At 39.0% G+C, this 72,089-nt stretch overlaps 3 protein-coding genes and 2 long non-coding RNA genes across 5 annotated transcripts; 3 read left to right on the top strand and 2 right to left on the bottom strand.

Moving 5' to 3' along the window:
* Positions 1 to 8,891: 8,891 nt before the first annotated feature.
* LOC131011241 (uncharacterized) lies at positions 8,892 to 10,018 on the top strand. Its single transcript, XR_009096805.1, has 2 exons — positions 8,892 to 9,133; positions 9,730 to 10,018. It is a non-coding gene; the product is annotated as an uncharacterized LOC131011241 (long non-coding RNA).
* Positions 10,019 to 13,473: 3,455 nt separating this feature from the next.
* Positions 13,474 to 14,445, top strand: LOC131008005 (uncharacterized). The gene has a single exon (XM_057934910.1). The coding sequence runs from the start codon at positions 13,474 to 13,476 to the stop codon at positions 14,443 to 14,445; it is 972 nt and encodes a 323-aa protein (XP_057790893.1).
* Positions 14,446 to 22,387: 7,942 nt separating this feature from the next.
* LOC131011240 (uncharacterized) lies at positions 22,388 to 23,514 on the top strand. Its single transcript, XR_009096804.1, has 2 exons — positions 22,388 to 22,629; positions 23,226 to 23,514. It is a non-coding gene; the product is annotated as an uncharacterized LOC131011240 (long non-coding RNA).
* Positions 23,515 to 33,951: 10,437 nt separating this feature from the next.
* Positions 33,952 to 37,053, bottom strand: LOC131011239 (protein CLMP1). Its single transcript, XM_057939029.1, has one exon. The coding sequence runs from the start codon at positions 36,676 to 36,678 to the stop codon at positions 34,363 to 34,365; it is 2,316 nt and encodes a 771-aa protein (XP_057795012.1). The 5' UTR covers positions 36,679 to 37,053; the 3' UTR covers positions 33,952 to 34,362.
* A 25,882-nt stretch (positions 37,054 to 62,935) lies between these two features.
* On the bottom strand, positions 62,936 to 70,548 carry LOC131011238 (E3 ubiquitin-protein ligase COP1-like). The gene is made up of 13 exons (XM_057939028.1): positions 70,041 to 70,548; positions 68,918 to 68,995; positions 68,101 to 68,256; positions 67,206 to 67,565; positions 66,653 to 66,810; positions 66,507 to 66,572; positions 65,741 to 65,819; positions 65,244 to 65,399; positions 65,032 to 65,130; positions 64,291 to 64,395; positions 63,997 to 64,176; positions 63,461 to 63,571; positions 62,936 to 63,371 (listed from the first exon to the last, which is right to left on the bottom strand). The coding sequence occupies exons 1-13, from the start codon at positions 70,347 to 70,349 to the stop codon at positions 63,201 to 63,203; spliced, it is 2,028 nt and encodes a 675-aa protein (XP_057795011.1). The 5' UTR covers positions 70,350 to 70,548; the 3' UTR covers positions 62,936 to 63,200.
* Positions 70,549 to 72,089: the final 1,541 nt, after the last annotated feature.

Raw genomic sequence — 72,089 nt, 5'->3', positions numbered from 1 at the left:
GGAATACGACCTTGCTTGCTATTGTACACAATTGCACCCGTACACTTGTGGCGTGTTAAATAAAATAGCGAACAAGTTTTTGGCGCCGTTGCCGGGGACTGATTTTTATCAGTACTATCTGTTGATTGTTCGAGACTAATCTGGATTTTTATTTCTGTTTATTTAAATTTTGTTCTTTATTTTTTTTTCCTGTGGTCCTGATTTTTGGTTCTGAAGTTTGCTAGGTAGTTCTATAGCTACCGCAGAAGAAGTCCGTGCTCTCAAGGAGCAACTGCAGCGTTTGATTGAGGTGCAGGAAAACCGCGATGCTCAGAAGCAGCCTCCTATTAATGAGGCGTTCACTCCGCAGTATCAGTATCATGAGCCTCCAAGAGTCAACGCGAATAATTTCTAGCTTAAGACTGGTTTGATCACCATGGTGCAGCAAAACCAGTATGGAGGCAAAGCTGTGGAGGACCCTAATGCGCATCTGGCGCAATTCCTAGAGCTGTGCAGCACCGTCAAGATGAACGGAGTCCCAGATGACATCATACGACTCCGCCTTTTCCCATTCTCACTCCGGGATAAGGCAAAGTCATGGTATCAAACTTTGCAGCTGGGAGCTAATCCGGTATGGGGGGATGTGGCGGATCTTTTCCTGCGAAAGTTTCATCCTCCCGGGCTCACATTGAAGTTAAAGATGAAGATCCTCCAATTCCAACAGTTCGATGGAGAGACACTAGCAGAGACATGGGAGAGATACCATGAGAAAGTGCCCGTCCCATGGCTTTGATGAGGGGACTTTGGTGGTCATGTTTTATAACGCTTGTGGGGAGCGCACCAGGATGTTCATGGATACAGCTGCAGGGGGCTCATTGCTCAAGAAGGGGAGTTCTGAAGCTATGGAGATCATAGAGAGTATGGCCACCACGAGCTATCAATGGCCATCCGCGAGAGTTCACTTGAAGAAAGTTGCTGCTACCTCCAGTTCGGACCCTATGGCATTGATTTTGACTCAGCTGGCAGAGATGAACTCGAAGATCAATGCGATGACTATTGGCAATCCTGAGCCGGCTGTGGAGATCCCAACAGGCGTAGAAGACACCAACTACATCAATGGCAGAAACTATGGGAACTTTCAGCATGGGCAACAGGGTGGATACAATAGTGGACAACAGTTTCATCATGGAGGGCGTCCACATCCCAATTTGGCTTATGGGAATCCGAATAACGCGCTTTAGGCTCCACCAGGCTTCTCGGTCACCAATGGAATCATCAATGAGGAGAAGAAGCCTAATTTGGAAGAGCTGCTGATGAAATTTATCTCCAAGTCCGACGAGAGGATGGAAAAGCTAGAGTCCAATGCCGTTGCTGTGGGGACTCAAATGAAGATATTCGAGACCCAATTGGGTCAAATAACCACCGCCGTCAACAAACTCCAACAGTCGGGCAATCTCATAAATAATGCCAAGGTGAATCCAAAGAAGCAGTGCATGGCCATTGGGTTAAAGAGTGAAGTCACCTCAGATTGCAGCCATGGATCTCATGAGATGGAGAAAGAAGAGCTATCGTGGAGAGTTCATGAGGAAGACCGACGACTCCCACCTCATCTGCGTCCTCCGGGGTGGATGCCGTTTCCCCAGCGTCATTTTAAGATGGTTGATTTGCCAAGCGGGACTACACAGGAAGGGGCCATGACGGCAAAAGATGAGAGTGCACGGCTGATTGAGAAAAAAATTGAGGAGGTCACTGTTGAGGTTTCTGGCAGAAAGAAGGGGGAAAAACAGAAAGCTACTTCGCCAACAACTGTGACTATACCATTCCCTCAGCGCCAGAAGAAAGAGAGGATGAAAGAGCGGCTCTCTAAGTTTTTAGAGATCTTTAAGAAGGTGAACATCAATATTCCGTTGGTGGAGATGTTACTAGAGATGCCGCAATATGCCAAATTTCTCAAGGACATAGTTTCACGAAAGAAGAAGTTGGGAGAGTTTGAGACGGTGAATCTCAATGAAGAATGCAGCGCAATCTTGCAGAGGAAGCTGCCGGTGAAGGTCAAAGATCCGGGTAGCTTCACACTTTCCTGCATTATTGGAGGCCAGCAATTCAGAAGGTCACTCTGCGACTTGGGGGCGAGCATCAATCTCATGCCGTTATCTGTTTTCAAGCAGCTGGCGATTGGAGAGTTGAAGCCGACATCTATGAGGCTGCAGATGGCAGACAGGTCGGTCACCTATCCTCGTGGAATTGTGGAGAATGTGCTCGTGAAGGTGGGGGATTTTATTTTCCCTGCAGATTTTGTGGTTTTAGACATTGAGGACGACAACAAAATTCCGCTGATTTTGGGGCGCCCATTCCTTGCAACGGGAAGAGCTTTAATTGATGTGGAGAAAGGAGAGCTCACGCTGCGAGTTCACGATGAAAGCCAAACCTTCCATGTCTATGAACCATGCCGCATCCACAAGGACGAAGTGCCCAAGAAACTTAAAGATCCGGGCAAGGTAAGTGTTGATATTGTTAATACTTTTGATGGGGATCAATTTTCTTGGCAGGACCCAGGTGATCAGAATTCGCAGAAAGGGAGAATGGCTGGCAAAAGTGGAGCAGGGAGCAGCTGGTCGCAGCACTGCTTGTACCAGCCACCTTGAAGAGTTTACTGTTCTGTCGAGCTAACGACGTTAAAAATAGCGCTTATTGGGAGGCAACCCAATTTTTGGTTAGTTTGTTCCTTTTTGTTTGTTTTTTTGTTTTCGTGTCCCACAAATCCTTTTCAAACTTATTCTCCTTGGTGGTGAATAAGTTTGGGGGGATGTGTCTTTGTGGGTGCACTTTTTGTTTTGATTGTTTTTGTTTTGTCGTTGAGTTTGTTTTAGTCTTGCTTTGGTAGTTTCTCTGTGATGTTACCTTGATGATGATGTGAGTAGTGTAGAGATTTGTTGGATAACTGGTTCATGATGATTTCTGTTTAAAACTTGTGAAATTACATGCGTTTGTGTCGATATTGTTGAGATTGAGCATGAATGATGAATGATAAGCATGGTCTCTGTGTACTTGCAATCAATGAAATAAGCTGTGAGATTTGAGCCTTGACTGTCATTATTTTTACAGTCTTATTTCTTATTCTTGAGTGATTGTTCGAGCATGCTTGTGTCTCACTAGAACTTGTCTTGGTTTCTCCCTCGAGGTCACATAGTGTGCTTAATAACTTTGAGATGATAGAAGGCCATCTTTGCTAGCCTATTTATCCCTTATTTGTCCTATATCTTTATATGATCCTAGTTCGTCCCCGTTGAGTCTTATTTTTCCATATTCTTTGATTTAGCTATGGGTGGGAACTTGGAGATTGTTGATGTAGGGTAGTTGGCGTTGTGGAGATGTGTGATTATGAATTATGAATTTTGTTCTTGATTGAAAAAAATCTTAGTACCCTACAAGTCGTTGAAAAAAAGAGAAAAAAAAAAGAAAAAAAGAAAAAAATAGAAAAGAAAAAAAATGCTAAGAAAGAAAAAAATAGAAAAGAAAGAAAAAAAGAAAAGAAAAGAAAAGTGAGAAAATTAAAAAAAAATGGGTACATAGGATGCTTTAGAGGGTCATAATATCATGAGAAATAATTGTTGTGTTGTGATGGTTTCTCGTATTGAAAAATCTGGTTTTATGAGGTGGAAGATGGTATGGATTAAGAATGTTATAAGGTTGGTGATTATGCTACATTAAGTTGTATCTTTTAGTCACTCAGCCAAATATATCCCACCTTACCAAAGAGCCTACATTACAACCCTTAATGAAGACCTTTTTGATCTTGGTTATAAGAGCACACATTAAGTGGTGGAGAGGTGAGACGATTGACAAGCTTATGGTTGAGTACTTGTTTTGCTTGAACTGAGTGTAAACACGTCCATATCTTTGATTGATACACTTGAGAGTTGAGAGTTTTTATTTTCTTTATCTTTTTGGTGAGGATTGTAAGTCATTGAGACCACAATTTGAAGTTTGTCATGAGTGTAATATCTTGATGATTGGAGATACAAATGCATGTTGGTAATTTTGTTGACAAATCTGAAGCCACAATGTTATCCACTTTTCTCTACGCTCTTGTTGATTCATTCGTGGTTCATCTTTGTTTTGTCCCAGGACGGACAATAGTTCAAGTTTGGGGGGTTGATAAACATGCATTTTTACCTCTTGGTGTGTCAATTTTGATGCTTAGTTGTGAGGATTTTGTGTGTTTGATGGTCTATTTGAGCTTATATTCGTTTATGGTCAAGAACTTGTTACTTGCTTGTGTTTGAACGAATTTTCAGAAATAATGAAGCAGAATTTGGAAGCATTGGCGGAAATACAAGTTGTAGTTCGTCTCGAGAGGAGTTCGTGAGCGCAAACGGATCATAAATCGGAGTTCGGACGAGGGAGAACGAGCCAAAACAAAATCACTGCGCAAAGCTGTCAGGAGTTCTGTTTCGTCACGCGGGCCAGCCATGCGGCCGCGCGACGTGGCCGCGCGAGTCGCCGTATTTCCGCCCAAAATTCGTTTTTTTAGCGATTTTGGGTATTTTTGAGAGCTACAAGACCTAGGGCATATAAATACTCCCCAAGAACTTATTCTCTGCAACCTTTTATCATCTTTTATCATATTTTACTTTTCCTGAGAGCTGAGAGAGACGGAGAACAGAGCAAGAGCAAGACTGAAGATTCTCGATTTTACTACGGTTTTTCTTGTTGGATGTTTATTTGTATTTTTGAGATTTTGATTTCTAGTCATATGTCTATGTGTGGCTAGAATCCATTTTTCCCAGGGTTTAGTAGAGATGATTTGAATTTCTGAGTGTTTGATTCAATTAATTGAGATTGTTGTTCCTTTTTATGTTCTTGTTATAATTGTTTGCTTTATTGATTGGCCACCAATTTAGCATAATCATAGGTTCTAATTTGATATCGGGAGATGATAATTATTACCTGAACTAAGAACATAGAACACATATATTTAATTCTAAAGGGAATTGATATTTGTGAGGGCGTTAATCCTATGAGCTTTTAGGAGTTGCATGTTAGAAGTGCGATTCGGGGACGGTAGCCTTGCATGTAATCAACGGTTTGTATGCCACGGGAGTGAGTATGAACTAGCTTAGAGATTGCCTTAGAATCATCTTATTAATTGAATTGAACGTGTTAGTTAAGAGAATCTGTTGAAACCTTTGCCTTGGGAAATCTTCTCTTATCTGTTTCTCTGTTTCACAGCTTGATTTATTTTGTTTTCCAGTATTTATTTATTTATTTAGTTTTAAAACCAAAACTCTTAATTTCGTTTGTCCAGATAGAATAGAATAATTTAGGATAGGAATTGGTTAAATCAGTCTCTGTGGAATACGACCTTGCTTGCTACTGTACACAATTGCACCCGTACACTTGCGGCGTGTTAAATAAAATAGCGAACACTTATCATATAGAACGGGTAGGCCTCGAATAAGGCGTGGCTGCAGTGGCCTTACCTGATGCCAAGCTTACTCGAGTAAGCTTGATCGGGTAAGGCACTGCGGGTGCTCTAAAGATATATATATCGGAACAAGGTATGATACCTTATTATATACCAGTATATACTGTCTAACCGCTGATGCAGTATGATACATTTGCCTAGTATATCGCAATTTACACCCATTCGAGCCGCCTCGTTCTTCGCTGCCGATTCTTAGAGAGGCTGGATATTCTCAGCAAGAGATGCATCAGTTCTGGAAGCAGTATGGTGGGGTAAAAGCTCAGTATTTGTTTTAAATTTAACCTCCATTTGACATTTTTAATTTGTGTTGTTTTAATTGAAATATAGGGAATTTCTGAGGCAACACCTGCCGTTCCCCTCAGTGTTTGTCCACCACAACCAGAGGATGCGCAACTGCGTAGAAGCCACCGTGAGCGGCAGCCTTCGGCTGCGCTGAGATCACCATACGTTCACAGCCACGAGCCGAAACCCGTCGAGAAGAAGTATACTGATGGATTTACTCGTATGGTGGAGCGTATCCGTAGTAGGAGCTACAAGAAGTTGGTGGTGGCAGAGAGTGAGCACCCGATCAAGAGAGAGTTTTGGACCGGTCTCGTAAACAGGTCGAAAGACCTCCAGCCCGAGGTTTCTAATATTTTTGATGCATTTGTCACATGTAGTATTGATTGTTTACTTAATATTAACATTAAAGTATGTGCAGCATGTAGATGCGTACATGATGACGCTGAGGCATAGGCTGGTGACCAGTACAGACTTGCTTCAGGACATCGATCACAGGACGCATATCATATTGGATACGGAATTCTTCGTAAGCATTATCATATTTTGCGTTTATAATCAAATATTGTTTGAAAATAATGTTTTTCTTCTTTGCAGAGTTATTTGGAACGAGAATACAATGTGCTCATGGAGAATGCGCGCCGTATGTTTGGCTCTCCTTCAGAGCAGCGTATTCTACGCTCTGAAGCTCCCTATATGTCGTGGCAGCCGCACGCCAGCAAGATGTATTCAGTGTATGGCAAGGGTACCTCATCGACTGAGGGAGATTGGTTGGATGCCATTACGGTACACAATTATACCTACATCATAAATAACTTTGATTTAAAATAAAAAGGATTGTTGATCAATTATTTCTTCATGTACAGGTCATTGTTCCTGTATTTGTCACGGGGCGTTTCGTTATCTGTAGCATTGATATGCTCACGGGTAAATGCCGCGTCTTCGATCCAAACTTGTATCGGATCCAGGGACAGCCACGCTACGACCTGATGCGCGCTCTGTATCCTTTGGGCTGCCTTTTCTACTGGGTGCTTGAGGTGTCCTGTTGGTTCGAAAGGACACGCATTATGGAGAACCCGAATCAGAATCTCCAATGGCGTCAGCTGCAGATCGAGTATGCCGATCCTGCCGAGCAGTTTTCGCAGACCAACCGATGTAGCTCTGGTGTTTTCGCGTGCATGAACGTGGAGCGTTTGATCGCAGACTCGCCGAGCCTGTCGTGGGGCAATGAGCATGTACAGCACTATAGGCACAAGATAGGCAGTGTCATCTATGAGTTTTGCACGACCCCGAATGCCTTTATGAAAATTGGGGCGTTACAATTTGAAAGGAATTCCTTTTATAAATGCACCAAGGATTTAATTACATTCCCATTACAATTTTACTACATCTATTATTCCTACATTATACAATAAAGAAAGTTACATTGGTACTCATTTATACATAGACATATACACACATTTATAAGATACAAGTACACCAAATACCAACACCTCCCCATCACCTACGACACCCTCCCTGCAGCTTTATTTCATTCACACAATTAAAGTCTATTCCTACACTCTATTTTCCTTCATTCACACAATTAAAGTCTATTCCTACACTCTATTTTCCTTCATTCACACATCTACTCTTGAAAGAGCAACAACATAGTCGTGCAGTCACCCCACCCTGCGCATCCCTTTATATCATCAGCCAAAGTCCTCTTTCATCCCACACAAATTTCTCAACCAGAGATAGAGCTCTGGTTCAGTCCAGAAACAAACAACATTTTCATCAAGGTTTCATTTCAAATTCACTATTGAAGCAGACTGCCAAATCAAAACCACCAAGATGTTCATCAACTCAAGGTTTTATTTCAACCAAATTATTTACGCAGTGTTTACTAAAGTAGACAACAACTCAATCTTTCAGTTTTAGAAAAATACATTCATACATATGTTCGCATACATGTCTATACATTTTGAATATGCAAATATGAGTAGCAATGTATATTTATAGGAAAAGACTTGACCTTGATTGCTTTATGAACTGTACAAGATGCAAACTTTTACTTTTAGAAGAACTAGAACTGATCTAAACTGGAACTTTGCATTCATTGATGTAAGAAAGAAAGAAATGATGGAGAGAGATAGACTGGTGCTGTTGTGAACTGTGTGCGTGTGCTTGAGTCGAGTCAGGGCGGGGAAGGCTGAGCTTGGGAAGCTCCGGCGGCGGCGCTAACCTTCGTGGTGGTGGTCTGCCACTGACCGAGGAGAGAGAGAGAGATTGTGAGGGAGGTCAGCGGTGGCCTATTAGCTGCTGCTGCTTGCCGGTTGGACGGAGAGAAGGGTTAGGCGAGAGGGAGACAGAGGAGGTGGCGATGGCGTCGGCCGCGGCTGCTGTTGTCGCCGACAGTCGCTGATGGCGACGACTTCGCCGGAGGAAGGAGGCGGTGGATGGGTAGGCAGGAGCTTAGGGCTTTTGACGATTTTGGGGATTTAGGATTTGTGGATTTGGGGGTTTGGGGGTTTGGCGAATTGAGGGAGAAGGGAGTAAAATCTGCAATTGCGTGTGTGTGTGCGTGTGATTTGGGGGAGGCGAGGGGTGACCAGCCGGCGGCCTTTCGCCGGAGACGGAGCCGCCGCGGCGGAACTTATGGCTGAGAGAGAGAGGGGCGAATCGAGAGAGAGAGAGAGTTGAGAATGAAAAGGGGGGGGGGGGGGCGTCTGTGAAGAAGAAGGGTTTTGGGGCCTTTGGGCTTGAGCATATGGGCCGAAAATTTTAAAGGTTGGGCTTTGTTTTTTCTTTGGGTTGGGCCGAGTTTTGCATTGTTTTAAATTTCAGTTGGGCTCTTTAATTGGGCCGAGTTTTGTTTATATTTCAGTTGGGCCAATGTTTTTATTTAATGCTTTGGGCCTTTAATTTATTCATTGGGCTGTGCAGCTTCTCCATTTAATTGGACTGCACTATTTTAATTAATTAGACTTATTAAGTTTGATTAATTATTTTAATTTGCATAATAATATCATATTATTATTATGTGCATATTTTAAGTTATTACTTATTATATGCTGAGCATGACATGAAATTGCATTATATTTTGCAATAAAAGTATTTATGATTTAATTGGTTTTATTTATAATTCCAATTATTAAAGAAAGATGAGTAAGAATATTGTTGGTGTTCTTAACTCAAGAGAAATGTTTTTAATTATTTATTCATTAAAGTTTAAAAACCCGGCTAAGTGAATCATAGAATATTAAGCACTACACCATGACTTAAGATTAGCTTCACGAGACCTATTAAGAATAGAATTTCTTGTAGGCTTTGTGACCAGGGGGATTAGCGCTGCTTTCCCAAGACAGGTTTATAAGTGATTATGATCTTCAGGCTTTGCCTAACCAGGTGGGCTTACTTTCCAAATGTATAAAGTATGATTGAGTTATTAAGCTCTAAATGTTTCAATGATATGCAAATTGTTTATTCAATAAAATGCAAACTGTTTATCCAATAAAATATTTTGTGCACTCTGCTCCGTTTAAGGCTCGCAACAATGAATCGATCGAGGTTCTCTCTTGACCTAACACGTTATTTGAGAATTGTGTACACCTATTAGCTGACCTGGTGGGTTGATCTCCATCGGGCACTAATTATGTATGAGGCGTTATAAGGGTGCTCGACGGGATGTGTTCCGGAGCATTGGGTCCCAAATGGGAACTTGACTGGGTTACGCCCTCAGTTCAAGTAAGAAGGAGAAATGGATCCGTCGGTGGCTAAAAGGTCCGGGATCACAGCGAGTAACGGAAAGGGAGTGTGACATGTGCGCACAAATGAAAGAAAATGTTTTAACATGCTTAGAAGTTATTTCTCTTTAAAACCTTCTAAGTCATGTCAAGTATGATTGGATAAACTGTCTTTATTAAAATATGAGATGTTTCAGAAAATGCATGCCTACTAAGTACATTAGTACTTAGCCCAAAAATACTTTCAAATGTTTTCAGGTTGGCTGGCCGGTGCTGACGGGACGGAGCTGAGGCTAGAGTTAAATTCCTATGTTAGACTTCCGCTGTAGCAATTACTCATATCAGTCTTTTGTTTTCCCAACTTAAGATCTTCATGTTAAATTTCAAATGATATACCTGACCGAGCTTAGACTCTTCACTACTAAATTTATGCCAATGAATGTTGGTTGTCAGAAGCATGAAACAAAACTTGTGATCCAAAGGGGCTTAGCCCGACTCGTTATCTTATTATTCGGGTTTTAACAAGGTTGTTCCTTGTTTATTTCTATGAATTATTCACACCTCGATTATATTTATTCCTTCAAGAATTGGGGTGTGACAGAATGGTATCAAAGCATGAGTTTTCTTTCATGTTTCTGATAACCATAAGCTTTTGATGTCGAGTCTAGAATAGTATCTCTAGATTTCTAAGAATGTCAGTAGCCCACAGCTCGCCGTCACACTGCCGCAACTAAGGTACGATAATAATTTCAAAATATATATGTATATTCAAAGTTATGAAAATTTTCAAGAAAATGCGCGCCTTATATTTATGATGTTATGTGAATGCTTTTTGTCATGTTTGGGACTACCCGAACACATAACAAACTCAATGAATGTATTTCGTGTTTGGGACAACCCGAGCCCTTAACGAATCAATGTATGTATGTATGTATGGTCGAGTTAGATTCCTTGAATCTTTCCGGCATAAGCAAAGTTTTTCATGAAAGGGGCATTTAATGTCCATATGACTCAAAATTTCAAAGAGAGCAAATATATGTATGTATGTATGAATGAATGATGAGAAAGCTTTATGTTATCATTTTAGGTTCACTGCCTATATGATTAGAATGATAAGTTCTTTTACAAACCGTTTGAGAACCACCCAAGAATGTCTTAAGAATGTTAGTCGTGATAGCACCGCTAGAACGACATAGAATGGACCTATATGATACCAAAGATTTATGATTAAAGTACTTAGAAGTAAGTGCTTTAAGTTAGAAGTTGACTTAGAGCTTTATAAGAGATAAGAAGTTGACATGATTGGGGGCGAAGCTCCCATTTAACTGAGAGATTCGTTGTGCTGGGTCTGGCCACCCCACATGACTATGATCTCGGTGATTGTCAATTTAGATTTTTAATGTTTGTAGAGCATCATCACAATATATAGAGACTCTCACTATGTAGTTGCCACAATAAGATTTTTCTTCCATCACAATAAGCACAATATTATTAGAATGAGTTCGTTTGTCAACAGTTCTCGAGACATGAGACGTAGCATTCTCACGATTAGAAAATGTGATAAGCATCAAGCTATGTAGGTGCACTGATAGTGAATGTCTAGTACTCCAAACTAGATTTCCCAAGTATGCAATTCCGAGGACGGAATTTTTATAAGGAGGGAGGAATGTAACACCCCGTTTCCTCGTAGCTATATTTAGAGTATTTTTGAACTTAGATTTAAGAAGATTCACGCCGGATTGAGAAAAAGAATTTATTTTAATTCCAACAAAAATAATTTACAAAAGCTTTGGTAAATTTAGTTATTTAAATTTATACGCATTGCATATTTATTTAATTTAGCATTTAAGCATTTTCACGAGCTTTTGATTAGCAAGATTTGTGTAACACCCCGATAATTTAGATTTATTTTATAAGTTTAATTAATAGTATTTTCTTGTATAGCTTATTTTTTTAATAATTACATGATACATATAGATATGCACCATTAATTTTAGCTAGAATATTATTATTATTATTATTATTATTATTATTATTATTATTATTATTATTATTATTATTATTATTATTATTATTATTATTATTATTAGAACTAGAACTCTTTAAAGACTAGTATAAATATGAGATCAATTTTTTAAAATCCTAAAAAACACGCACACACACATAAACTGGAAGCAACAGCAGAATCAGTACTTCTTCTTTTTCCTCCTTATTTTTTTACTTCACGCAAAGCTTTGCTAATTGCTTGAGTTTTGTTTTTCAAACAGTAAGTCTTTGATATGATTTTATATTGTTAGTAATTGATTTTCTTTCCACTCATCAGAATCGATGATCACCAGAATACCTTTCCAATTTTTTTTTTGCCTATTAAGTTTCAACTAGTAGATTATATATATATATGTATGTCAATCAAGCTATATATATATATATATATATATATATATATATATATAATTTTTCGTTCATGTTTTGGAATAGATAGTGACTCTGACTTCCATTAGTAACTTTATTTTAGTTACCAAATTTTGATATTTGATTAGTTTAGGTTTAAAGCCTTAATGTGATTTATTAATATTAGTTTAATTTTTTCATGTTTCGAACAGTTAGTTTAGTATCAAATTATTAGTATTGTTTTTATGATTATATATATATATATATATATATATATATATATATATATATATACGGTTATATTATACAGTTTTGCCTATAAAATTTTAGTTTAAGTTAGAATTCATATTAAAACGTTTTATCTATTTAATCGGTGCAGTGCAATTAGGATCCTCATTCCGGGCTTAATTGAATTTATAAGCTTCGACTTTAAGGTGAGGGATTATATGCTTGTGGTTATATTCATGTATGTTTTTATATGCTCTTAGTTCATGTTTGATTTACATGATCAGAAACGCAGTATATCATGTTCAAGTACATGATCAGAAACACAAAATATCATGTTCAAGTACATGATCAGAAACGCAGAATATCATGTTCAAGTACATGATCAGAAACACAAAATATCATGTTCAAGTACATGATCAGAAACGCAGAATATCATGTTCAAGTACATGATCAGAAACTCAGAAAATCATGTTCAAGTACATGATCAGAAACGCAGAATATCATGTTCAAGTACATGATCAGAAATTTATAATATCATGTTCAAGTACATGATCAGAAATTCATAATATCATGTTCAAGTACATGATTATAAATTCAGAAACACTCAGAATTAAGTATATGTGTATGACAATGTGAATTATTTGCATGTTTAAGCGTATGTGAATATGTGTATGGTTCCTTACTGAGTATATTTTCAATATGCTCACCCCTTATATTTTCAGTTTTGCAGTTCCAGAGTCGAGGTGGCCATGGAAGTGGAGGATGACTAGGGATAGAGTTTTTACATTGAACATTTTAGTTGAACTTGTTAAGTCTTAGTTTATTAGTTTATTTTTTTTATTTTTTTTATTTTATGATACTACTTCAGTTTTGGCAAGTTGATTTTGAAATTAGTTTAAATTTTCTTAATAAATCAAGAAATTTTATTTTCACTATTAGTTCTTCAAAGTTTTTAAATTGAAAAGTTTATGAAAATTGGGGCGTTACATAGTGGTATCAGAGCGGGTCTACGTTTCTGTAGACTCGTGTTTAAAAGAAAATTAGCTTTCAAAATTATAAGCAAGCCTAGTCATTCGAAACTCATGCGCTGCATCGACTCCACTTCAAGGTATGTGTTCAAATTGTTCAAGTATATGGCAGATATGATGTTATGCTTTTATGTTCTAGTACTATTATGTTTAGCTCTATTAGAAATAGTTGTAATTGTGAATTGTTTAGATGACATGTACACGGCAAACCAATACTAGACCCGTAGTTACTTTACACGCACGAATTAGGAAATTGCAAGAAGAACATGAAATATTAAGCGAGAATTTGCGATTTAAAGAATTTAGGTTTCACTTAGAAATTTAATGTGTTTGTCTTCTTGATTAAGTGAGAACCATGCCGCCCCGTAGAGCCCCTACCGATCAACAAAACGGGATGCAAGAATTTATCGCCGCAATGCAAGGATTCTTTCAACAACAAGTTCAAGGTGCGCAAAACCCACAACGCAATAACACAAGCGTAGTCGTAGAGCAGTTCCGACGTTATAATCCACCAAGATTTGACGGGAGGAGCGGACCTCTAGCAATGGAGGAATGGATAAGAGAGCTGGAGAGAATCTTTGAACATATCGAGTGCACCGATGCCCACAAAGTTTCATGTGCTGTCTTTCAATTTTGCGAGGATGCTAGCCATTGGTGGGAATCCTTCAAGCGATCCATGACTGAACAAGCGCGACAAGGGTTGACATGGAATAGGTTCAAGGAGATTGTGACCAACCAATACTTTCCACGCTCTTACCGCAATCAAAAGGAGGTCGAATTCTTGGATCTCAAACAAGGAGAGTTGTCTATCACCGACTACGAAAGGAAGTTCAACCAACTTTCACGCTATGCCACACGTCTAGTCAACACCAATGACCAAAAGGCGGATAGGTTCTTAAGGGGACTACGACCAGAAATTCGAGGAATATTGGCTGCTCAAGGAATCGAAGATTATGCTTTGGCTGTGAGACGAGCGCAAGAAGTTGAGGCGGGTTTGGAGATGGATAAGCTACCACGTAAGAATATGGTTAGGAATGAAAAGAGGAAATGGGAGGATTCAAACGATGGAGAGAAAGATATGCAAAATAAGAAAGAAAGAGTGGAAAATAAATCTAATGAGGCACCACAGAGAACCTACCCACAATGCCCCGAGTGCAACAAGTACCACCTCGGAAAATGCATGATTCGAAGCGGAGTTTGTTATTTTTGTCACAAGCCGGGACATATAGCCCCATATTGTCCGGACAAAAGAGGGAGGGAGCCAGAAAGGCGAGGAAATGCACGATTATACCATATGGGAGGGCCGGATGAGGCAGAAAAACCTTAAAAAGGTACGATAAGTTCTACTACTATAGAATAGAGATTAATATAGTAACAAGTTACCTCACAATAGAACAAGTTTTTATGGCTCAAGAATCATGATTCGAATTTCGAGGACGAAATTATTTTAAGTGGGGTAGGTTGTAACACCCCGATAATTTAGATTTATTTTATAAGTTTAATTAATAGTATTTTCTTGTATAGCTTATTTTTTTAATAATTACATGATACATATAGATATGCACCATTAATTTTAGCTAGAATATTATTATTATTATTATTATTATTATTATTATTATTATTATTATTATTATTATTATTATTATTATTATTATTATTAGAACTAGAACTCTTTAAAGACTAGTATAAATATGAGATCAATTTTTTAAAATCCTAAAAAACACGCACACACACATAAACTGGAAGCAACAGCAGAATCAGTACTTCTTCTTTTTCCTCCTTATTTTTTTACTTCACGCAAAGCTTTGCTAATTGCTTGAGTTTTGTTTTTCAAACAGTAAGTCTTTGATATGATTTTATATTGTTAGTAATTGATTTTCTTTCCACTCATCAGAATCGATGATCACCAGAATACCTTTCCAATTTTTTTTTTGCCTATTAAGTTTCAACTAGTAGATTATATATATATATGTATGTCAATCAAGCTATATATATATATATATATATATATATATATATAATTTTTCGTTCATGTTTTGGAATAGATAGTGACTCTGACTTCCATTAGTAACTTTATTTTAGTTACCAAATTTTGATATTTGATTAGTTTAGGTTTAAAGCCTTAATGTGATTTATTAATATTAGTTTAATTTTTTCATGTTTCGAACAGTTAGTTTAGTATCAAATTATTAGTATTGTTTTTATGATTATATATATATATATATATATATATATATATATACGGTTATATTATACAGTTTTGCCTATAAAATTTTAGTTTAAGTTAGAATTCATATTAAAACGTTTTATCTATTTAATCGGTGCAGTGCAATTAGGATCCTCATTCCGGGCTTAATTGAATTTATAAGCTTCGACTTTAAGGTGAGGGATTATATGCTTGTGGTTATATTCATGTATGTTTTTATATGCTCTTAGTTCATGTTTGATTTACATGATCAGAAACGCAGAATATCATGTTCAAGTACATGATCAGAAACACAAAATATCATGTTCAAGTACATGATCAGAAACGCAGAATATCATGTTCAAGTACATGATCAGAAACACAAAATATCATGTTCAAGTACATGATCAGAAACGCAGAATATCATGTTCAAGTACATGATCAGAAACTCAGAAAATCATGTTCAAGTACATGATCAGAAACGCAGAATATCATGTTCAAGTACATGATCAGAAATTTATAATATCATGTTCAAGTACATGATCAGAAATTCATAATATCATGTTCAAGTACATGATTATAAATTCAGAAACACTCAGAATTAAGTATATGTGTATGACAATGTGAATTATTTGCATGTTTAAGCGTATGTGAATATGTGTATGGTTCCTCACTGAGTATATTTTCAATATGCTCACCCCTTATATTTTCAGTTTTGCAGTTCCAGAGTCGAGGTGGCCATGGAAGTGGAGGATGACTAGGGATAGAGTTTTTACATTGAACATTTTAGTTGAACTTGTTAAGTCTTAGTTTATTAGTTTATTTTTTTTATTTTTTTTATTTTATGATACTACTTCAGTTTTGGCAAGTTGATTTTGAAATTAGTTTAAATTTTCTTAATAAATCAAGAAATTTTATTTTCACTATTAGTTCTTCAAAGTTTTTAAATTGAAAAGTTTATGAAAATTGGGGCGTTACAATTTGAAAGGAATTCCTTTTATAAATGCACCAAGGATTTAATTACATTCCCATTACAATTTTACTACATCTATTATTCCTACATTATACAATAAAGAAAGTTACATTGGTACTCATTTATACATAGACATATACACACATTTATAAGATACAAGTACACCAAATACCAACACCTCCCCATCACCTACGACACCCTCCCTGCAGCTTTATTTCATTCACACAATTAAAGTCTATTCCTACACTCTATTTTCCTTCATTCACACAATTAAAGTCTATTCCTACACTTTATTTTCCTTCATTCACACATCTACTCTTGAAAGAGCAACAACATAGTCGTGCAGTCACCCCACCCTGCGCATCCCTTTATATCATCAGCCAAAGTCCTCTTTCATCCCACACAAATTTCTCAACCAGAGATAGAGCTCTGGTTCAGTCCAGAAACAAACAACATTTTCATCAAGGTTTCATTTCAAATTCACTATTGAAGCAGACTGCCAAATCAAAACCACCAAGATGTTCATCAACTCAAGGTTTTATTTCAACCAAATTATTTACGCAGTGTTTACTAAAGTAGACAACAACTCAATCTTTCAGTTTTAGAAAAATACATTCATACATATGTTCGCATACATGTCTATACATTTTGAATATGCAAATATGAGTAGCAATGTATATTTATAGGAAAAGACTTGACCTTGATTGCTTTATGAACTGTACAAGATGCAAACTTTTACTTTTAGAAGAACTAGAACTGATCTAAACTGGAACTTTGCATTCATTGATGTAAGAAAGAAAGAAATGATGGAGAGAGATAGACTGGTGCTGTTGTGAACTGTGTGCGTGTGCTTGAGTCGAGTCAGGGCGGGGAAGGCTGAGCTTGGGAAGCTCCGGCGGCGGCGCTAACCTTCGTGGTGGTGGTCTGCCACTGACCGAGGAGAGAGAGAGAGATTGTGAGGGAGGTCAGCGGTGGCCTATTAGCTGCTGCTGCTTGCCGGTTGGACGGAGAGAAGGGTTAGGCGAGAGGGAGACAGAGGAGGTGGCGATGGCGTCGGCCGCGGCTGCTGTTGTCGCCGACAGTCGCTGATGGCGACGACTTCGCCGGAGGAAGGAGGCGGTGGATGGGTAGGCAGGAGCTTAGGGCTTTTGACGATTTTGGGGATTTAGGATTTGTGGATTTGGGGGTTTGGGGGTTTGGCGAATTGAGGGAGAAGGGAGTAAAATCTGCAGTTGCGTGTGTGTGTGCGTGTGATTTGGGGGAGGCGAGGGGTGACCAGCCGGCGGCCTTTCGCCGGAGACGGAGCCGCCGCGGCGGAACTTATGGCTGAGAGAGAGAGGGGCGAATCGAGAGAGAGAGAGAGTTGAGAATGAAAAGGGGGGGGGGGGGGGGGCGTCTGTGAAGAAGAAGGGTTTTGGGGCCTTTGGGCTTGAGCATATGGGCCGAAAATTTTAAAGGTTGGGCTTTGTTTTTTCTTTGGGTTGGGCCGAGTTTTGCATTGTTTTAAATTTCAGTTGGGCTCTTTAATTGGGCCGAGTTTTGTTTATATTTCAGTTGGGCCAATGTTTTTATTTAATGCTTTGGGCCTTTAATTTATTCATTGGGCTGTGCAGCTTCTCCATTTAATTGGACTGCACTATTTTAATTAATTAGACTTATTAAGTTTGATTAATTATTTTAATTTGCATAATAATATCATATTATTATTATGTGCATATTTTAAGTTATTACTTATTATATGCTGAGCATGACATGAAATTGCATTATATTTTGCAATAAAAGTATTTATGATTTAATTGGTTTTATTTATAATTCCAATTATTAAAGAAAGATGAGTAAGAATATTGTTGGTGTTCTTAACTCAAGAGAAATGTTTTTAATTATTTATTCATTAAAGTTTAAAAACCCGGCTAAGTGAATCATAGAATATTAAGCACTACACCATGACTTAAGATTAGCTTCACGAGACCTATTAAGAATAGAATTTCTTGTAGGCTTTGTGACCAGGGGGATTAGCGCTGCTTTCCCAAGACAGGTTTATAAGTGATTATGATCTTCAGGCTTTGCCTAACCAGGTGGGCTTACTTTCCAAATGTATAAAGTATGATTGAGTTATTAAGCTCTAAATGTTTCAATGATATGCAAATTGTTTATTCAATAAAATGCAAACTGTTTATCCAATAAAATATTTTGTGCACTCTGCTCCGTTTAAGGCTCGCAACAATGAATCGATCGAGGTTCTCTCTTGACCTAACACGTTATTTGAGAATTGTGTACACCTATTAGCTGACCTGGTGGGTTGATCTCCATCGGGCACTAATTATGTATGAGGCGTTATAAGGGTGCTCGACGGGATGTGTTCCGGAGCATTGGGTCCCAAATGGGAACTTGACTGGGTTACGCCCTCAGTTCAAGTAAGAAGGAGAAATGGATCCGTCGGTGGCTAAAAGGTCCGGGATCACAGCGAGTAACGGAAAGGGAGTGTGACATGTGTGCACAAATGAAAGAAAATGTTTTAACATGCTTAGAAGTTATTTCTCTTTAAAACCTTCTAAGTCATGTCAAGTATAATTGGATAAACTGTCTTTATCAAAATATGAGATGTTTCAGAAAATGCATGCCTACTAAGTACATTAGTACTTAGCCCAAAAATACTTTCAAATGTTTTCAGGTTGGCTGGCCGGTGCTGACGGGACGGAGCTGAGGCTAGAGTTAAATTCCTATGTTAGACTTCCACTGTAGCAATTACTCATATCAGTCTTTTGTTTTCCCAACTTAAGATCTTCATGTTAAATTTCAAATGATATACCTGACCGAGCTTAGACTCTTCACTACTAAATTTATGCCAATGAATGTTGGTTGTCAGAAGCATGAAACAAAACTTGTGATCCAAAGGGGCTTAGCCCGACTCGTTATCTTATTATTCGGGTTTTAACAAGGTTGTTCCTTGTTTATTTCTATGAATTATTCACACCTCGATTATATTTATTCCTTCAAGAATTGGGGTGTGACAGAATGGTATCAAAGCATGAGTTTTCTTTCATGTTTCTGATAACCATAAGCTTTTGATGTCGAGTCTAGAATAGTATCTCTAGATTTCTAAGAATGTCAGTAGCCCACAGCTCGCCGTCACACTGCCGCAACTAAGGTACGATAATAATTTCAAAATATATATGTATATTCAAAGTTATGAAAATTTTCAAGAAAATGCGCGCCTTATATTTATGATGTTATGTGAATGCTTTTTGTCATGTTTGGGACTACCCGAACACATAACAAACTCAATGAATGTATTTCGTGTTTGGGACAACCCGAGCCCTTAACGAATCAATGTATGTATGTATGTATGGTCGAGTTAGATTCCTTGAATCTTTCCGGCATAAGCAAAGTTTTTCATGAAAGGGGCATTTAATGTCCATATGACTCAAAATTTCAAAGAGAGCAAATATATGTATGTATGTATGAATGAATGATGAGAAAGCTTTATGTTATCATTTTAGGTTCACTGCCTATATGATTAGAATGATAAGTTCTTTTACAAACCGTTTGAGAACCACCCAAGAATGTCTTAAGAATGTTAGTCGTGATAGCACCGCTAGAACGACATAGAATGGACCTATATGATACCAAAGATTTATGATTAAAGTACTTAGAAGTAAGTGCTTTAAGTTAGAAGTTGACTTAGAGCTTTATAAGAGATAAGAAGTTGACATGATTGGGGGCGAAGCTCCCATTTAACTGAGAGATTCGTTGTGCTGGGTCTGGCCACCCCACATGACTATGATCTCGGTGATTGTCAATTTAGATTTTTAATGTTTGTAGAGCATCATCACAATATATAGAGACTCTCACTATGTAGTTGCCACAATAAGATTTTTCTTCCATCACAATAAGCACAATATTATTAGAATGAGTTCGTTTGTCAACAGTTCTCGAGACATGAGACGTAGCATTCTCACGATTAGAAAATGTGATAAGCATCAAGCTATGTAGGTGCACTGATAGTGAATGTCTAGTACTCCAAACTAGATTTCCCAAGTATGCAATTCCGAGGACGGAATTTTTATAAGGAGGGAGGAATGTAACACCCCGTTTCCTCGTAGCTATATTTAGAGTATTTTTGAACTTAGATTTAAGAAGATTCACGCCGGATTGAGAAAAAGAATTTATTTTAATTCCAACAAAAATAATTTACAAAAGCTTTGGTAAATTTAGTTATTTAAATTTATACGCATTGCATATTTATTTAATTTAGCATTTAAGCATTTTCACGAGCTTTTGATTAGCAAGATTTGAAAGGAATTCCTTTTATAAATGCACCAAGGATTTAATTACATTCCCATTACAATTTTACTACATCTATTATTCCTACATTATACAATAAAGAAAGTTACATTGGTACTCATTTATACATAGACATATACACACATTTATAAGATACAAGTACACCAAATACCAACACCTCCCCATCACCTACGACACCCTCCCTGCAGCTTTATTTCATTCACACAATTAAAGTCTATTCCTACACTCTATTTTCCTTTATTCACACAATTAAAGTCTATTCCTACACTCTATTTTCCTTCATTCACACATCTACTCTTGAAAGAGCAACAACATAGTCGTGCAGTCACCCCACCCTGTGCATCCCTTTATATCATCAGCCAAAGTCATCTTTCATCCCACACAAATTTCTCAACCAGAGATAGAGCTCTGGTTCAGTCCAGAAACAAACAACATTTTCATCAAGGTTTCATTTCAAATTCACTATTGAAGCAGACTGCCAAATCAAAACCACCAAGATGTTCATCAACTCAAGGTTTTATTTCAACCAAATTATTTACGCAGTGTTTACTAAAGTAGACAACAACTCAATCTTTCAGTTTTAGAAAAATACATTCATACATATGTTCGCATACATGTCTATACATTTTGAATATGCAAATATGAGTAGCAATGTATATTTATAGGAAAAGACTTGACCTTGATTGCTTTATGAACTGTACAAGATGCAAACTTTTACTTTTAGAAGAACTAGAACTGATCTAAACTGGAACTTTGCATTCATCGATGTAAGAAAGAAAGAAATGATGGAGAGAGATAGACTGGTGCTGTTGTGAACTGTGTGCGTGTGCTTGAGTCGAGTCAGGGCGGGGAAGGCTGAGCTTGGGAAGCTCCGGCGGCGGCGCTAACCTTCGTGGTGGTGGTCTGCCACTGACCGAGGAGAGAGAGAGAGATTGTGAGGGAGGTCAGCGGTGGCCTATTAGCTGCTGCTGCTTGCCGGTTGGACGGAGAGAAGGGTTAGGCGAGAGGGAGACAGAGGAGGTGGCGATGGCGTCGGCCGCGGCTGCTGTTGTCGCCGACAGTCGCTGATGGCGACGACTTCGCCGGAGGAAGGAGGCGGTGGATGGGTAGGCAGGAGCTTAGGGCTTTTGACGATTTTGGGGATTTAGGATTTGTGGATTTGGGGGTTTGGGGGTTTGGCGAATTGAGGGAGAAGGGAGTAAAATCTGCAGTTGCGTGTGTGTGTGCGTGTGATTTGGGGGAGGCGAGGGGTGACCAGCCGGCGGCCTTTCGCCGGAGACGGAGCCGCCGCGGCGGAACTTATGGCTGAGAGAGAGAGGGGCGAATCGAGAGAGAGAGAGAGTTGAGAATGAAAAGGGGGGGGGGGCGTCTGTGAAGAAGAAGGGTTTTGGGGCCTTTGGGCTTGAGCATATGGGCCGAAAATTTTAAAGGTTGGGCTTTGTTTTTTCTTTGGGTTGGGCCGAGTTTTGCATTGTTTTAAATTTCAGTTGGGCTCTTTAATTGGGCCGAGTTTTGTTTATATTTCAGTTGGGCCAATGTTTTTATTTAATGCTTTGGGCCTTTAATTTATTCATTGGGCTGTGCAGCTTCTCCATTTAATTGGACTGCACTATTTTAATTAATTAGACTTATTAAGTTTGATTAATTATTTTAATTTGCATAATAATATCATATTATTATTATGTGCATATTTTAAGTTATTACTTATTATATGCTGAGCATGACATGAAATTGCATTATATTTTGCAATAAAAGTATTTATGATTTAATTGGTTTTATTTATAATTCCAATTATTAAAGAAAGATGAGTAAGAATATTGTTGGTGTTCTTAACTCAAGAGAAATGTTTTTAATTATTTATTCATTAAAGTTTAAAAACCCGGCTAAGTGAATCATAGAATATTAAGCACTACACCATGACTTAAGATTAGCTTCACGAGACCTATTAAGAATAGAATTTCTTGTAGGCTTTGTGACCAGGGGGATTAGCGCTGCTTTCCCAAGACAGGTTTATAAGTGATTATGATCTTCAGGCTTTGCCTAACCAGGTGGGCTTACTTTCCAAATGTATAAAGTATGATTGAGTTATTAAGCTCTAAATGTTTCAATGATATGCAAATTGTTTATTCAATAAAATGCAAACTGTTTATCCAATAAAATATTTTGTGCACTCTGCTCCGTTTAAGGCTCGCAACAATGAATCGATCGAGGTTCTCTCTTGACCTAACACGTTATTTGAGAATTGTGTACACCTATTAGCTGACCTGGTGGGTTGATCTCCATCGGGCACTAATTATGTATGAGGCGTTATAAGGGTGCTCGACGGGATGTGTTCCGGAGCATTGGGTCCCAAATGGGAACTTGACTGGGTTACGCCCTCAGTTCAAGTAAGAAGGAGAAATGGATCCGTCGGTGGCTAAAAGGTCCGGGATCACAGCGAGTAACGGAAAGGGAGTGTGACATGTGCGCACAAATGAAAGAAAATGTTTTAACATGCTTAGAAGTTATTTCTCTTTAAAACCTTCTAAGTCATGTCAAGTATGATTGGATAAACTGTCTTTATTAAAATATGAGATGTTTCAGAAAATGCATGCCTACTAAGTACATTAGTACTTAGCCCAAAAATACTTTCAAATGTTTTCAGGTTGGCTGGCCGGTGCTGACGGGACGGAGCTGAGGCTAGAGTTAAATTCCTATGTTAGACTTCCGCTGTAGCAATTACTCATATCAGTCTTTTGTTTTCCCAACTTAAGATCTTCATGTTAAATTTCAAATGATATACCTGACCGAGCTTAGACTCTTCACTACTAAATTTATGCCAATGAATGTTGGTTGTCAGAAGCATGAAACAAAACTTGTGATCCAAAGGGGCTTAGCCCGACTCGTTATCTTATTATTCGGGTTTTAACAAGGTTGTTCCTTGTTTATTTCTATGAATTATTCACACCTCGATTATATTTATTCCTTCAAGAATTGGGGTGTGACAAATATGTAGCCGTGTGGATTAGCCTCCATAAAATTCACTATTAGCGGCTACAGTATATATTACATTTTCATGGCGGCTAATTTATTTATTAATCTTAAATGACATGTTTCATGCATAATCAAATAATTTCAAGTTTTGTTATGGTATATACTAAATTTCTTAGTACAAGTTGTTCATTTTCCCAAATTCTCATTCATAATTCCAACTCATAGTTGTTGTGACATGTAAATGGTGGTCATTGCTAAGTAAGTCTGATTTATTGTTTGAATTTTCCAAATATTAGAATTGAATAACTTCAACAACGTCCAAAAAACGAAAATAGAGCAATTAGCCGCCACAAATGTCTATCCGTGAGTATTAGCCGTTTACTATTTCACTAGTAGCGGCTACAACTTAGGTACACATTATGTGGCGGATAATGTTACATATAGTTCTTTTTGTATGTTTTAAACATGGTACAACTACAAACATATTGAGAAGCGTTAAATTTAAACATAGTGTTACATGTTAAGTTCAAATCGGGGCTGTGACAAACATAAATACAACTACTTATCGGTAGCCGTACCCTTGCACGATCGATGTGTGTGACCAGACCCGCCACAGAGACCACACGTTTTGGGTGCTCGTTTCTTGCGACTACTTGATGCCTCCGCTGTAGTTGTGCTTTGAGTCGGCCTTTCACCTGTGGATCGAACTCGAGTTTCATTTGGACGATCAGCTTGTCGCCGAGAGAGATTTGATAAAACAAGCTCAGATGCAATTTCGAAAGGAATATTCCAATTCTCTATGGGAGGCAAGTGATTAACGTCACCAAAGTATGTGTCAACTAGTGAACTGCTCCAGTAGTAAGAGTGCACGTAATCCTCCACTGACTCATTCGCCTCACTGCAAAACAAACGATTATATTTATTGATCATCTAATCATGGTAATTGTGTTCATGAATAGAAATGACATACTTAATGGCTGCAATCGCATGAGAACACGGCATCTGGTCCAGGTCGAATTCGTTGCATTCACAGCTCTACTTTTGAAGGTCAACCATATAATGGCGACCACTAGCACGAATCCTGTATTTTCTCTCGGTAGTCCTCTTGGCTGTGTAACGACGACTTTTTACAAGTTCTGCACTGAGCTTCTGTTTTTCCTCCGGAGTCAGATGTTCATCGCTCTCTTGTGCGGCCGCAAGCATTGGATATAAGGAAACTATAACGGGACACAGGACATTGTGATCGTGCCCACCTCTCGTACGCCTTTGGCTTCAGAGCAGCCATGGCTGACATTGCACGTGTGTAATCTGATTGCTCAACACCGGGCCCGTAACCCTTGATCTTGTTCAACAAATGGTAGTAGCAAATACCGTGAGTAGCATTTGGAAACTCGATCTTCACAGCATTAGCGATGGAGACATGCGCATCAGATACAACAAGTTCTCGGGCTCGCCGCAAGCTTATCTCAGATGTGACATGAACCACTTCCACGACTCATCATTCTCGATCGGACCGACACCAATCGCCAAGGGAAAAACTGCCTCGTTTCCATCTTTTGCCACAGCGACAAACAAAATGCCACTATTTTTCCCCTTCAGGTGTGTGCCATCAACCACAATCACTGGTCGAAGGTGAAAGTAGAAAGGTGAGATGGAAGCCGCAAGGGCAACAAACAAATGTTTGAACCGGCAGTCTATGTCTACTTCCAAACCAATCAAGGTGCCAGGATTCGCTTCCCTCAGGGCATACAGATATCTTGGGAGCAGGAGGAACGAATCATCAACTCGACCGTATATCATCTCCATCCCAAGATTTCTTGCACGCAGCGCGACATCATATTTGATTTTGATGCCGAAATCGCATACTAACTCCGCCATGATGGATTTCGGCTTAGTGACCTCTCCATCATCGCGTATTCTATTTGCCACATACACTGCAACCACCTTCGAGTGTGCCTTGATTTTTTTAGCTGTGCGCAAGTCCCCTTCACATGAATGCTCTTTCAACTTATGCACTCTCCACATCCCTCCGCCGTGACTAGACGCACGAAGATCGAAATTACACTTGTTAGAGTGCTTGCACGTGAAATAGACCCATCCCGGATCTGAGCGGACAACTTTTGTCTCAGTGCCTCGCTTCATGTTCCACAAACCAACAGCAATGATCAGGTCGTCTTTGCTGTTGTAAAAAGAATTCTTCTGCAGATCATCAACTCTAGAAGGGTCACTCTCGCGAGCAACCAGCGAAGCCGAGGCGTCCACTGGAATCAAGGGAACTAACCAATTAGTTAGATCACCGGTTTCGGCTGTCGAATTTCCGTCACGTGTTGTACTTTGTCGGATCCAACCTGCTCGCTCGGTCTCCGTGAAATCGATTAGATCGTCGTCTAATAAATCCTCAGAGGCATTAGAAGCAGTGCCCACCTTGAGCGCAGGGTCAAATTCTTCGTCATCTTCCTCAGAATCATCATCGTCTCCTGCTGCAACTGAGGCTTCAGCTTCGTGCTCAGGTTCATCATCTGTCCGCACCTTGTTCAATCTCCCACATACTTCATTAAACTTTTCGGTTTGATTCCATGCAGATTCGTCTAGCGGTTGTCCATCCCATGTAAAATATTGTCGTGGAGGCGAGCTCTGGACACCATGAAACGATGTATGATGATACGGCGTCTCATACTGACTGCATTGTGCTTCATCTACGTGTCCCGAAGGCTGAGCAAAATCAAAAATAGGGATGTAGGCTTCTTCAATCGGACCGTTGTAGTGCTCAACGTACATCATGGGATAGTCGGCAGTTGCCAACAAGGCTTCCACGTCATCGTCTGTGGTCAAGCCACATTTCGTCTCCCTACCAAATAGATTGGTCGCCAAATAATACAATTGGTAGCTCGAGCTCAACGAATGCATCCTCATAATATTGTTGATGCTGCACATTAGGCTCTCAATAGTTTCGTTGAGGAGGGGAAGGACCTCTGTAGCCCCACCAACATAGTATATACCATCGACGACTCCGTTGTATCTCACATATATGTATCTAACGAATTTCATCTATAAAAACACATAAAATATAGTATTAAAATATGCTTAAACGCTTTAAAAATTCACAATGAACCATAAAAAGCAAGTAGCCGCCAGAAAATCATTTGCCGGCGGCACTAGCCGCTGACCACCTAGTGGGCGGCGGCTAGTGTCGCCGGCTAATGATTTTCTGGCGGCTACTTGCTTTTTAGTGTTTAACACAATCACTTAGTGTTATCTCATACAATAACATCTTGAATTTGTAAATTAATAATTTCTTCTCATAAATATAACATAAAACATGCAAACTATTAATTATACAAACAATATATGAGAAAATCACCTCTTCAAGTAGAATTTGAACACCAATTGCACCACCTATCGCACAAACCACTTGTCAAATCTTGAGGGTTTCAATTTCTCAATTTTTTAACTCAACTCACGAATCTACGAGTATTTGGATTTATGTTTTCTCATTCACAAATGCAGCCTTATTATAGACTAATATTAGATTCATTTGTACAAATTCACGTAAAATGTATTGTTCATTCATTCAGTAAAATTCAATCTATTATTCAATGTGCAATGAAATGCATGCAGAAAGTGAGCATTAAAGCCTCATTACAATCCAAATTTGTGCAGTCACCTTCTCTCTTATTTTATGTCGACATGTACTTTTTTTGACTAAAAATTAACAAAAAAATAGAAATACACAAAAAAAGGATACGTATGTTACTTTCAAACATTCATAACAAGATAAAATATTTCACAACTATATATATTACGTCAAAATGATATTTTTTTCCCAAAAACTATTTTAGCCGCCACGAAACCGTAGCCGGCGTCACTGGCCGTGGGTGAAAATTTTCACACGGCTAGTACGACCGGCTATGCAGTTCTGGCGGCTAATCTTTTTTTGCTCTAAAATATTTTTTTGTTCAAAGTCCAGGAGTTTCAAATGTTTTCTTCAAAAATAGCCTATTATTTTATGTGTTTACTGTATTATTTTATGTTCAATCAAATCATACATAAAGTGAGTATTATTACCCCACTATAATCCAATTTTTTGCAGATTCAGTTATCTCTCATATTTCACATCAATGTATACTTCTTGTACTATAAAAAATAAAATTAAAAATTTAAATAAAAACTCTAAATTAAGGTATTCGTGTTATAATATAACATTACTAAGAGGGCTAAAAAATTCACTATTACGTATATTATACAACAAAAAAATATTATGAAACAAATGGCGTAATTAGCCGCCGGAATTTCATAGCCGCAAACAGTAGCCGCGTATATTTTGTACCAGCGGCTACTGTTCACGGCTATGAACTTCCGGCGGCTAATTACTCCATTTGTTTCATAATATTTTTTTGTTGCATAATATACATAATAGTGAAATTTTTAGTCCTCTTACTAATGTTTTTATAACACAAACGTAAGCTAATTTTTTTATAACTTTTCAAACATACAGTATACATTACGTTATTGTGAAAGTGACGTGAGTTGGACATTTATTGTCTCTTCATCAGATTTTGAACCAAATCCATTGTGAAAATGTTGTGAAAGTGACGTGAGTTTGACCTTTTACAAAAAACCAAGCATGTCAAGCGAAGACTTTTTGACTTTGGGCTTGGGTGAGTAGTTTTGTAAGATGTCTTATAAAAGTGGGTAGATTCCCCTATCTACACTTTTTTTATTGTGTCAAGAATTTGAAAAGTTTAATAAGATGTTTGGATTTAAAAATTCTATCATGGCATATCTCTCAACGAGTTTGTGCTTAATTAGTTATAGTTAAAATGTTACTCACTCTGGCCCGTAAAGTAGTCCTAATTTTTCCTTTTTGGGGTGTTCATAAAAAATAGTTATATTTTGTTTATGAACACTACCCCACAATAGATTACCCTTCATATATTAACTTATTTACCTATTTACCACATTGTGGGACTCTCTCTCCACTCACAATACAATTAATTATTACTTCATTCGTCCATAAAAAATAGTCCATTTTTGCTATGTTGGGATATCCACAAAAATTAGTCCATTTCTATTTTTGGAAAGTTTCTCTCATATGGGGTCCATTTTCTCCACTTACAATACAATGAATTATCATTATTAATACTACTCCCTCCATCCGCCCAAAGTGGACCACTTTGGCTGGGCACGAGATTTAATAAAATTAGTGATAATTTTGATATAGTGGAGAAAGGGTCCCGCCACTTTATGAGATGCGTGGTTGAGAATGAATTTGGGTGATTTTTTTATAAATAAAGAGTGTTTGTAAGGATAAAATATTAAAGTGGATATTGGAACCATTTCTATAAAAGGAAAGTGGTATACTCTTACAAAAGTAGAAATAAATATGTAAATAAATAAAATACAGGAAAAAACAAAAAAAAAGGAAGAAGAAAAAATTGCAAAAGAAGAAGAACAAAAAAAGAAATGTAATGTTCTTACAAAAGTATAAATAAATATTAAAAAATAAAATAAATAATTAAACGCAGGGAAAATGAGAAGAAGAAGAATAAAATGACATATTTTTTTAGTTGGTTAAGTAATTATTATCTTAATAAAAAATAATCATTAATATTAAGAAAAATAATGTTTTGAAACATTACATTTTTTTCAGGTTGATTATTACTCCATCCGTCCACCAAATATATGCCACAATTTCCTTTTTCGTTCGTCCACAAAAAATATGCCACATCCATTTTTAGTAGTAGGGTCCACACTATTCCACTCACATTTAAAGTGGAACTACTTACTCCACTACCAACTTCACTCACATTTTATTAAAACTCGTGCCGAAAGTAAAGTGGCATATATTTGGTGGACGGAGGGAGTACTTTTTATCATAACAATAATTATTTTTTAATACTACGCTCAGCCCTCCTAGCTCGACCCGACCCGCCCCCAGCCCTGATCTGATCCATTTTTTCTATATATTTGAGTGTATAGGAGACCAACTTAAAAAAAATAATAAAAAAATAGAAAAATCGGTTGTTCAACCCTTGAACCGGTGATTTCCGGTCGGGGCCCAGAACCGATCCTACTCTAGCTCTTCACGGGCTGGTTACAGTTCACTTTCTCGATGAATCGTGAACCGTCGATTCACACCCAAAACTGACAGTTTTCGGTCCGTGGACATTGTTAGTATATTTCCCCAATCATATAAATGAGTACCAAAATAAGTCTTTCTCATTCTCTCTCTGACACGCACGTACACCTAACTTTAACTTGGTACTTGAACTTTTAGTGGACATTTACTTTATATGATTAATAAGATGTATTATTGAATATTTTTTGTCCTGAAGAGTAGGATTTTTCTAATTACAAGGACATTGGGATATCCCAAAATTTCAATTCATCAAAAAAAAAAAAAAAAAAAACAAAACAAAACGAGTTAACCTTACTACCTTACTATTTTTATCTATCAAAGTTAATTATCCAAAGTAAATGTCCCCTTGTAGATATATAACTGGTTATGAACTAATGATCTTTATGTGTTTTCGCATATTTTCTATGTTTTTATGTACTCACTCCGTCCCCCAAATAACTTACTCCCTCCGTCCCATTAAAGTTGGCCACGTTCTTTTCGGCATGGAGATTAAGAAGGGATTGTTATGTTTTAATTAAATGTGGTTCATCAAAATTAAGGTATTAAATTAAATCTGTCTTCTTCTCAATGCGTCTCTGCATCTGTTTCATTTCTGATCAATGCCGGCGGCGCCGACAATCGCCCCTCGCCCCTCTATCAAATCGCCAATCAGACACCCAAATCAAATTTCTCAAAGAGAATCGCATAGCCAGAAATCAACAACAAGATCTTGCCCAAACCAGATTTCTCCAAGAAATTGTTCTTGAGGGGAAGAACAGAGCCAGAATTGCTCACGAAATTCACGCCATAGATCCAAGAAACGATTTTCAAAGAAAGATCTGAGAGATTTTCTTAGGTAGAAGAAGATCTGAGAGATTTTCAAAGAAACGAGCACCCCAAGTCGCGCCATAGATCCAAGATCCTTCTTCTATTCTTTCTTCAATTCTCGGCGACTGCACAGCCGGAAGACCGCCGCCGCCGAGCCCTAGATCCTCCATTCGCGGCCCCTACTCTCTTCCTATTTCCGGTGACATCAACTGATCTACGCCTTGCCGCCGTCAACCACACCACCTCAGATCTAGGCGCCGGCGGCCATGGGGGTGGCGAGAGGGAGATAGTTGAGACGAGGGACATGGAGGTCAGAGGTGGGGCGAGAGGGAGAGAGCAGAGGCCAGGGAGAGGGAAAGGGTCGGCGGTGGTCGCGGCGAAGACCACGACGACGACGGCGGCGACCATGGGGGTGGCACCCGCCAGAGAAGAAGAGAGAAGGGGGTGGGGCGCTGGGGGGAGGTGGGGTGGCTGTGTGCGTGTGTTAGTGTGTGTTTTGTGTGTGTGTTTTTAAATAAAGATGATTTAGATTTAATTAGAAAATTTTAATTAAATGAACTAATTGGAACTTAATTAAAATAAATAGTGGCTTTAATTAAGTTAATTTTTTGCCATTTTTAGAAAGTGGCCAACTTTAGTGGGACACCCAAAATGGAAATGTAGCCAACTTTAATGGGACGGAGGGAGTACTATTTATTTGGGAAAAGGTGCAGATACACCTTTGTAGTAGTAGTAGGCCCTATAACGTATAGCTTCCCATAGTTGACATTAGATCAAATAGGCCCCCGAAGTCTTAAAAATCGATCAATTAATCCCTTTTGACTAACTGACGTTTTCGTCCGTTAGTCAACCTTTTTTTTATTGTTTAATTAAAATGTGGGGTTGTTTCCAAATCTCACCACTATTTAGGTGTTTGATACAACGTCGGAGTCGGAGAAGTCACCCCCCGCGTCACCGGCCATATCCACGGAATTTAGCAAACCGTCGCTGGTGACCGCAGTGTTATCGGAGTCGGAGAAGCTCCCAATGCTCGAGATGAAACAAGGTACCAAGTGTTATCGGAAATTCAGCAAAGAAGCCCCACGGCTGTCGCTGGACAGCAGAGCCACCAAAGATACCATGGGCAGCCTCCACCCCAAAGAAATCCGCACGGCGGCATCCATTCTCGCCGCCGCCAATGAGAGCCAGCAACACCGCTCTCCCAGCATCATTGCTAGGCTCATAGGGCTGGAGCCATTACCGGATTCATCCTGCTTTAAACCGAAAACCAAGCCGAAGCTCTGGAGATCCGCCTCCGAGTCGAGAGTCGAGAGAGATCTCTTTCACTCGCGATTCATCTCAGAGAGAAGCAATTTCTCCTCCAATCAGCTGACTAAAGCCGTCGACGACAACTCACCCCAATTTTCAGATCCGATAAATTATTTGCTCCTTCGTTGTGGAACGCTCCGTGTCACCGCAAAAGCTTCTTTGACTCTGGCGACTTCTTCCCCGAGCCCAAACAGGCGGCGTGTATCTACGGCGAGACCGAGAACAGATTGTCACTGCGAGGAACTGAGTAACCGTCAAAGGATTTGGAAACATTGAAGGGCCGTTGCAATTCATTTAAGGTGGGCCCCATATTTTAATTAAAAAAAGGTTGACTAACGGACGAAAACGTTGATTAGTCAAAAGGGGTTAATTGATCGATTTTTAAGACTTCGGAGGCCTATTTGATCCAGTGTCGACTATAGAGAGCTATACGCTATAGGAGCCACTACTACAAGGTTGTATCTGCACATTTTCCCTATTTATAGATATTATTCTACCACTAATAATATTTTATTTATTCTTGCTTTTCAATTTTCACCATTCTCAATACTAATTATAACACATTTTCATCAATTTCAATACTAATTATAACATTTTTTCTTCACTACCAATACACTTACCAACATTTTCTTAAAACTCGTGTCGTCCCTTACTAGAAAGTTATTTCAGGGACGAAGTATTATGTTGCACTCCTGCGTCCCATTATTTGTAGCTTATTTTTATCGATACGAAAATTAAAAAGAATTTGTAATTAAATAAAATATATATATATAATCCACACCTTTTAAGAGTAAATTATTTCAGACGATGAAGCGCAGTCTGTTGGTAAGACGCTTCCCCTCCAACCAATAGGTCGGGGGTTCGAGTCACCTTAGGAGCTAGAGTGTGAGTGGGTTTTTTCCTTTCTTTGGTTGTAATTACAAATTAAAAAAAAAAAAAAAGAGTAAATTATTTCATTTTATAGACTCACAAATAATGGGACAAACTAAAATGAAAAACGAGGCATTTTTAAATTTTAACGCAACATGGGAATGTTAGCTATAATTTTCATGTGTTCCTATGATACGCCTTTGTCTTACGTTTCAGACCGCCATAAGCTTTTCAAACCTTGATTGCATCTAGGGCTGTCTAAATGGTTATCGGGTTTTGGGTATCCAATTAACCGAACCGAAATTCCCGGGTTTGGGTATCCAATAACCGAAAATTTCGGGTAATGGATCGGTTTCGGTTATTGCTTTTTTGGAAATTTCGGTTATCGGTTAACCCGAAAAACCGATCGGGTTAACCGAATAACCGAAAATTATTTTATTAATTATTTAATATATATATTATCAATATATCATATATAATATATTATATATTTGTAAATTAATATATAAATATATTTGTAAATTATTTAATATATATATATATATATATATATATTTGTAAATTATTATATATATATTATATATAATATATTTGTAAATTATATTTGTAAATTTACATATATATTATATATTTGTAAATTTACATATATATTATATATTTACAAATATATTATATTTGTAAATTTACAAATAATTTACATATATATTATAATATATTTACAAATATATTATATATTTGTAAATATATTATATATTTGTAAATATATATTATATATTTGTAAATTTACATATATATTATATATTTGTAAATATATATTATATATTTGTAATTTCTTTTAGAGTAGATAGAGCAAAAATTATTTGAATTTTATTTTTTAAATAGGTATTTCGGATACCCAAATAACCCAATTGGTTAACCGAAGCGGGTATTGGGTAACCGAACTTCTAAAACGGTTCGGGAACGGTTATTGAAATTTGGCAATTTCGGGTTCGGGTAACCGAAAATTCGGGTACGGGTAACCGAACCCGAACCGATCGACAGCCCTAAATTTGCATCTAAACAACAATACAAACAAAGAATTTGCAAATAAAGAGTTACGACATAATAGCTTGCTGCACTCATATTTTGCCACCAGCATATGCATGCAAGGAAAAGAAGAGCATCTAATTATTTGAAATAGATTAGCTTAAGATAAATAGATACAACTATGTCCGCAACCAAATCTAGCCTAAACTGTTGGAACACCAACTGTAAGGATCAAATAAGAATAATCTTCGAAACAAGAAATTAACATGTAGATAAAAAATCACAAATGTCAACCCAAATAAGTCAATCAAACGTCTCAAAGTGTTCACAAATCAGACTTCTTGAAGATGCTGGGAAAGATTATTTACTAGCAAAAACCAAAACTTTATTTAAGAATCATTGCAAAAATCAGGTTAGCTTTCAAGTCTAGAAGCTAAGGACATGACAGAAGACCTTCAAGTATGAGAGCTTAAACCCCATTGGGTTAGCCAGGTAGGCGATCTTGATGAAGCGTTAAAATAAAATTTCGACTCCATTCTAGAACCACGAACGAGTATACCACCATCATAAAAGGTTAACGAGCACTGCATTGAACGAGTATACCATACCATCACAAACGGTTAACGAGCACTGCATTGATCGTACATGAACCTGCATTTCAGTCATCTTCTTTGTTAACCACATTGGTAGGAGGCACATCCTCGGTCTTTTTCTCATTCCCATCAGCAGCTTCTTCGTTAGAGTAGTGATTCTTCAGAACTGTTGAGATATCGGCTTCAGAAGCTCCAGCAAGTTTAAATCGCCCCACAGCAACATCCAGATTCTTCTTCCATCCAGGCAAGTTCAGTTTACATTCGATTTGAGATCTTTCAAAAAGCATATTGCCCCAAAACAAATGAATCTGTGATCTCATAACAGCAGCTTGCTCTGCTGCTTCCTCGGGAGAGATTTCCCCTATACCCGAATCACCTTGTGCACCACTACCCGGTTTCTTCTTTCTTTTTGATAGTTCATCCTTCTTGTTTGCACTAGGATCTTTCAACTCATTAGCTCTCTGCTCCTCCAGCTTCTCCCACATTGCAGTTGCCGTTTTCATTTTCTCTTCTGCGCTGTCAAAGAGACCAATGGTCTCGGTTGGATCCCATTTCGATAGATCTTCTTTCTTTGCTAATATGAATGACCAATGAAGTTTAGCCATCTCAAATTGTTGCTGGCCCAGAGCTAACAATCCTTCATAGAAGTCTGGTTTGATTGATAGAGCCTCTTCGTACTTCTCTTTAGCTAGGGTATACTTGTCTTTTACCCAATCATAAGCGTTTTGAAGCTGCCCATTCATCGTGTCTTTATCAGCTGATTCATCTATGGGCATTCTTTTCCTTGCTGCACACATATGAACATTTCCCCAGTTGAAGAAAGCCAGAGCAACCACCTCCTGGAACTTAAGGGCAGCCTTGTCGAAAAGGCTTTGAGCATCCTCACTTGTCACTGTTTCCTCGAGGGCTTCAGAGCACAACTCCATCCCGAGCTCATGAAGATCAATATGAGCATCAGGGTCAATCCCGACATGGGTCCTGAACAGCTGCGCAAACTCAAATAGCCAATCATCCATCTCCACTTCCTTGCACTCGGGGTCTTCTGTCCCTCCTGTCTTCTCCTTTTGAGCAATTTTCTCAGTGCTATCAATCTCAGAGTCCACAGCTTCTACAACAGATTCTGCAGGAGAAGATTGTGACACATTCTCGTCTCCTTTAGCCGGCACCACACTCTCCTCCTCTTCCAGTAAAGGCGGCTCCTGCTCCGGACTCACTTCAACAATATGCAACTTCAACATAGCAGGGGAGTCTCCCTTTTCAGTATCAGGGTCTTTTGGAATCAAATTGTCGACTGACGACTCAGCCAGTCTAAGCTCAGCCGAGCATGTTACAGTCACCAAGTCTCCATCACTGTCCTTGTACTTAATCAGCACGGCTTTTGACATTGGCAAACGATTACTAACAATCTCTCTCAATACTTTTAAACTGCAATTAACAGGCATTTGTGCAAGCCTTATGTCATGGTCATAAACAAGCTTCAATGGCCTGTACTGTATTACAGGCTCTGCAGATGGCCGATGAACTGAGGTGAAGATTGATCGAGAAGGCAACTGTTCCTTAGCGTTATCCTTGCCAGCATTTGGGATGGATCTTGAAGAGCCATTTGCAGGCTTCAAGGCAACTTTTGGCAAATGGTTATTGGCCTCACTGCCATTCTCAATGGGCGGCACAGGATACAGCTTCTCTGACTTATTAGAAGGCACAGCATTTGCAGCGGCTGCTGAGGGCACCGGTTTCTTGGGTACAGGTCTAGCCGGCAAACACGGCCCAATGCCAGCAATGGGCGCCCCACGGATTGCAGAGGCCCCAAGGGCTGCTGGCGAGGGACGGCTCTGAAGGTCCTGCTGAGCCTCTTGTCGAGGGCCAAGCGCCATCCTCAGACGTCCAGCAATCTCCAATGCATCGCCATGATTAGGATCAGCAACCAACAGCGACTGCACATCTTGCATAGCCGTTTCGTACCTCCCTATCGCCTCAAACGCACGAGCCCTCCTAAGAAGGGCTCGCACGAAATTGGGCTGCACCTGAAGCGCCAGAGTGCATTCGGATATCACAGTGTCGTAATCAATCGGCTTCATTTGCATCAAGCAGGCGGCTCTGTTGCTATGGAATACGGCTCGATCCGGATGAGTTTTGGGAGTGAGCTTAAGGGCATTTTCATACTGCAGAAGAGCACCCACGTAATCCTTAGCCTGAAACCTTCGGTTACCTTCTTCCTTGAGCTCATGGGCTCTCTTCAAGAAAACCGAAGAGTCAAAATTAACACCGCCATTAACAACAGGCGGCGAATGATTCTCTCCGCCGCTCACTTGGTTTTGTGCCTGGGTTACGGCGGCGGCGGCGGCGCCAGTCTTCTTCTTCCTACCTCCAGACTTCCCCATATAGTTCTTTCAAAGATTCAAACTTTATTCCAAAAACGAAAATAAAAAGTACGCTATGTTGGTGATGCTCTACCTATTGCACGTTGATATCTCTCTTAATTACCATAACAGAACAAATTGAACAGAAAATTCTGGAAATAAAACTTACAGGAATCAAGCCAGCATTGTTTTGAAGAGAGATGTGAGTCTTCTTGATTGAATTTGCGTATCTCAGGTGATAAATAGAAGGGGAAGGGATTCGATTTGATAGAAAGAATGTGACAGTGAGAAGATGGGGGGTTTTGGAAAGTTCGAGTTGGGAGTCTGAAACCCTAGGAAAAAAATTCTCATGTTGAATATCCTTGTGGGCCCCATTCTTTGGCAGGATCACCTCAACCGCAGGATTGACTTTCTGCCCCACTACCGTTGATTTCTACTACTATTTTACTTTGATGGTCAAACAAATCACTGATATGGGCCGCTTTGTTTGGGCTCCTGATTGCATATGGCCCTGTGGATGTAAATTAGGTCGATCCGTTGGGTTTCGGACAAATTTGCTTGAATAGTCGGTCTATTCGATTATCGGTTAGAGCATCTCCAATAGTTCACCCGCATTAGAATGAACTTCATTTTATTGTAGAGTGAAATGTAGAGTAATTTTATTTTGCTCTTCAATAATCAATTTTACATTTCACTCTACAATGAAATATTTTATTTTAATACTTTCAATTATTATTAAATTAATCTTTTTATATAGTTATTATGTATTATATATATTTGGTTATATTTATATTTAATTACTATAACATAATATAATATAAATATTTCTAATTTTTTTTAATAAGAACAATATTTAAATTATTGCACATTAATTTATTCCAACAACATAAAAACAACATTACATAATACTTGTAAAATGCATAAATTACATGATAATAGTAACACTAATAATATTGCATAATACTTGCAAAACATTAAATTACTTAACAATGAGAATTAGTGTTCTAAATTGGAATATTCCTCCCACAAATAATCGACCAATGCATCACAAAGTGCAAGATGAATCGATTTATATTTGATGCTTCGATAGCGTGTAAGAAATTCTTAAAACTGACTTGCTTCATTTGGCACTATTTCAACTTATGGAGTTGAGACTTCTCTCATCTCTTGAATTGGTGCAGAAAAGTCTCTTTCATCCTCAATTATCATATCGTGCATAATAATGCAGGATTTCATGATAAAGCTCTAAATGATTCTTTGCCAAAAACGGGTCGGATTTGCAACAATTGCAAATCGGCTTTGAAGAACTCCAAAGGCACGTTCAACATCTTTTCTACACAACTCTTATCTTGCAACAATTTTTTTTTTTTTTTTTGCAGTATGTGATTCATGAATAGTTTTCACAAGTGTGGACCATTTCAGATATATTCTATCAGCTAAATAATAACCCATAGGGGTGAGCAGTTGGTCCGTACCGGACCGAACCGACGAAACCGAGGACCGAATTTTCAATATTTTTTTACCAATATATAATAGTCTAGCAACATCACTAGAAGTAGGAGATCTAAAATATTGACTTGAAAATATTTCCACAATTGCACGATAAAATTTCTTGACACAATTAATTGCAGTAGACTCACCAATGTTGATGTACTCATCAGTGGCATCTGCTGGTAGCCCGTATGCTAATATCTGAAATGCAGCAGTGTGCAATCTTTGCCTTGCTGAAAGTAACTATTATGATTTTTTTAAAGCATCAACAATACGAAGGAAATAATTTCGAGACATTCGGAAACGTCTACGAAACATTTCTTCATTAAATGTTGGATTTTCAAAAATTAATCGTTGAAGAGGTGTTGGGCAGCTGCTTCTCGATCACGATGGATCATCTTGCGACCAGGCCTCTGTGGATTGCTCTAGCATTTTGATTTTCTATAAAGCTTGCTATAATGAAATTATTTGACAAAATATGTTGAGACATCAATTGATGTTCAATATCGCATTCATTGAGTATTTCTTCAAGCTCATCTGATGATGAGTTTGAAGAAGAAAATATATAAGAAGAGCAAGCATCATGATAATTCATATTTTATTTTTTCTTGTTGATGAGTAAAAATGATAAAATAGGTGTATAGATTATAAGGACTGCATACTTCTGATATAATAAAATTTATCCAAAGAAATCTTATCTTTTCTGCATACTCCTACAACTCTTATCTCTCATGTAAATCTTAACTTTACATCAAATCTTATCTTTCCATTAATAAATATCCACCATCCATTATGATTTCCATTAAATTTTCACCATCCATTTATTATCTATTCTGCAACTTTATAACATTAAATCTACACCATCCATTTGAATTTCTTTAAATCTGCACCATCTATTCTATATCTTATATACGAATCTGAAATAATAAATCCCTGCCATTCATTATGATTTCCATTAAATCCCCACCATCCATTTCTTATCCTTGCTGTAACTTTATAACATTAAATCTGCACCATCCATTTGAATTTCTTTAAATCTGCACCATCTATTCTATATCTTATGTACGAATCTGAAATAATAAATCCATGTCATTCATTATGATTTCCATTACATTCCCACCATCCATTTCTTATCTTTGCTGCAACTTTATAACATTAAATATGCACCATCCATTTGAATTTCTTGAAACTCGCATGCAAGTCATTATGAGTTCTCTTTCACAATTCAAAGCATGTGTGTGACAAATCGAACATCTAGATCCAGATGGAGCTTCTGAAAAGATATTGTAAGTAGTTATTTATTTTTACAGTTGATTTATTTATTGAATTGTCATGCTATTGCTAACATATGTTATTTATTATTCAGTTTGATCATGCAAAACAATTACTGACGGAGGATCCAAGATATAAGAAAGGATTCAAGTTGAGCATGTCTGGCCCATTATGCAAGATTTTGTGAAGTTTGATTGTACTTCACAAATGTCTTCATTTCAATAAGAAACAACACCAGATCGAATGTCCTATTTCACCTGATGGTTTGTCTTTTTTAGTATCAATTTAAGTGATGATAGTGATAGTGGTTCAGGATCAACACAACGCCCAGATAGTGAGGTCCATTATTTTTTAAGAGTTAAATATTATCTTTATGAAAATAAATTATTTTTAAGTCCATAGATGGACTTATTTAGCTTCCACACGAGATGTTCTTCGCCCTTCTTCACAAACCCTTCGGGTTGCTGCATATAGATGTCCTTTCCTTCTTCAAGGAAACCGTTTAAGAAAGCGGTTTTGACATCCATTTGCCAAACCTCAAGGTTCATGTGGGCTGCTATGGCAAGGAGTATTTGAATGGACTTAAGCATGGCAACTGGCGAAAAGGTTTTATCATAATCTATACCTTTCTCCTGGGTATACCCTTTCGCCACCAGTCTAGCTTTAAAAGCTGCGACTTCGCCATCCGAATCTCTCTTTATCTTGTATACCCATCTGCTACCTATGGCCAAACCGCCATCTGGTAAAACAGTTTTCTCGTATACCTCCATATCAGTCATGGATTCTATTTTAGAAATCATGGCGTCGTACCAAGAATCTGCATCTGCGTCTTGCATCGCTTGTCTAAAGTTATCTGGGTCGATATCCTTTTATTCATTAACAGGAAGAAGATCCGAAGACTCTCCCAAGAACATGAATCGATCAAGTTGATGAACAACCCTCCCTCTACGACGAAGCGGTGGTGGTACTGCTGTAACAATGGTTTGTGCAGTGTCCTGTGGTGCAATCTCTTGCACACTTGGCTGTGGTGATGGAATCGTCTATCCATTGCCTTCGATTTCTTGAAGGACAATCTCGGACTTAGACTTGTGATTGTTCACATAATCCTGTTCAAGAATCGTGCATTGGCGCTAACAATCACTTTCTGATCCTTAGGATTATAAAAACAACCATCTTTTGTTCCCTTAGGATATCCCGAAAACAACATAAGTTCACATCTAGGTTCTAATTTCTTGCCTCATTGTCTAGCACGTATGCAGGACAACCCCATATCTTTATGTGGTTCAAATTGGGTTGACGCCATGTCCATAACTCGACAGGAGTTTTAGGCACAGATTTGGATGGCACTAGATTTAACATGTATGCCGCTTTTTTCAAGGCATATCCCCAAAACGAAATAGGCAAAGATGCATAACTCATCATTGATCGTACCATTTTCAAAAGAGTTCTATTTCTTCTATCTGCTACACCATTCTATTGGGGGGGTACCCGGTGCAGTCAATTTGGACGTAATCCCAGAGTTCGACAAGTATTTCTTGAACTCGTTCCCGAGGTATTCGCCACCACGATCAAACCGCGATGACTTGATACATTTGTCCAACTTCTTCTCCACTTCTGCCTTGAACTCTTTGAATTTCTCAAAGCATTCAGACTTGTGATGAAGCAGGTAAACATATTCGTATCTTGAGTAATCGTCAATGAAAGTGACGAAATACTCATACCCTCCACGAGCTTTTGTGGACATTGGTCCACACAAGTCAAAATGAATCAGTTCTAACACATGTGAGGCCCTATTCCCCTTTGCCTTAAAAGGCCTAGCCGTCTTCTTATCTTCTATACAGGATTCGCTGGTTCTAAATGGAACAGCTTGAAAATCTTTCAATATTCCACTCGACACGAGCCTTTGGATCCTATTTAGATTGATGTGGCCTAATCTAAGGTGCCACACATGTGTATGATCCTCATAAGAAACAAATTTTCTCTTATTTGGATTTGGACAAATCGGTGATGTAGATGTAACATGGACAGAGTTCTTATGTGGACATGTAATAGTATAGAGAGAGTTGTTCAAAATTCCGAAACAAATAGTTATGTTATTTTTCATGATAGAAACACCTCTATTAAAAGTAACAGAATATCCATCCAAAAATAATTTTGAAACATAAATGATGTTCCGCTGAAACTCCGGCACATACAAAATATCTCTCAAAACTAAAATATCGTCTCCAAAACATAAAGATAAATCTCCAACTGCAACAGCTGCGACCTTTGCCGCATTGCCCATGGAGATGGTAATCTCATCACTTGCTAGTTCCCTTGTCGGCCTGAAGCCCTGCAAGGTGTAACAAACATGATCAGTTGCCACCGTATCCACTACCCAAGAATGAGTTGAAAACGAAGCTAAACATGTCTCAGTTACTAAAACTTGTGACGTACCTTATCCATTTACCTTGAGCACCGGACAATCTTTCTTCCAGTGTACCGTCTTGCCGCACTTGAAGCACTTCCCTTCTCCGTTGGCTTTTTCACACTGCCGGTAGGGCCGCCCACTCCACTACTCCCACTAGCTTGCTTGCCTCCCTTGCCCTTTGGACCTTTCCACTTCTTTTTCCCGCCTTTCGACGAAGAAGATGGTCCCTTGGCCTCGGCAGCGACAAGTACTTCTGCACCTTTCCCCATAACTCCCTCCGCTGTAACTAGAGCATTCAACAACTCATTGAGAGAATAGTTGATCTTGCTCATAACAGCATTGAGGCGAAAGTTTTCAAAGGCTTTGGGGAGAGAGTTCAGGATGATATCGACCTTGGCTTCGTCGTCGATACCTCCACCGAGCAAGTCAAGCCTATCAAAGAGGTTTGTCATATGCATGACATGCTCGTGCACTGAACTGCCCTCGCTCATCCTACATGCTAAGATTTCTCTCATTATGTTAAATTGAGCAGCTCTTTCCGATTCCCCAAACACCTCCGTGAGGTTCAGCATGATGGTAGCAGCATCATCCATGACTTGATGCTGGAGTTGCAAGGTTTGTGACATTGTAGTCATCATATAGCATTTCTCCATATTATTTGACTTATGTCACCTTTTATGCTCCTCCTTTTCCGCATCAGTCGACTCAGCAGTAAGTTCGGGGGGACGAGGAGTAGTGAGCACAAAATTGTGCTCCTCAGCGACAAGAATATAATTAAGATGGCGTTTCCATTCAACGAAATTTGGACGGTGAGAGGATTATTCGCAAGTAAAGATATAATAGGAGACATAGACATATCTGAAAGTAAACAATTAAAACATGTAAGAACATGAAAGCACATAATTTGTAACAACAATATTGGAACCTTTTGATAAAACAATATTGATTGAAACCTCCAACCGCCCAAAGAATCTCATGAGTAAGCCACGTTAGTGTGGACGTTTAGACATGAACCCCTCAATCAGACTATACACCTAGTCGTTTAATTTCAATCCATGTCAACTTAAACTTTTCACAAAAGAAATTAATAGTTGGACTTTAACTAGACCATATCATATTCAAGAAGGGACTCCGTTGGGGAGTTGTACTTAATACGATATCTAAGCAATGACCACAATTTAACTTTTAACTTTAAATTCTCAAAATTGACATACTCACTAGGACCATGTCGCTTTCAATTTAAATTCTTGGTTATCTTATTTAATTCTATCCTCTAAAGTACTTATGAAAATTACACGAGTAAGCCACGTTAGTGTGGACGTTTACCGCATAGCTCTCACTACTTAAATGGAATTAAATATTTTTAATAGAAACCTCAACTTGACAAACTCGTGAAAGCAAACATGAAGTAAGCCACGTTAGTGTGGACGTTTACTCATATTTTTAATCACTTTGTCTTGAGACCGCTTGTGGAGGCCTAAAATAATTTTTAAGAACTATAAAAATTATTGAAACAACTTAGTCTTTTCTTTCAAAATGTTTGATCATGCTCAACACATAATCCTAAACATGCTCTTCTAGAACGCAACACGTAAAACATGCTCGCATAATTCTAAAACATGCCCAGGAAAAACGATAAACCTAGCATACTTGTCTAAACGCGGTTAATAAACTCATATCAACAAGTAAAGACAAACCAGCATGCAAAGAGCATAAAGGATTAAACCCACGACATACAAAGAACATAATAAAAGAAATAAAGTTCTTCGTGACCCATTCGTGGAATCTCAATTCTAATCTATTACAAAGAACAGAAAAGAAAAACAAAAAACTGCCCAAAAGAGTCCAAGTTTGATCTTGAAATTAGGGTTTAAGCCCCCTAGGCTTTTGAGGATCGCGCCGTCTAGGGTTTGGGCCCCCTAGATCGGCGCCGCCGCAGCCACTTTGCCCCTCACCGCCGCTGCTTGCTCTCTGTCTCGCCGGCCGCCAGCACGGTAGTGCACGAAGGCGCTGCTTCAGCACGCGCAACAGCCATCTCCCGGCGATCCAGCGCACGAAGCGCAGCACCCGACGCGCGCAGCCCCCGCGGAGCGACACAGCACGGCATGTAGCGGAGCAACGCTCGGCCAAGCGCGGCCCCTGGCGAGCAGCACGGCAGCAGTAGCTTGCCTGTCGTGCAGCGCGCAGCAGCACACGGCCCCAGCGCGCGAAAGCGCGGTCCGGCACGCGCTGCAGCAATGCGCATACACGCACGGCAGCCGCATACGGCGCTCAGCATAACGCAGCCACCATCAACGTCAGTTCTCCGTTCTCCGTTGGATCGTCATCGTCTCCGTCTCGTTTTCCACAATTACAGATTACAACCGAAAAACAATTTACAATTGAAAATCTAACCACAGATTTTTTCATGGTGAAAAATGATTACAACGTCAAAACGACGTATCCCACGAATCAACAAACCATGAAGAACAACAGCAGATAAAAACAACGCATATATTAATCGAACGCGAATTATAGACAGAGCCAAGAAAACTAATCCGTGCTCTGATACCAATTGTAGGAATATTAAACTGAATTAATACTCGACTTGCCTAAGGATCGTCTCTTGAATTATCTTAATTCACTATACATCGATTAAACTTAACATGCTCCTATGAATTTTAAGTGCAGCACGTTGATGTTAGAATCACTTACTTGTGAATTGAACGCAGAGGCTGTTGATAGTCAAATCGAAAGACTACAGTTTTGACCTTCTGAACTGTATCACGCTCAATTCCCAACGTCGGATGGACAACGATCTTTGAGAACTCCCAACAGTATTCGACTTCACAGTGATCGGCGTCCCCTCTATCTCTCTGCTCTCTAAAACCCTAATTTTTGTGTGTCTTATTCTGAGAGCAGATATCTGTATTTATAGACAAAACACAGACTTAGGGCCTTAATAACTATGCTGGGCGAAAATTACTATTACTGGGCTCAGGAGACTTTGGGCCAGTTCAGGGATAAAATATAAGGAATAACGATGGGCCTCAAATGAATTAATTCTTATGATCAGCCCAGATCATAATTAATTCATAAATATTAATTCATTCCACTAGAGAATCAATATTGACTTACCCCTTTATTACCGATGATGAGTCGAGGCTTGTATTTAGACTTATTTGACCCCCGTATTAAAATATCCGACATCCATTAATTAATTAAAGCTCTGACAGCTTATATTAATTAATCTCTTTGTAATCCTTAAGTAGTACCACTCAATCCTTATTATTACGTCTGAACTTAATCAACCTGCATGGTTTAACGCAATAAAGTTTTTGAGCTCCTATGTCATTATCCTATTGATTTATGCTTAATTGTTCTAATTTTAGGGGTTTGCATGTGCATATTTTAAATTAAATCTTCTGGAAATTGGTGTGTTTTATGGTTTGTTTGATGCTTTGCAGGAGATTTAGGTTTATAGATGGAAGAATGCAATTTTGGAGATTTTTGGGCTAAAAATGGTATTTTTAGCAGACATCGACATAGCAGAGCTTAGTGCCAGAGTCAACTGCCAGCGCTGACCATTTTCAACTCAGCTCATAACTGCCAGCGCTGACCATTTTCAACTCAGCTCATAACTGCCAGCGCTGACCATTTTCAACTCAACTCATTCTTGCCAGCGATGACCATTTTCAGCTCCGCCCATTCTTGCCAGCGCTGACCATTTTCAGCTCCGCCCATTCATGCCAGCGCTGACCATTTTCAACTCAACTCATTCTTGCCAGCGCTGACCATTTTCAGCTCCACCCATTCTTGTCAGCGCTGGCCATTTTCAAATCAGCTCATAACTGCCAGCGCTGGCCATTTTCAACTCAGCCCATAAATGCCAGCGCTGACTACTTTCCAGCTCCGCCTATTTCGCCAACGCTGACTACCTTTCCCAAGCATAATCATAGGAGTTCACTTTCCAGAGCTATGTTTATTCTTTCCAGCTCCGCATATTCTTGCCAGCACCATTACTTTCCAGCTATGTTTATTCTTGCCAGCACCGATTACTTTCTAGCTATGCTTATTCTCATCAGAGCTAGGTCTATAAATAGGGTTTCATTTCTATTGTAAAATCATCTATCTTTTGCTATAGTTTTAGACTCCATCCTTGAGATCTCTTGGCATCCGAAATTTAGAATTTATTGCTTTCATAGTTCTTTTTCATAGTATTGAAAATTCATTGTTTTTAGTTAGTTTTCGATTTAGTTAAGTTTTAGTTATTTATTGGATTGTGATTGCGTGACACAATTACACGTTCAAGACATTTACGGTATTTCGTATTTCAATTCAATTTATTTTCGTTTAATCATGTTTATGTTTTTAGTTCATGTTTATGCTTTCTTTTTAATTATGCAATTTAAATTATGCACTTTAATTTCATGCCTAGATTAGTTTTATTTTTAATTTACAAGTACTTAATTTCTTAAGTTAGATTTTATTTAAGTTGTTTTAATTCTGCCTAGGGTTAATAATTTAATTCGCCTAGTAATTTTACAATTCGGTTTTAATTCAGTTTTAAGTTTCAGTTCTAGATTAATAATCAAACTCTTTACTTCTTTCTTTTATTACTTTTTCCCACGATACTACTAGAAGCCCTTTAAGACTTTCCTTGAGAGATGACACTGGGTCAACTTACCATCACTAGAATGTCCTTGTTCTATTGCAAGTCAAACTAGAGGTGTTCTAGGTTGAGTCAAATTTTGGCGCCGTTGCCGGGGAAAGTTTTAGGCGTTTTAGTTGTGTCGTTTTTACTTGCTTTATTTAATTTCCAGTTTTTCTCGGTTTTGTTTTTACGTTTCTTCCACTCGGTACGCGTAATCTGTTTGTTCAGTGTTATGCATGCAGGGACGCCGTAGTCTTAAAGGCAAATTGGTGTCTCCAACTGACGATTTCTACTCTGGCTCTGAATCTGAACCTGAAATTCCAGAGCACATCGTAGAGACAAAGGAGGAAGAGGCCAGCCCTGCCTTCAAGTTCTTCGCTGCCGAAGTCAACGCTGCCAGCTCTGCCGAAGTCAACGCTGCCAGCCCTGCCTTCAAGGAGGAAGAGGCCAGCCCTGCCTTCAAGTTCTTCGCTGCCGAAGTCAACGCTGCCAGCTCTGCCGAAGTCAACGCTGGCAGCGGTGCCGAAGTTCGCACTGCCAATTTCAGCACAGACCAAGCCAGCCCTGCCAACTTCCGCACTGAGCAGAAAACCACCAAGGAAGAAACCAGCTCTGAACAGGACAAAGTTGAGCAGAATTTAAACGAGGAGAAGAAGGAGATGGCCCAGAACATAGAATACATGGGAGACTTCACCAGACCTGTGATTGGAGATACCAACACGTCGGCAATCGTGCTTCCCACTGCTGTGAGAAACTACAATCTCAAACCAAATGACTCGAGTTTACTGCCGGTGTTCCACGGGATGCCAAGCGAGGATGCTCTGCAATTCATCCGGAATTTTTGCACCCAAGTGCAAACAATTCCTTTGCTTAGTCTCACGGAGGACCAACTCAAGCTCAAGTGCTTCCCCTATGCACTTAAAGACCGGGCGAGGACGTGGATGCTATCTCTGCCACCCAACTCAATCACTACGTGGGGAGATGCTTGTGAAAAATTCATGCTGAAATACTACCCAAGCCATAAGACACAGGAGTTGAGAACAAAAATAATGGAGTTCACCCAAGGAGCGGACGAGCCTTTGCATGAAGCTTGGGAGAGATATGAAGAACTCCTCCGTCAATGCCCTCAACATCAATTCACTAATGTTATGTTGATGCAGTTCTTTTACGATGGGTTAGTGCAAACTGCCCAATTTATGGTGGATAGCACGGCAGGAGGTAACATAGCTCGGAAGACAGCAACTGAGTTAAAAGGGATTTTCAAAACTTTAGCTGAGAGCTCCCAACAAAAATCCGTTCGTGGAAGAAGAGTTGAAGCCAGCGCAGTGACGAATCAATTTGAAATACAACAACAATTGGCTTCAATCATGCGGGACGTACAACAACTGAAGATGGGCAAGATGGATACACCTTCCGTTCCGGTGCAGAATTCAGCTCTGCAGAATGCAGCGCTGCCGACGCCAGCTCTGCAGAATGCAGAACTGCCGATGTCAGCTCTGCCGAACCCAGCTATGCAGAATATGGAGCCTTGTGGTATTTGTGGAGATTTCAGCCACGGAGCTAATGAGTGCCATAGAATGGGAGAGTTTACTCCGGAAGGACAAGCCGAGGTCTATGCGGCACAAGGATTTCAAAGCTATAATCAAGGGCTAAGTAGACCATATGGGCAGAACATGAATCAAGGGCAACAGAATGTCAATGGAGGATGGAGAAGTCAACCGAATGCTGGATGGGGAAATCAAAATTTTGGGGGGAATCAATACCGTCGACCACCCCAAATGGGCTACCAACAGCAACCACAATATTTCCCTCCGCAGCAAAGCTCCTCTCAACCATATAGACCGCAATACCAACACCAACAATCAGCCCTGCAGCAGAGTGCACAGCCCATGCCACCACAGAAAACATCCCTAGAGGATACCTTGCAAGCTTTCATGGAGATTAGTAAGCAAAATATGGAGATGACTAAGCAGAATATGGAGTCCCAAGCATCTACCATAAAAAGGCTTGAAACAACTGTCGGTCAACTTTCCGGTACTTTGAATCAAATCCAACAACAACAACAGCCCGGAAAGTTTCATGGCCAACCTGCTCAGCCGCATCAAGCTCTAGCTGTAACTGTTCTTCGTAATGGTAAGATGGTGGATAACAAAGTGGAAGTGCCAGCGCTGCCAAGATCATCCCTGACGAACTCAGCATTACAGAATCTCTCAAAGTCAAAGTCAGCGCTACTGCAGTCAGCGCTGCCGAATCCAGCTCCGCCGATGTCAGCGCTGCCAAGTCCAGCTCTGCCTAATTCAGCTCTGAATAGCTCTGCCTTCACAAGAGCAGAGATGCCGAGCTCAGCTCTGACCAGCCCTACCAATGGAGAGAAGGCAGATCAACAAAAAGATGGGGAGATGGAGGAAGAAAAGGAGAATAAACTTCATAAGTCTACCACACCCTATCGACCTCCGATCCCTTTTCCTAGCAGATTGAAGAATGAAAAGCTGGATAAACAGTTCGCCGACTTCTACGACATGCTTGCCAAGGTGAACGTGAATCTTCCTCTCCTTGATGTGATCAGAAAAGTACCGGCGTATGTGAAGTTTTTCAAGGAGTTGGTTTCCAACAAGCGAAAGTTCGGGGACAATGAGAAAATTTTAGTCTCGGAAGTAGCGACCTCAATCATGCAGCAATCCTTACCACCAAAGCAGCGCGATCCAGGTAGCTTTGTGATTAATATTGCTTTGGGAAATGGTAAGAAGGCCACGGGTATGTTAGATCTGGGAGCGGGAATTAATTTGATGCCTTACTCTATTTTTCAACAATTAGAGTTAGGTAATTTGAAATCCACTCGCATGTGTCTACAACTAGCTGATAGGTCCGTTAGGTACCCCCGTGGGATAGTAGAGGATATTCTGGTTAGAGTCGGGGGTTTGATTGTGCCTGTTGATTTCGTAGTGCTTGAGATTGGGGATGTGCATGAGAATGGTAGAGACCACACTCTACTATTAGGAAGACCCTTTATGGCGACCACTAACACTTTGATTGATGTTAAACATGGAACTATTAAAATGACGGTGTTAGGGGAGTCGGTGTCTTTTTCGGTGCATGAAAATCGTGCAATGCCTTCTACGAATTTCATAAGTGAATGTTCATATATAGATGCTATTAATGGCTTGGTTGAGAAGGTATTTATTCAGGAACAGGAGTATATGGAAGCTTTTGCTGGATCAGCCGACATGGAGGAATTAGCTAAGGAAGCTGAAGAATCAGCGCTGCCTGAAGAGTCAGCGCTGCCGCAGCCAGCTCTGCCGATTCCCGCGCTGCTACAGTCAACTCTGCCGAGCTCAGCACCCTTCAGCCATACCGAGCTGCCCTTTGATGAACAGATGGAAACCAAGAGGTCAGCGCTGGAACTAAAGGAACTCCCTGCCAATCTCAAATATGTATTTTTAGAAGCAGGTGAGGAGAAGCCAGTGATCATATCTTCCACGCTGACTTGGGAGCAAGAGGCAGCGTTGCTCAAGGTATTGAAGAAAAACAAGGCAGCTTTGGGATGGAGCCTGGCAGACATTCGTGGCATAAGTCCAGCCACATGCATGCACAAAATTAACCTAGAGGAGGGAGAAGCACCCAAGCGAGACGCTCAGCGACGATTGAATCCTATTCTGATGGATGTCGTGCGCAAGGAAATCCTTAAGCTGCTGGCCGAAGGGATCATCTACTCTGTCGCTGATAGTGAGTGGGTGAGTCCCGTGCATGTCGTGCCAAAGAAAGGAGGAATGACGGTTGTGCGCAATGACAAGATGGAGTTGGTACCGACGCGTCCTACGACGGGATGGCGGATGTGTGTTGACTATAGGAAACTCAATGCCGTCACCAAGAAGGATCACTTTCCTCTCCCTTTTGTTGATCAAATGTTAGATCGTTTAGCTGGGCATGATTTTTATTGTTTTCTTGATGGTTTGTCAGGATATTACCAGATCGCGATCGCCCCGGAAGATCAACTCAAGACTGCCTTCACCACTCCTTTTGGGACGTTTGCATGGAAGAGGATGCCGTTCGGGTTGTGCAATGCACCCGGGACGTTTCAACGATGCATGATGTCCATATTCTCTGAAATGATTGGAAAATTCGTGGAGGTTTTTATGGATGATTTTTCGATTTTTGGGCAGTCCTTTCATGATTGTTTGACGAAGATTGATGTAGTGTTGCAAAGGTGCATTGAAAGTGGCTTAACCTTGAGTTGGGAAAAGAGTCATTTCATGGTTACACGTGGTATTGTCTTGGGTCATGTGGTGTCTAAGCATGGACTAGAGGTCGACAGAGCTAAAGTGGAGGTAATCCAAAAGTTACCACCCCCTATTGATGTTAAAGGAATTAGGAGTTTCTTAGGTCACGCCGGTTTTTACCGACGTTTCATTAAAGATTTCTCTAAAATTAGCCAACCTCTATGCAAACTGCTAGCTCAGGACATTCCGTTTAATTTTGATGACTCTTGCATGAATGCCTTTGAAACATTAAAACTAAAATTGAGCTCTGCCCCGGTGGTGATTGCGCCTGATTGGTCATTGCCCTTTGAAATTATGTGTGATGCGTCTAACTCTGCTGTAGGAGCTGTGCTAGGTCAGCGTGTGGATAAGATGTTACGTGTAATTTACTATGCTAGTTTAACTCTGAACAGTGCACAAGTAAATTACACCACTACTGAAAAAGAGATGCTTGCTGTGGTCTTTGCCTTAGATAAATTTCGTGCCTACATCATTGGGTCTAAGGTTATTGTTCATAGTGACCATGCTGCGCTGCGATATTTGATGACTAAACCTCAAGCTAAAGCTCGTCTGATCCGTTGGGTTTTACTGTTGCAAGAATTTGATGTAGAGATCAGGGATAGGAAAGGGAGCGAGAACCATGTAGCTGACCACCTTTCACGCTTGGATAATCATCGGATAGAGTCGAATCTTAATTGCATTCCTGAATCTTTTCCTTTTGAGCAAACATATGCATTAACCTTTGACAAGTGCAGCGCTGCAGAGTCCAGCTTTACCGAGCCCAGCTCCACCGAATGCAGCGCTGCCCAGCCCAACGCAGCTCAGTTCATCCCTGCAAGCCTTGCCGAAGTCAGCATTGATAAGCTCAGCGCTGTCCAGCCCAGCACTGCCGAACTCAGCGCTGCTCAGTCCAGCCCTGCGAGCGCCGAGCCCTGGTATGCCGATATTGTCAATTACTTAGTTTGTGGTATTCTACGACCTGAGCTGACATCGCAGGAGAGAAAGAGATTTTTAGCTCAGTGCAGACACTACTATTGGGAGATTCCTCACCTCTTCAAGCTTGGAAAGGATGATGTCATTAGACGGTGTGTGCCGGCAGAGGAGCAACAACAAGTGTTGAAGATGTGCCATGAAGATCATTGTGGTGGACACTTTAGGGGGCAGAAAACAGCACATAAAATTCTTCAATCAGGTTTGTTTTGGCCTTCCATTTTCAAAGATGCACACATTTTCACTCTTGCATGCGATAGGTGCCAGAGAGTAGGAAATATCGGCCGCAGGAATGAGATGCCTCTCCAAAGCATATTAATTGTCGAAATTTTCGATGTGTGGGGCATTGATTTCATGGGGCCATTTCCTACTTAACATGGGTTTCAATATATTTTACTTGCTGTAGATTACGTGTCCAAGTGGGTTGAGGCTATTCCCACGCGAACATGTGATGCTAATGTGGTACTTAAGTTTGTGCAAGAGAACATTCTTTCTAGATTCGGATTTCCTAGAGCTATCATTAGCGATGGAGGCAAGCACTTCTGCAACAAGTTGTTTGCAAAGCTCATGAAGAAGAATGGGATCACGCACAAGGTAGCAACACCTTATCACCCGCAGACCTCTGGCCAAGCCGAGACGAGCAATCAGCAAATCAAGGGAATTTTGGAGAAAACAGTTCAACCCTCGCGCAAGGACTGGTCCGCAAAGTTGAATGATGCTCTTTGGGCGTCATAACTGCCTTCAAGGGCGTGCTTGGGATGAGTCCGTACCGTCTCGTCTATGGCAAGGCCTGCCATCTGCCGGTGGAAATTGAGCATAAAGCTTATTGGGCGATCAAGGTTGCTAACTATGACTTGGACTCTGCTGTGAAGCAGCGCACGCTACAAATGGAGGAGCTAGATGAGCTACGCAATGAGGCGTATGAGAATGCGAGAATTTACAAGGACAAAGTGAAGCGACTCCACGATCGCCGCATTTGCCACAAGAAGCTTTTCCCTGGAATGAAGGTGCTCTTGTTCAATTCTCGACTTAAGTTATTTCCAGGAAAGCTGAAATCCAGATGGAGCGGTCCATTTTTACTCAAAGAGGTGTTCGAGCATGGTGCGGTAGAGCTGTTGAACGAGCACACAAAGGAGAGTTTCCGAGTGAATGGCCATCGAGTGATGCCGTACTACGAGCACCAGAGCTCGCCTATGGAGGTGGAGTCTCAAGCTCTGCACAACCCTAGCTGAAGTTCAACTCTGAAGTCGGGCTGGAGACTTTAACTCTAGCGCTTAGTGGGAGGCAACCCACCTTTGGTTTGTTTTTAATTTTTATTTTTCTTTTGCTTTCTTTGTTTTCGTTGTTTGTTTTGAGTCTTTCCTCAGTTTTGGTTGCCATGTGGATACTTTGATGTTGGCGTTCATGTTTTGACTCCAGCGCTGCCAGCGCCTTAGCTCCAGCCCGCCCATTCGGTTGATTTATGCTGACCAATTCCATCGGCATTGATTTTTGCCACCCGCATAAATCAACCGAATTGGTCAGCGCTGCAAGAACTCCTCCGCCACCCGCCACCCTCACCCGTCAGCACCTATAATGGCACAGTTACCAAGCTAAGGTCAAGAATTGCCAATAATGGCTAAGGGAGAAAAGACGCCATAAAAGCCAACGCTGGCAAAAGAAAGGAAAATAGCTGAAAGAGTCAGCGTTGGCAAATAAAGGCAAGGCCGATTGAGTGAAGCAGTCAGCGTCGCAAATTTTGGGGGAAAGAGTATCTTCAAAAAAAAAAAAAAAAAAAAAAAAAAAAAGAGAAAAATTTATTAACTCCTCCGTCAACGCCCAACCACCCGCTGACCAGCCCGCCACGGAACGCCAGCGCTGCCAGCACCTCCGCCCAGCCACCCAACACACGCACCCGCCCAGCGCTGCAAGCCACGCCCCCGGCAGCGCTGCCACCCCGCCAGCCACGCCCCGCCCAGCCCACACGCCCAGCCACGCCCCCGGCAGCGCTGCCACCCCGCCAGCCACGCCCCGCCCAGCCCACACGCCCAGCCACGCCCCCGGCAGCGCTGCCACCCCGCCAGCCACGCCCCGCCCAGCCTACACGCCCAGCCACGCCCCCGGCAGCGCTGCCACCCGCCAGCGCTGCCACCCCGCCACAGCCCACTCCCGTCAACGCTGCCAGCCCGCTCAGCGCACCCGACAGCGCAAATGCCGCCTGATGCCGACAACGCACGGCAGGAGGTAACAACGCCGCACGCCAGCGCTGCCAAGACCACCCGCCAGCGCTGCCACCCCGCCAGCGCTGACCATCTAGCCCGCTGCGCTCTGCCAAATTCCAGCACCTTCACTCTCCATTTTCAGCGCGGCATCACGCCAGCGCTGCCAAATGCAAGTGCCTTCGCTCCCAAAGATTCAGCCCTGCTGCCACACTGCCCTGCTGCGCCCAACACCCGTCAGCGCTGAACTGCCCTAGCGTGGGGGAACTCGTTAGGCGACTTGATTTCGAATTTGGCGATGGCGTTGAAAGGCGGGGCTGACGGCGCGCATTAGGCGATATCCAAATGCTTCGTGGTGTCGCTCTTCAACACGCTGAGTCAGTGCTGCCTTTCTATTCTGCAGCTATCAATGCTGCCACTCTCCACTTGCAACAGACAAAGCCCTTTCTTAACCGCCTCTCACGATGCTTCAGTTTTTCAATGCCGATAATCAGGGACGTTTTCTAAACTATTCATATTTCTTTTCTTCCCTGAGGACATGGCATGCTTTTAGTGTGGGGGTGTTTTCTTGTGCTTATATTTAAAAAAAAAAAAAAATTAATAATAATAAAAAAAAATTAATAAAAAAAAAAAAAATTGGCGAGATTAGTCTTCTATGCTTAGTTTTTGGTCTTTGTCTCATGCGAATTTTTATGAATTTGTGGAAGAGAAGATGGTTTTCGATGTGCATTTAGGGTTTGTGAATGAATGGTGGTTATTCTTGTTTTATTTTTAATATGCGTCTCTTGATTATGCAAAGAATTATGAGTTTTGTTGCAACATGATTGTAAGTTAGTAAAACGTGATTTGTCCGGTAGATACTAGAAGGAGTATTGTCAGTGTGATTACCTACGATTGTATCTTATCTGTGAAATGTGAAAAATGTTGGACGAATTGCCAACTCTGAAAATTCCAGCTCTGAAACATCTGGCCTGTTCTGAAAACGTGACAGCTCTGAGTCTCTGCTCCTCTAGACTAAATCTATGAGCATGGGAAACCACGTGAAAAGACTTTGGATTACATCCAAATGGTTTTATTTCATGAATTTTGGCTCAACTATTGAAAATCTTAAGCACAAAAAGTGTGAAAAATGGGGATATTGATTATAAAGGTGATCACATTAGGGAATTCACTTCTAGCGGAGAATCGGGTCTGATCGAATTACTTGCATTACTCTTTTGTTGCGTCTTAAACTTTGAGTTACTTGCATGATCGAGAGATGTGTGTTGTTGATAAAATTTTGAATTGACTTTGTGAATGTTTGGATGGAAATTTGCATTGTTGAAATCAATCTCTTCCTAGGATTCATATGGATTTTGCTTGAGGAGAAGCAAAAGGCTAAGTGTGGGGGGGTTGATTTATGCTTAATTGTTCTAATTTTAGGGGTTTGCATGTGCATATTTTAAATTAAATCTTCTGGAAATTGGTGTGTTTTATGGTTTGTTTGATGCTTTGCAGGAGATTTAGGTTTATAGATGGAAGAATGCAATTTTGGAGATTTTTGGGCTAAAAATGGTATTTTTAGCAGACATCGACATAGCAGAGCTTAGTGCCAGAGTCAACTGCCAGCGCTGACCATTTTCAACTCAGCTCATAACTGCCAGCGCTGACCATTTTCAACTCAGCTCATAACTGCCAGCGCTGACCATTTTCAACTCAACTCATTCTTGCCAGCGATGACCATTTTCAGCTCCGCCCATTCTTGCCAGCGCTGACCATTTTCAGCTCCGCCCATTCATGCCAGCGCTGACCATTTTCAACTCAACTCATTCTTGCCAGCGCTGACCATTTTCAGCTCCACCCATTCTTGTCAGCGCTGGCCATTTTCAAATCAGCTCATAACTGCCAGCGCTGGCCATTTTCAACTCAGCCCATAAATGCCAGCGCTGACTACTTTCCAGCTCCGCCTATTTCGCCAACGCTGACTACCTTTCCCAAGCATAATCATAGGAGTTCACTTTCCAGAGCTATGTTTATTCTTTCCAGCTCCGCATATTCTTGCCAGCACCATTACTTTCCAGCTATGTTTATTCTTGCCAGCACCGATTACTTTCTAGCTATGCTTATTCTCATCAGAGCTAGGTCTATAAATAGGGTTTCATTTCTATTGTAAAATCATCTATCTTTTGCTATAGTTTTAGACTCCATTCTTGAGATCTCTTGGCATCCGAAATTTAGAATTTATTGCTTTCATAGTTCTTTTTCATAGTATTGAAAATTCATTGTTTTTAGTTAGTTTTCGATTTAGTTAAGTTTTAGTTATTTATTGGATTGTGATTGCGTGACACAATTACACGTTCAAGACATTTACGGTATTTCGTATTTCAATTCAATTTATTTTCGTTTAATCATGTTTATGTTTTTAGTTCATGTTTATGCTTTCTTTTTAATTATGCAATTTAAATTATGCACTTTAATTTCATGCCTAGATTAGTTTTATTTTTAATTTACAAGTACTTAATTTCTTAAGTTAGATTTTATTTAAGTTGTTTTAATTCTGCCTAGGGTTAATAATTTAATTCGCCTAGTAATTTTACAATTCGGTTTTAATTCAGTTTTAAGTTTCAGTTCTAGATTAATAATCAAACTCTTTACTTCTTTCTTTTATTACTTTTTCCCACGATACTACTAGAAGCCCTTTAAGACTTTCCTTGAGAGATGACACTGGGTCAACTTACCATCACTAGAATGTCCTTGTTCTATTGCAAGTCAAACTAGAGGTGTTCTAGGTTGAGTCACCTATACTGGATACGGTTTCTAATACAGATTACCAAATATCATATATTAACCGCTATCACCCAAGATACAGAGTACTCAAGTTAATATGTAACTCTCACCCATCGTAAATCAAAGTGATACACGAATCAATATATATATCTGAAACCTTATTAGTATTAAGATCTTATTAAGTCACCGAGATCTTATTCTTCACTTATGTCAGACAGAAGAATACATCTCACTGTGATCCTATCAATACGTTACGACGTACCAGTATAAATAAGTAGCCAAGACAAACTACTTCCATCTATACTGCAGCCTAAACCAACGACTCGTCCTAGAGTCATCTCGGCTGTGATCAGTTTATATATGTTAAGGTTATTCCAATTATATAATCTTCTGTGATCTACAACACACCATATAATCTACTTATATAGAGATAAAAGGATATACATATGCAATCATGAACACAATCAGATAGGAGATTAAATAGTAAACTTAGGAAACATTGTATACATGGCATAAAACGTTCTTGCTTTCAGTATACAAAAACCAACAGTTATATACTTGCATGTGGTTGAAAGATAATATATATATATATATATATATATATATATATATATATATATTGAAGTCACTATTGTCATATATCACATGTCTATGTTTCCACTTTCTTCTATTCTTGTTGTTTGGGGCACGCACGATTTAAGTTTAAGGTTGATAAATATGAGTTTTCTATGTTAAGAACGAACTGACCAAATTAAATATAGTCAATCACCATTTGATAAACATTTTTAAGCATTTTTTCTACAATAAGATGATTAAGTATTTTTATCTTTAAAAATAGAATTTCTGTAATTTTATCATTTCAATGGAATATGAATCAAGTAAAACTAATTTAAGTGATATAAATAATCAAGGGTTTTGAGATATCTCAAAGTTTCAATCCATCTAAGAGGGTGTTTGACTAAACATATTTTAAAGAGCTTATAAGATGTAATTTCTCAAAAACTTATAAATTGTTAAATAATTTTGAATAATTAAGCTTATAAATTAGAGAATAAAATTTTTTGCTAAAAAAGGAAAATCTTTGTTATAGAGAGAAAATCGAAAGAGATTAACTTTTATTTAATGAATACAAATCATAGTTGAATAATATTTACAAAATAATTGTTACATATAAGATTATAAAAAAATATGTTGTTGGGGTCCCGGAGGGTTGATTGACAGGTGTATGGGGGGGAGGGGGGAGAATACACATGTGGGCTATTTTTCGCAAACAAAACTAACTTAACCGAATTTCAGTTAGAAATAGGTTGTAGACTGATACTAATACTTCAGTAAAGTGACATCAGTCGAGCCTTGGGTTTAACTGATATCCAAGTAAGGCTTCAGTCTAGTTTGTAAAACAGAGTAGAGTTATTAATATCTCTGACTATCAGTCGTCAGTAGGATTAATAACTCAGCAGCGGAATTTAAACTTAGTGTGAATAGCCTTTAGAAAAGAGTTTGTCACTGGTAGAATCCTTACTAATACTTTTCAGTTAATACAGTTCAGTTGAAAACAGTTTAGCACAAACAAAGAAATAACTGAAAGCAGATAAAGAACACAAGGATTTTTAACGTGGTTCGGAAACATCTTTCCTACATCCACATCCAGATTATTTGTCTGACAAACACTCTGGGCTTATGCATAAAGGTGCACAGCAAACCTACCAATCCACTCTGAATTGGGTTTAACACTTAGCACGCCCTGACACTGTCGTGTCCAATCAGCTAATGCTAAGGTAATTGGAGCCAAAACCTTTAATGTGAACTCCCTCTTGGTTTAACTGGTACCAAGGTAACCGTCTAGTTTAATTTTCTAGTACTAAACAACAACCACTTGGCTTGCCGGGTGCCAAGGGACCTAACAGTTTAGTTTTCTGGTACTAAATAAAAACCACTTGGCTTTATTGGTGCCAAGGAACCATCTGTTTAGTTTAACGGTACTAAACAACCCCTGAGTTCGGTCTTAGTCTCGAACTCTATTACAAACACTCTTCTCTCAAAAAGGAAAAGGTTACGTAATAATCAACTAGGATTACTGAGAACATGCTCTCAAGTAATCATCAACTAGGCTAAAGATATATCTATTGATTGCCTAGAGATTCTAAGAGAGTTCTTGTAATCAGCCATTATGATTGTATGATCTCTATTTATTCTCTTCTTCGATTCAATGCTTGTGAAGGTTTAGCTCGAATTGATCTTTCGATGTAGCTTTTACATTAATGATTGAATTGGATTTTCTCTCTCTCTTTCCCCCCCCCCGGTACTTGGGGTATCCTCCTGAGCTATTTATAGACAGCTCTAAAGAATAGATCTGTTGGTGGAGATCTCTTCTTCGAATCCTGTCGTTATGAGATAACGTCTCAATCTGCTTCAGGTTCTCTGTCTTCATTTCTCTTTGATGGATGGAGAAATGGTCTTCTTGTCCTTTAGTACGGATGTTGCAGGCTTTTACACATGAGAGGAAATTCCATCTTTTAAAGTCAACGCTTCTGACTTCTGCAGCATGTCTTGAAGATTATCCATGTGGCCTTCCCTTCTTCATTTGAGGCGAATGCCATGACTCGTAGATTCCTCAATTGCTTCTGATGTAGTTTCTTTCAGTTGGGAGCTTTCAGTTGAGTCTGCATCTCTTAGTGTGTTCTGGACTTGTGCATAGCCTTCAGTCGAGCAAGTCTACAGTTGAGCTGACATCTTCAGTCATTATTGCATTCAATGTCCAGTCTACCTGTTCAAGAGACTCAAACAATTAAGAGTATTAACACCACTTCAGCTAGAGTGTGCCTTTCAGTGGTGTGCCTCTCACTTCAGTGGAGAATCCCTAGGTCTGTACATGAGCCCAGATCTGGTGTGCCTCTCACTTCATACACGAGTCACAGACCACTCAAATCCTCCGCTACTTCCGCTCGGCCGCCGCGCCGGAGGAGGGTTTTAAGGGGGGGCGCGCGGCGGAGAAGGATGAAGGAGAGGAGGGTTTGAAGATGAACAGATGAGAAGAAGAATTTGAAGAAGAATTTCAGAGAGGAGAAGAAGAATTTGAAGAGGAACAGAGGGGCGAAGGAAGAGGCCGTGGAACGACGGCCAATCGTCAGTCCTCGCCGGCCCCTTGGCAATGACAGCGGTTCACTTACAGACGGAGAACGAGAGAGAGCTAGGGCTCGGTTTAGAAGAAGATTTCCACCTGAGTTTGAGCGAGAGAATAAATGGGTCGGAGGTGAGAGGCGGCGCCAAAGATTAGGGCCGCAGAGGCGGATCTGTCGCGGAGGTGAGAGGCCGGAGCGAGATTTTGGAAAGAGGGGTTTTGGGTTTCCGACTTCTTCAATTTTGTTTTTTTCAATTTTTTTTAATATTAAGAGTAATGCCATGTCAAAAAAAAGTGTGTATTGTGGAGCCACACGTGTAAAAAATCCACGTGTAATGCCATGTACGTTAAATACTGTCCACGTCATCGCCGGTCAAACTTAAAAGTAATCGAAACTTTCGCCGTGTACAATTTGCAATTAAATTAAAAGGTGGTGTATTCTGAAGCTATTTTTGAAGGTCATGTGCAATATGCAAATTCGGTGAAAGTTCGTATATTTTTCGACTATTAACCTTATAAACTCAAACACTCTAAATAAACAAAAGATTAATCTTACTAGGGAATGGATCAATAAAGAATGACATATGTATAGAGAATAAAGAATACATCAAAGGCATTAATTTTGTTGAATCTAACGGTGGAGATAAATCACAATTTAATTTCCTGCAATATTTAAAAAGGTTATAATTGTAATCTCAGGTTATCTTGTAGCCGATAATATCTTTATTACTTATGGCAAGATTTGATGAATCCCTATAATTTAGTCAATATCTTGTGGACTCTGCCGATAATATCTTTATTTATAGCAATTAATGTGTATTTTATATGTGTATAAATAGCTATAATAGATTTATTTGTTACTAATATTTCGATTAACGATTTGTTTTAATATGTAAAAAAATATTTTTCATTCATCCAAATTTTTTATTTGTTCAAATAATTTTAATCTGTAATCACAAATTAATTTTATCTCAATAAATAATAGAATCTTCACCTAATTTATATTTTTATTAATCCATTAATTAATTATGCAGAATTTAAGTCTTAATCACTTAAATAAAATTAGTAATTCATGTAGCATTTTATTTTTTTCATTAGTACATTTGTATCATTTTAACTTTTTCATTAGTACTAGTATTCCTCCCCTGTGATGCACGGGGAATATTATATGTATTAAAAATTTAATATTTTATTAATAAATATAAATATTTTTAAATTTATTACTTTTATTCATTAATAATGAACTGTAAAATTTTAAAAATATATTGTTCACAATGTACCTAAATAAGAATTATTTTTTTGCGAATAAGGATATTAATTTGCTGAATAACTTTCTTTGTGCGATAAACAATTATTATAGTGTATTTGAATATTGTTCACAATGTATCTAAATAAGAATTATATTTTTGCGAATAAGAATATTAATTTGCCGAATAACTTTCTTTGTGCGATAAACAATAATTATATTGTATTTGAATAGTGTCCAAAATGTACCTAAATAAAAATTATATTTTTACGAATAAGGATATTAATTTGCTGAATAACTTTCTCTTTACGATAAACAATAATTATGTTGTAGTTGAATATTGTAAAAACGCACCGAATAAGAATTATATTTTTGCGAATAACAATATTAATTTGCTGAATAAGTACTCATAAATTGTGAATAAAAAAAATATTTTGTTGAATAAAGTAGGATTGTTCATAAATATATCGTATTCGAATATTGTTCAATGCGTACCGAATAAAAATCATATTCATGCGAATAAGGAAAATAGTTTACTGAATAATTTATATGATACTCATAAATTGTGAATAAGATAATATTTTACTGAATAAAGTAATATTATTCATGAATATAATAGCTTTGGGTGGAGGGTCCTTTGGATCAGCCCGAAACACATCACCCTCTAACCACCACTTCTGGACCTGTGGTTCGATTTTCAATAGACGGTTCCTCCTAGCAAAGCTTGTTGTTGTTTCTTCCTTCATAGCCTTTTCAGCTAGCACACAAAAATTGTAAATCAAGAGCTGTAAAGAGAAGACCACTCCAAGATACATGAACAAATTTTAAAATATATATATATATATATATATGCAAAACCTAGATGCATCACAACTCAATAAAAATTATGGTTTACAAGCAATAACAATAAAAATTAAGAAAATGGGTGGAATATTCTTACCCTTGTTCCTGATGACGCATCAAGTGGGATCACCCCTGTTGATATCTAGCTCAAGCCTCACTAACTCCTCTGATGGCCACTTCACCCATCAAATTCTACATAAACAAAACATGAAACATTTCGAATATACACTCATACCATCTAAATCCTTCTCTTTCCCGTTTTCAGAAGCCATATCCTACAATTTGTCTACAACAATATAGCATTCAAAAATCATAATCGACGGAACAAACAAAAATCAACCAATTCGATTAAAAATCCCTAAACCCCAAAAATCCCTAATCAATGATTGAATCTTGAAAATCCTAAACCTTATTCGATTAAAAATTCCTAAAACCCAAAAGATTTTCAATTAAAATTCGGAAACGCAACGCCTCACCTGTTCAGATTCAGCAAACGCGGCGACTTCAAGCAGAAAACCTCTATTCCAAATCGCCGAACAAAATCATTGAACAATCGAAAATAAAGGAGATTTCATGTTCGAAAATCTGTAAATGGGAATGAAGTAAATCTCGTCGAACAATCTGAAAACCCTACAGATTGTAGGTTCATTCGAAGAAGAGAAGTGAGAGTAAATGGGGGGGTAATTTTCGTCCGTTCAGTTTTTAACTAATGGATAGTTACTTTAAAGCCCTTTTCCAATTAAAAATAATATTCCAATTTTTGGTTTAGGAATTTAAAATATCTAAAATCTTTTAATTTCAACCGCTTGATTAAGCGGTTTTAATGGTAGAGATTAATTCTTTAATCTCTATACTTATGCCTTTCTTTGTTGAACCCCACCCAATCTTACTATTCATCAACATTTCGAACTTTCCTTTCGTTAGAGAACTTTTCGAAACAAATATATATATAAAAAATAAATCAAAATTTATCAAAATCGAAGTAAAAAATATAGTATAAATTAGGACACAAAAATTGGAAGGGATGAGTATCCCAAGTGCCGGCACCACACTAAACGAAAAAACTAAATAAACATGAACTCGCAAAATCAGTCAATCAGTACACTGGGTCTGGGCGAAGATTGGAAAGAATAGACATCAAAATAAAGCAACCACGCAAACTTGAGGTGGTAATTAAACTCCAATCGCATCTATAAAATTTGGCTGAAACCCAACAAATGGCTATTCCACAAGTTGGATATCTAGAGAGATAATTACATGTAGAATCTTGTTCACTCCTATATTTTCCTAATAAATTACCAGTATTGTTTTCCTGAATCAGGGAGCAAGTACAAGAACCTTAATTGTTCCTTGACTGTTTGCTGTCAACATTGTTGGGCTATCACTCTTCCAACACACAGCACTAATGAAGTACGATACAGGTTCGTCTTCCGCTTCATCAGTACCAGAATTCACAAATCTATGCCACGCTGCTGGTCTCGATATAGCCTGCAGAAACACCAGACTCGTTGACTATAAGATTTTTCCTAGGTGAATTAGTTAGATATACAAGAGCGTGTGGATCCAACAACCGGTACCTTGTGATATGCATATACTTCATTAGTTTCACTGCCACAGGCTAGGTACTCACTGTTAACAGAGAGGCCCACGAAATTCTTCTCATTTGCATGGCCCCTAAATATGCGTAGCTGAAGGAAATATAAGACGTATGAATGTGAATCAGTTCTAAACACTCAGGGGGCATTTACTTTTGATGATTAGCCTAGATAGAAAAAAAATATAGTTGGGGGGGAGGTTGAGTTCAGCGCTATTTCGCATATCAAGCAAAGATTGGAAACTTGAGTGCATCATCACATTTATAAGTTATAACACAGACCACTAATGCTCCACAGCACTGCAACTTTGATTATACTGTACCAAAGTTGTACTATTTAACTTCTCTTCCATACTACTAGTTGAGAAATTTGGATGGTTCAGAATCATATATAAACAAAAAGGTTAAAGTTTCAATAACTAAAAGCTTAGGATGTGAGCCTGCTGGAAGCAGAAAAAATTATGCTGCCCTTAGTATGACGACACTGAAGTGAACAGTGAATAAAGAATAGAAACTTACAGGTGTATTTTCCGTGACATCCCACAAGCGCAATGTATTGTCTGTAGATGCTGAACCAAGCTCATTGTTGGACAAAAATTTCACATATGATACCGCCTTTCTATGACCACTTAATATATGTAATGGCTGGCTTATATTTCTCAAGTCATAGTAATAAATATTGTGATCTGCAGAGCCAACCTGTAAGGGACAAGAGCAAACAACTTCATACATATACTTCATGGCTGGCTAGCTTGACTATCAGAATCACGAATCCAATGAGAGTGCTTTCAAAAATATGACCAATGATATTACCGCTATATGAACACTAGATCCAGGGTTATATTTGACAGAGCATATGTTGGCTTTCATATCAATGTTGAGAGCACTTGCCTCCTGTTTCGTACACCATACTTTGACCTGTTGAGAATTTGAAGATATCATAAAATAACCAAGTTATGGAAGGGAACTTCAGTAACAAGCATTCAAATTTTAAGGTAGAAAATCTGGACAAACTTGTCAGTTATCACAATGAGCCTTTTTAACCTGGGAAAGTCAAAATGAAGTACATCATAAGAAAGGATAACTGCAAGTCTGCACTGCTCAAGCTCTAAGTTACAAACATGTCCCACAATATCGATTTGTTTTCTGGCATAAATATTATGAAATTTCATCTCTTCTTCATTCTTTCTTATCACTCTTTTTCTTTCCTGTTCTTTCTTTTGTTCTTTGTTTTTCTTCCTTCTCTTTTCTGTTCAACGGAACAGCAAAAAGGGGGCATGAAAAATCTAAATGGATGGGTGCAGTTTGCTTCTAATTATTCTTTTTATTGCATCATCTCTCTGACACCTTATAATAGCCTCACCTCAATTGGTTGTTAGATTTTATCGAGATAGGTGAAGGTAAGGGGGAAAAAGAAAAACATAGCACACAGGAAATATATATATAGCTAAATTGTGGTGTTTCTAAAGGCAACCCTTCAACGGAAATGCAATTCCCACTTGTTTATGCAGCATAACTTAAGACACAAGAACAATAAATTTGCCTCACAAATACCTTGCAATCATCACTTCCCGAGACTAGCATTGAAGATTCTGTTGGCGAGAAATCAACACTCCAGGCACGTTTTTCATGTTCCTCATATTCCATCACGCTCTGAATAAAATTTCAGACAATGTAGTTTTACAGTGAGTCCATGTATGTGAATTGTGAGACTTTGTTCTGCAGAACTATAATGAAGAAGACCAATTCAATTACATGTACAGTACCTGTCGAGTGGTCACATCCCAAACGGTTACTATCCCTTCGTAGTCACTGCTGGCTATATGACTTTTAGTGTACTTGTTCCAGCTTAAACAGCTGAGTTTCGATCGCGTCAACATTTCCGCAACTGGACATTGAACATCAGCAGGTTCATTAACTACCTGGAAAGCAATTGCATTTATATGAGAACTTATATTTAAAATTGGAAACTTTAAGTAGAAGAGTAAAAGAAAGGACTACAACAAGGCACTGGATGATGCCAAATGAATATTGGAGCAACCTCACTTAGAATTTCAACTCCAAATGATTTGTAGTCTAATCTACATAACTTAATTAATTAAGCAACCAAATCATGAATCTTGTAACATGCACAAAAGTATAAAAACTCAAAAGAGTGTCATAAGTGATAATTCCAAGTATAACGAACATAAAACTATGCTGTTTGTACTGAGATACAAACAACCCAGAATGGATAAATTGAAGCAACACAAATCCCACATACCGAAGAAAATTCAAAAATCTTGATACGTCGTGACACTCCAGCAGTAGCAAACAATTCATCATCTCGGTCGAATTCTATACTGCAAAGGGAAATAAATCATTCTTTAAGTATAAATAGATTATTGCACTTGACCCCATAGCCACAGGGCAAAAGCATGAAAATGAAAGAGTAGGTAATCTCTTCATCCTAGGCAGAAATAAATGAAAATCCTGGCTTAGTAATTTAAGTTTGTTCTGATTACAAAGATGGAGATTCTGTCATGTCAAGCACCAATCTATTTAGGTGGAATAGGGAAAATACTAACTATGTGTTCTCACTCTCAGTTCTTCAAGTTTAACTGTTGGTTGGCGAAAGAAACCAATAACAGGAATTCCTCTCTCTCTCGCTCTCGGGTTTGAGTTGGAAAAAGAGGAATTAAGGACTGAAATTGGTAGTAGTTAACCACTTGAGCTATAAGGTTGTTGCTACAAAATCAGGAATTTCTAATCTGGAATTTTACGTAAATGACAATTATAAGCATTCCACCAGCTGTCACTCGTGAAACAGACAGGATACCATCTATTCGCAACGTAATCTGTCTGGTTGACCTTAACAGATGGAGCTTCAAACAATGGACTCAATAAACATTGTATGTCTAAAGAGTAGCCAAAGTGCCTCCTAATTTTGTGGCACTATCTGTAAGGTAGAATAACGAGGCAAAAATGAAAATATTCCATGCAATACCTAACACACCCCAGCAAAAGTATATAGAAATCACCCTGCTAACCTGGACACAATGTTAGCTGAGTGAAACAAATCGCCTTGTCTTAGTTCAGCTACAACCCGCAACCGACTGATTAACCAACCAAAACTTGATTAGTTAGTGAGGTTTCAGTCAAGTAGAGAAACTAGGATAAGCGCCTAAGGTTACACCTGTATCTTGTGAAGGTTGACAGAACAGACTGAAAATCCACAAGTCCTTCTGTGTAACCTTCTCTGGTTACACCAGTTGAATCTCGGTCTTGCTGTGTTGAAGGTAGTCTTGACCAGTATCTTCGTTTTTGCAAGTAACAGTCTTGTAGCTCATTGAACTGTAGCAATAGAAACGAGTATTACAATAGCAGAAAAGGAGATATCAAGTTCAATCAAAGCATGCATTTCATAATGATTTTATACCTACTGACTCTGGAGACTCGTCAACTGAGACGGTCTTTAGGGTAATGCAGCAAGCAGTGGGCTACTGACACGCCAAAGTACTTTTAAAAAACTAGGATGCCAAGCATCCCAACAAAAATGGACTTCAACTTCATGTCGGAAAATTAGTATTTCTACAATTAGCCCTTTGCCAAAGAGCATTTTCTGGATATCACAGTTCTTTGACAGAAAGATTTTCCTCAACAACATATGTAAGTTGTTTAGCTCTTTCTAGGGAATTAAAAGCACATAATATAAATGCATCTATGTTGATTAGCAAATCATAACCAACCTGTGCATGGACCCGCCTCTTTCTTGCCAATGCCAGTCCAGATTGACTGAGATTTTGGTTATCTGACACACCAGAAGCATCCTTCCATGGGGTTAAAGGGCTTGTAGAAGATCTTAAATCAACTTTCTGATTTTTGGACACGCTAGAACTCAAGCGGACCTGATCTGGTGCAGTAATCCTAGAGACAGTGGTGGCATCTCTATGTTTATCCATCAACAATGGCCATAGAGACTTTGAATTTGGATCATCAGAAAGCATTCTCATTTTTGCAGAGTATCTATCTCTTCTATGATACAACTCTATTCGACGTTTCTCCACAGCATGAATATCTTGTTTTATGTACTGGAGGTCGGATTGTATCTGTAGGATAAATGGAAAATCAATTTTTTTTTTTGTTTTTGAAAAAAAAAAGAGATCATACTCTGAATTGAGGACTAATATCTTCATGGGCTGCATCTGCAGTGAACCTTGGATAGGCCATAAATAGCACAATTTGCTGACATAATAGGCCATTACTTACAATATTAATATATTATATACATAAATACTGCATGAGACATATACAGCCAAGCAATCTTTATTATGAGGCAGACAACATTGTCAGAATTCATTGCCACGATCTTCGCTTTTTTTATCTTAGAATCAGACACCTAAAGAGTGATTGCCGATATCATGTCATCCAACATGAATCTTATCATAACTGCAATTCCAGTGGTTGATATTGTGGCAAGCACATATCTGATAATATAATAATAGCTCAAATGGCATAATTTACTGACATATTAGCAGATCATGATGAAAAAAATGTTACAATACAGGTGCAGAAGTATAAACAAGCTAGCACAACTATGAAGACAACAAAGCTGTAAAGTAAAAAGCATTAAGATCAAAGCACCTCATTGAGTTCATCAAGTTTTTTCTTTTTCAAGAAAACCAGAAAGTCAAGCAAAATCTGCATATTTGTCTCAGCTTCTTCTTGCTCCATTTTCTTTTTCTTCTCAACAATAACATGCAGGAGGCTCTCAAGATCCTTAACTGATGTTTCACATCCCTGTCCAGATATCATTTACAATCACATTCTTACAAAAGTATGTAAGCATGGAGTAGACAGAACATTCAATTTGTAACTTGGGTACCAAAAAGAACAAGATCTAGGAAAAGAACAGATTTCCGTTCAAGACTGGCAGGACTTCATGCAGATAATATTGTATCCTCAAATTTTACTATTAGACTGCAAACAAGGTGTCATCAGTTTCATAGGATTTCAAGTTTTTTAGTATTATTTTATAATTAATTTTAAATTATATTATAAATCAAATGTATCCCCGCACCCGTGTCCTAATTTCGGATCCTTATTAGCCGTGGCCACGTATCCTAAGTTTAGAAAAATTAAGAGTCGGACACATATCCCCGCACCTGTGTCCAACACCCGCACCTGAGTTCAAGCAACATAGAGAATAACTACGTAAATTGCAACATCCCAATAGGTATGTTCTAATAAAGGATATGGAATGGTAGTTCAACCATACCCAATGTTAGATGCAAAGGAGCATATGCATGCAAAGCAACTAAGAATATAAACTGAATAGCCTTCTCAAACAAACTTCTATTTAATACCACTGGAAAGAAATATAGTAGTAGTATTATATGCAAGACGAAGGGAGAAACAAAGGTTACAATTTGAAGCTCTACTCGATCATTGTGTAACTAACCTGCTCCAGAGCCTGACGAAGTTGTTCGAGAGGAGTGGAAGTTTTAGCTATTTGACGCGCAGAAGTCTTTGCAAGTAACTACAACATTGAAGCATACTGCACCATAAGTCCATCACAGATTCGGAAACACTACATCATAAGCTCAATTACAAAAGTAAACAAACTTTATGTAATAAATGTTCAAAAATGCATAGAAAGCACTAAAGGTTTTAGAAACAAAAGGCTTCAGACTTCTGTGCTTGAACAAAGAATAAATAAATCACAGATCAATGTCTATATAAAAGTTACAAGTTCCAACTATCAATGATAACAAAAAGCTTACAGAAGTTGTCATTGGGTTTCCACTTCATAAGGCTTACTAACTTCATAGCTTGATCATGTTATTCATTCTTCGTTTCATTTCTATAAGCAGAGTGGAAAGTGGAAACAATGCATTATGATTGATGTCTAATGCATTATGACTGGAAATTAGTATTCATCAATACTAATTTCTTACTGCATTCTCCATTGTATTTAGCAAAGTCTAGAATACTAATTTGTTCCAGGTCTAATGCAAGACTGCTCAGAAGCTCAACTCTGCTTTATGCAAATTGACAGCAAGGTCACATAGTTACTTTTCTACTTTCTCCTTCACTTCATCAGTTGGCTAACAAAAAACAAGTTCGAATTCAATTTAGCAGAAACCAGAATACAAACTCTACTGAGTGCTCGAGATTGAGAGAGAATATTTTAGTAGCTGATTGATCATTTCCTGGAATCTAAGCCGAATGTATGTCTTCTCAAAACAGACTTTTCAATATTTGAAAGATCGGTTCATTTCAGAATCAAGCTGAAGAATCGATTAAAGGTCACATCCCAAAATGATCACCTAATCCAGAATCGAGTACAAGAGAACTCGCTTCAAATCTCAACTTCACATGTTAAGCGATTAACGATGCTTCAGTACATTCAGCATCAAAGAAGCATCAACAATATAAATAACAATGTAAAACACTCACGAATCCTGAAAAGTAACTGAGAATTTCGTAAACATATTACACAAATGTAGACTACTAAACTCGCCAATTTTACCATACAACGCAGCTGTATATTCGATCATTTCAACAGAATTATCAAAACAAACCTTATTGAGGAGAAAATTAGGGTAGAGATGAGTCTTAGTGAGGAACTGAGAGCAACACGGACAGTCACTCTTGTTCTGCAGATGCGTCACGATACACATGTAGCAAAAACTATGTCCGCACGCCGTCAGAAAGGCATCCTTGATAATCTGCATGCATATCGGGCACAGAATGTCTTTCTCCGCCTCCTCCGCCCCCCGATCCTTCTCCGGCGCCGTCGAAGTCGACGGCGGAGCCACGGGAGCCTCTTCCGCCTGCTCGGACTTCACAGTGGGCACCAGAGCGCCGATTGAAGTGCTCTGGCCGCCCATTCTGCTCGAAATCTGCTTATTCTGGCAGGTCTACAGATGCATGCGTGAATTGTGCGGTGGCTCGCGCGTCTGCGTGGAGGCGTTTTCCGTAGGAGTGAAGAAAGGAGAGGAGGACGTTACTTGTGTGTGTGTGTGTGCGAGAGCGGCAGGGGAGATTTCTATGGGTGGAAATTCACCACGTTACGCGGGCTTTCAATTTTCGCCTTTTCCTTTTTAAAATTCTCTCATTATTTAGGGGGGTGTATTAGTTGTGGAGTTTAATAGATTTCTATGGATTTTAAAAGTCTGGGTGTATTCGTTCCAGACTTTTAAAAGTCTGCAGAAATCTAGGTGTATCTGTTCCAGACTTTTAAAAGTCCATATAAATCTGGGTGTATTCATTTCAGACTTTTTAAAATCCATACAAATCGTGGAGTTTAATAGATTTCTATGGATTTTAAAAGTCTGGGTGTATTCGTTCCAGACTTTTAAAAGTCTGCAGAAATCTAGGTGTATTTGTTCCAGACTTTTAAAAGTCCATATAAATCTGGGTGTATTCGTTTCAGACTTTTTAAAATCCATACAAATCTAGGTGTATTCGTTATTCCATTGACTTCAAATCCGTAATGACTTTCATGGATTTCATCCAAAAAATACACACGACGAAATCCGGCCAAGAACCACGAGAATTGAAATCCATGGAGTTTTGAGCGTGCGCTGAGTTCCAGCGCCCGCGGCCAAGAAGCCAGCGAGCGCCTGAACTCAGCACACGTTGAAAAAGGCCAGCGCTCGTTGGGTTTGAGCGTGCGCTGGGTTCCCAGCGGCCGCTGGGTTGCAGCGGTCGCTGGGCCCAGGCAGCCCAGCCCAGCAACGCCTTTAAATACCCCTCTTCGATTTTTTTAACCTCTCACATTCGCCAGACGCCTACCACCCCTCAAAAAAAGAAGACAAGTTCAGTTCAAGGTTCTATATTAGCTTTTAGCCAGGTATTTTTTCATAAATTTTATATCTTCATAGTATTTAATTATGCAATTTTTCTATAGCATGAATCTTGTACCTTTATAAATTGTTAGCAACTGTATGTTGTGTTTCTATTGCATGTGAGTTGATTTTAGTTTTTTGTTGATGTTTTTTATTTTTTATTTTTATTCATTCATATAGTACTGTTCGGTGTCTAGTAATATTATTATGAGAGACTCTCAACCACAAGATTCTAAAAAAAGGGCAGTGTATGAAGCATGGACGCAGGAACAAAGTGATGTCTTGTTAAGAATTCTGGCTGAATCTGCAATTAGGGGATGGCGCGATAATAGTGGTATATTTAGCAAAGCAATAGTAGAGGAAAGGATATTGCCTGTTCTCAATGAAAAACTTAGGTCCAATAAAAATTATAATCACTATCAAAGTCGTATCAAATGGTTTAAGAGCCGTTGGAATGCGTATTCAACACTGTTGAAGTTTAACTCTGGTTTTGGTTATGACAACGACACCAAAAAATTCACGGCCCCAGATGAAGTATGGGATGCGTATATAGAGGTAAATTTGTTATCAATTATTTTTTAAACACAATTTAATTTAAATAATATAGTTAATTAATAATTTTCTTATTTATGTTTTTAGGCTCACCCAAAAGATGCATACTTACGCACTGGGAGTTTTTCGGATTATGATGAATTGAGGCTTGCTGTTGGGAATGGTGTAGCTGTAGGAAGAAACGCAATTGGAGTGGGCAGTGCTACTGATGCTAGGACAATAGGAGTT

The sequence above is a fragment of the Salvia miltiorrhiza genome, chromosome 2 (genome assembly GCF_028751815.1).
Source record: "Salvia miltiorrhiza cultivar Shanhuang (shh) chromosome 2, IMPLAD_Smil_shh, whole genome shotgun sequence".
Taxonomy (NCBI): domain Eukaryota; kingdom Viridiplantae; phylum Streptophyta; class Magnoliopsida; order Lamiales; family Lamiaceae; genus Salvia; species Salvia miltiorrhiza.
Note: the sequence above shows the minus strand (reverse complement) of the source record. Positions and strands in the feature narration are given on the sequence as shown.

Coding starts and splice junctions, on each gene's coding strand:
- LOC131008005 (XM_057934910.1), top strand. CDS start 13,474: ATGCCGCCCCGTAGAGCCCCTACCGATCAACAAAACGGGATGCAAGAA.
- LOC131011239 (XM_057939029.1), bottom strand. CDS start 36,678: ATGGGGAAGTCTGGAGGTAGGAAGAAGAAGACTGGCGCCGCCGCCGCC.
- LOC131011238 (XM_057939028.1), bottom strand. CDS start 70,349: ATGGGCGGCCAGAGCACTTCAATCGGCGCTCTGGTGCCCACTGTGAAG. Junction 64,396..65,031: donor CGGGAAGTGATGATTGCAAG/GTATTTGTGAGG, acceptor AATTCTCAACAG/GTCAAAGTATGGTGTACGAA. Junction 63,572..63,996: donor ATGTCACGGAAAATACACCT/GTAAGTTTCTAT, acceptor TATTTCCTTCAG/CTACGCATATTTAGGGGCCA.